A 72,089-nucleotide genomic window follows, 5' to 3' on the forward strand; every position below is an offset into this window, starting at 1 on the left:
CGCAACGTGGACACATCCAATTTTTTTAAAGAAAACAGAGGTGTTTTTTGCAAAGTGCCTACCAGCAGATTTTGGCCTCTAGCTCAGCCGGCACCTAGGGAAACCTACCAAACCTGTGCATTTCTGAAAACTAGAGACCTAGGGGAATCCAAGATGGGGTGACTTGTGTGGCTCGGACCAGGTTCTGTTACCCAGAATCCTTTGCAAACCTCAAAATTTGGCTAAAAAAACACATGTTCCTCACATTTCTGTGGCAGAAAGTTCTGGAATCTGAGAGGAGCCACAAATTTCCTTCCACCCAGCGTTCCCCCAAGCCTCCCGATAAAAATGATACCTCACTTGTGTGGGTAGGCCTAGCGCCGGCGACAGGAAATGCCCCAAAGCGCAACGTGGACACATCCAATTTTTTTAAAGAAAACAGAGGTGTTTTTTGCAAAGTGCCTACCAGCAGATTTTGGCCTCTAGCTCAGCCGGCACCTAGGGAAACCTACCAAACCTGTGCATTTCTGAAAACTAGAGACCTAGGGGAATCCAAGATGGGGTGACTTGTGTGGCTCGGACCAGGTTCTGTTACCCAGAATCCTTTGCAAACCTCAAAATTTGGCTAAAAAAACACATGTTCCTCACATTTCTGTGGCAGAAAGTTTTGGAATCTGAGAGGAGCCACAAATTTCCTTCCACCCAGCGTTCCCCCAAGTCTCCCGATAAAAATGATACCTCACTTGTGTGGGTAGGCATAGCGCCGCCGACAGGAAACGCCCCAAAGCGCAACGTGGACACATCCAATTTTTTTAAAGAAAACAGAGGTGTTTTTTGCAAAGTGCCTACCAGCAGATTTTGGCCTCTAGCTCAGCCGGCACCTAGGGAAACCTACCAAACCTGTGCATTTCTGAAAACTAGAGACCTAGGGGAATCCAAGATGGGGTGACTTGTGTGGCTCGGACCAGGTTCTGTTACCCAGAATCCTTTGCAAATCTCAAAATTTGGCTAAAAAAACACATGTTCCTCACATTTCTGTGGCAGAAAGTTCTGGAATCTGAGAGGAGCCACAAATTTCCTTCCACCCAGCGTTCCCCCAAGTCTCCCGATAAAAATGATACCTCACTTGTGTGGGTAGGCCTAGCGCCGGCGACAGGAAACGCCCCAAAGCGCAACGTGGACACATCCAATTTTTTTAAAGAAAACAGAGGTGTTTTTTGCAAAGTGCCTACCAGCAGATTTTGGCCTCTAGCTCAGCCGGCACCTAGGGAAACCTACCAAACCTGTGCATTTCTGAAAACTAGAGACCTAGGGGAGTCCAAGATGGGGTGACTTGTGTGGCTCGGACCAGGTTCTGTTACCCAGAATCCTTTGCAAACCTCAAAATGTGGCTAAAAAAACACATGTTCCTCACATTTCTGTGGCAAAAAGTTCTGGAATCTGAGAGGAGCCACAAATTTCCTTCCACCCAGCGTTCCCCCAAGTCTCCCGATAAAAATGATACCTCACTTGTGTGGGTAGGCCTAGCGCCCGTGACAGGAAACGTCGCAAAGCGCAACATGGACACATCCAATTTTTGGAAAGAAAACAGAGGTGTTTTTTTGCAAGGTGCCTACCTGTAGATTTTGGCCTCTAGCTCAGCCGGCACCTAGGGAAACCTACCAAACCTGTGCATTTCTGAAAACTAGAGACCTAGGGGAATCCAAGATGGGGTGACTTGTGTGGCTCGGACCAGGTTCTGTTACCCAGAATCCTTTGCAAACCTCAAAATTTGGCTAAAAAAACACATGTTCCTCACATTTCTGTGGCAGAAAGTTCTGGAATCTGAGAGGAGCCACAAATTTCCTTCCACCCAGCGTTCCCCCAAGTCTCCCGATAAAAATGATACCTCACTTGTGTGGGTAGGCCTAGCGCCCGCGACAGCAAACGCCCCAAGGCGCAACGTGGACACATCCAATTTTTTTAAAGAAAACAGAAGTGTTTTTTGCAAGGTGCCTACCTGCAGATTTTGGCCTCTAGCTCAGCCGGCACCTAGGGAAACCTACCAAACCTGTGCATTTCTGAAAACTAGAGACCTAGGGGAATCCAAGATGGGGTGACTTGTGTGGCTCGGACCAGGTTCTGTTACCCAGAATCCTTTGCAAACCTCAAAATTTGGCTAAAAAAACACATGTTCCTCACATTTCTGTTGAAGAAAGTTCTGGAATCTGAGAGGAGCCACAAATTTCCTACCACCCAGCGTTCCCCCAAGTCTCCCGATAAAAATGATACCTCACTTGTGTGGGTAGGCCTAGCGCCTGCGACAGCAAACGCCCCAAAGCGCAACGTGGACACATCAAATTGTTTGAAAGAAAACAGAAGTGTTTTTTGCAAGGTGCCTACTTGTAGATTTTGGCCTCTAGCTCAGCCGGCACCTAGGGAAACCTACCAAACCTGTGCATTTCTGACAACTAGAAACCTAGGGGAATCTAAGATGGGGTGACTTGTGTGGCTCGGACCAGGTTCTGTTACCCAGAATCCTTTGCAAACCTCAAAATTTGGCTAAAAAAACACATGTTCCTCACATTTCTGTGGAAGAAAGTTCTGGAATCTGAGAGGAGCCACAAATTTCCTTCCACCCAGCGTTCCCCCACGTCTCCCGATAAAAATTATACATCACTTGTGTGGGTAGGCCTAGCGCCCGCGACAGGAAACGCCCCAAAGCGCAACGTGGACACATCCAAATTTTTGAAAGAAAACAGAGGTGTTTTTTGCAAAGTGCCTACCTGTAGATTTTGGCCTGTAGTTCAGCCGGCACCTAGGGAAACCTACCAAACCTGTGCATTTCTGACAACTAGAGACCTAGAGGAATCCAAGATGGTGTGACTTGTGTGGCTCGGACCAGGTTCTGTTACCCAGAATCCTTTGCAAACCTCACAATTTGGCTAAAAAAACACATGTTCCTCACATTTCTGTGGAAGAAAGTTCTGGAATCTGAGAGGAGCCACAAATTTCCTTCCACCCAGCGTTCCCCCAAGTCTCCAGATAAAAATGATACCTCACTTGTGTGGGTAGGCTTGGCGCCCGCGACAGCAAACGCCCCAAAGCGCAACGTGGACACATCCAATTTTTTTAAAGAAAACAGAAGTGTTTTTTGCAAGGTGCCTACCTGTAGATTTTGGCCTCTAGCTCAGCCGGCACCTAGGGAAACCTACCAAACCTGTGCATTTCTGAAAACTAGAGACCTAGGGGAATCCAAGATGGGGTGACTTGTGTGGCTCGGACCAGGTTCTGTTACCCAGAATCCTTTGCAAACCTCAAAATTTGGCTAAAAAAACACATGTTCCTCACATTTCTGTGGCAGAAAGTTTTGGAATCTGAGAGGAGCCACAAATTTCCTTCCACCCAGCGTTCCCCCAAGTCTCCCGATAAAAATGATACCTCACTTGTGTGGGTAGGCCTAGCGCCGCCGACAGGAAACGCCCCAAAGCGCAACGTGGACACATCCAATTTTTTTAAAGAAAACAGAGGTGTTTTTTGCAAAGTGCCTACCAGCAGATTTTGGCCTCTAGCTCAGCCGGCACCTAAGGAAACCTACCAAACCTGTGCATTTCTGAAAACTAGAGACCTAGGGGAATCCAAGATGGGGTGACTTGTGTGGCTCGGACCAGGTTCTGTTACCCAGAATCCTTTGCAAACCTCAAAATTTGGCTAAAAAAACACATGTTCCTCACATTTCTGTGGCAGAAAGTTCTGGAATCTGAGAGGAGCCACAAATTTCCTTCCACCCAGCGTTCCCCCAAGTCTCCCGATAAAAATGATACCTCACTTGTGTGGGTAGGCCTAGCGCCGGCGACAGGAAACGCCCCAAAGCGCAACGTGGACACATCCAATTTTTTTAAAGAAAACAGAGGTGTTTTTTGCAAAGTGCCTACCAGCAGATTTTGGCCTCTAGCTCAGCCGGCACCTAGGGAAACCTACCAAACCTGTGCATTTCTGAAAACTAGAGACCTAGGGGAATCCAAGATGGGGTGACTTGTGTGGCTCGGACCAGGTTCTGTTACCCAGAATCCTTTGCAAACCTCAAAATGTGGCTAAAAAAACACATGTTCCTCACATTTCTGTGGCAAAAAGTTCTGGAATCTGAGAGGAGCCACAAATTTCCTTCCACCCAGCGTTCCCCCAAGTCTCCCGATAAAAATGATACCTCACTTGTGTGGGTAGGCCTAGCGCCCGTGACAGGAAACGCCGCAAAGCGCAACATGGACACATCCAATTTTTTGAAAGAAAACAGAGGTGTTTTTTTGCAAGGTGCCTACCTGTAGATTTTGGCCTCTAGCTCAGCCGGCACCTAGGGAAACCTACCAAACCTGTGCATTTCTGAAAACTAGAGACCTAGGGGAATCCAAGATGGGGTGACTTGTGTGGCTCGGACCAGGTTCTGTTACCCAGAATCCTTTGCAAACCTCAAAATTTGGCTAAAAAAACACATGTTCCTCACATTTCTGAAGCAGAAAGTTCTGGAATCTGAGAGGAGCCACAAATTTCCTTCCACCCAGCGTTCCCCCAAGTCTCCCGATAAAAATGATACCTCACTTGTGTGGGTAGGCCTAGCGCCCGCGACAGCAAACGCCCCAAAGCGCAACGTGGACACATCCAATTTTTTTAAAGAAAACAGAAGTGTTTTTTGCAAGGTGCCTACCTGCAGATTTTGGCCTCTAGCTCAGCCGGCACCTAGGGAAACCTACCAAACCTGTGCATTTCTGAAAACTAGAGACCTAGGGGAATCCAAGATGGGGTGACTTGTGTGGCTCGGACCAGGTTCTGTTACCCAGAATCCTTTGCAAACCTCAAAATGTGGCTAAAAAAACACATGTTCCTCACATTTCTGTGGCAAAAAGTTCTGGAATCTGAGAGGAGCCACAAATTTCCTTCCACCCAGCGTTCCCCCAAGTCTCCCGATAAAAATGATACCTCACTTGTGTGGGTAGGCCTAGCACCCGTGACAGGAAACGCCGCAAAGCGCAACATGGACACATCCAATTTTTTGAAAGAAAACAGAGGTGTTTTTTTGCAAGGTGCCTACCTGTAGATTTTGGCCTCTAGCTCAGCCGGCACCTAGGGAAACCTACCAAACCTGTGCATTTCTGAAAACTAGAGACCTAGGGGAATCCAAGATGGGGTGACTTGTGTGGCTCGGACCAGGTTCTGTTACCCAGAATCCTTTGCAAACCTCAAAATTTGGCTAAAAAAACACATGTTCCTCATATTTCTGTGGCAGAAAGTTCTGGAATCTGAGAGGAGCCACAAATTTCCTTCCACCCAGCGTTCCCCCAAGTCTCCCGATAAAAATGATACCTCACTTGTGTGGGTAGGCCTAGCGCCCGCGACAGCAAACGCCCCAAAGCGCAACGTGGACACATCCAATTTTTTTAAAGAAAACAGAAGTGTTTTTTGCAAGGTGCCTACCTGCAGATTTTGGCCTCTAGCTCAGCCGGCACCTAGGGAAACCTACCAAACCTGTGCATTTCTGAAAACTAGAGACCTAGGGGAATCCAAGATGGGGTGACTTGTGTGGCTCGGACCAGGTTCTGTTACCTAGAATCCTTTGCAAACCTCAAAATTTGGCTAAAAAAACACATGTTCCTCACATTTCTGTGGAAGAAAGTTCTGGAATCTGAGAGGAGCCACAAATTTCCTTCCACCCAGCGTTCCCCCACGTCTCCCGATAAAAATTATACATCACTTGTGTGGGTAGGCCTAGCGCCCGCGACAGGAAACGCCCCAAAGCGCAACGTGGACACATCCAAATTTTTGAAAGAAAACAGAGGTGTTTTTTGCAAAGTGCCTACCTGTAGATTTTGGCCTGTAGTTCAGCCGGCACCTAGGGAAACCTACCAAACCTGTGCATTTCTGACAACTAGAGACCTAGAGGAATCCAAGATGGGGTGACTTGTGTGGCTCGGACCAGGTTCTGTTACCCAGAATCCTTTGCAAACCTCACAATTTGGCTAAAAAAACACATGTTCCTCACATTTCTGTGGAAGAAAGTTCTGGAATCTGAGAGGAGCCACAAATTTCCTTCCACCCAGCGTTCCCCCAAGTCTCCCGATAAAAATGATACCTCACTTGTGTGGGTAGGCCTAGCGCCCGCGACAGCAAACGCCCCAAAGCGCAACGTGGACACATCCAATTTTTTTAAAGAAAACAGAAGTGTTTTTTGCAAGGTGCCTACCTGTAGATTTTGGCCTCTAGCTCAGCCGGCACCTAGGGAAACCTACCAAACCTGTGCATTTCTGAAAACTAGAGACCTAGGGGAATCCAAGATGGGGTGACTTGTGTGGCTCGGACCAGGTTCTGTTACCCAGAATCCTTTGCAAACCTCAAAATTTGGCTAAAAAAACACATGTTCCTCACATTTCTGTGGCAGAAAGTTTTGGAATCTGAGAGGAGCCACAAATTTCCTTCCACCCAGCGTTCCCCCAAGTCTCCCGATAAAAATGATACCTCACTTGTGTGGGTAGGCCTAGCGCCGCCGACAGGAAACGCCCCAAAGCGCAACGTGGACACATCCAATTTTTTTAAAGAAAACAGAGGTGTTTTTTGCAAAGTGCCTACCAGCAGATTTTGGCCTCTAGCTCAGCCGGCACCTAGGGAAACCTACCAAACCTGTGCATTTCTGAAAACTAGAGACCTAGGGGAATCCAAGATGGGGTGACTTGTGTGGCTCGGACCAGGTTCTGTTACCCAGAATCCTTTGCAAACCTCAAAATTTGGCTAAAAAAACACATGTTCCTCACATTTCTGTGGCAGAAAGTTCTGGAATCTGAGAGGAGCCACAAATTTCCTTCCACCCAGCGTTCCCCCAAGTCTCCCGATAAAAATGATACCTCACTTGTGTGGGTAGGCCTAGCGCCGGCGACAGGAAACGCCCCAAAGCGCAACGTGAACACATCCAATTTTTTTAAAGAAAACAGAGGTGTTTTTTGCAAAGTGCCTACCAGCAGATTTTGGCCTCTAGCTCAGCCGGCACCTAGGGAAACCTACCAAACCTGTGCATTTCTGAAAACTAGAGACCTAGGGGAATCCAAGATGGGGTGACTTGTGTGGCTCGGACCAGGTTCTGTTACCCAGAATCCTTTGCAAACCTCAAAATGTGGCTAAAAAAACACATGTTCCTCACATTTCTGTGGCAAAAAGTTCTGGAATCTGAGAGGAGCCACAAATTTCCTTCCACCCAGCGTTCCCCCAAGTCTCCCGATAAAAATGATACCTCACTTGTGTGGGTAGGCCTAGCGCCCGTGACAGGAAACGCCGCAAAGCGCAACATGGACACATCCAATTTTTTGAAAGAAAACAGAGGTGTTTTTTTGCAAGGTGCCTACCTGTAGATTTTGGCCTCTAGCTCAGCCGGCACCTAGGGAAACCTACCAAACCTGTGCATTTCTGAAAACTAGAGACCTAGGGGAATCCAAGATGGGGTGACTTGTGTGGCTCGGACCAGGTTCTGTTACCCAGAATCCTTTGCAAACCTCAAAATTTGGCTAAAAAAACACATGTTCCTCACATTTCTGTGGCAGAAAGTTCTGGAATCTGAGAGGAGCCACAAATTTCCTTCCACCCAGCGTTCCCCCAAGTCTCCCGATAAAAATGATACCTCACTTGTGTGGGTAGGCCTAGCGCCCGCGACAGCAAACGCCCCAAAGCGCAACGTGGACACATCCAATTTTTTTAAAGAAAACAGAAGTGTTTTTTGCAAGGTGCCTACCTGCAGATTTTGGCCTCTAGCTCAGCCGGCACCTAGGGAAACCTTCCAAACCTGTGCATTTCTGAAAACTAGAGACCTAGGGGAATCCAAGATGGGGTGACTTGTGTGGCTCGGACCAGGTTCTGTTACCCAGAATCCTTTGCAAACCTCAAAATTTGGCTAAAAAAACACATGTTCCTCACATTTCTGTGGAAGAAAGTTCTGGAATCTGAGAGGAGCCACAAATTTCCTTCCACCCAGCGTTCCCCCACGTCTCCCGATAAAAATTATACATCACTTGTGTGGGTAGGCCTAGCGCCCGCGACAGGAAACGCCCCAAAGCGCAACGTGGACACTTCCAAATTTTTGAAAGAAAACAGAGGTGTTTTTTGCAAAGTGCCTACCTGTAGATTTTGGCCTGTAGTTCAGCCGGCACCTAGGGAAACCTACCAAACCTGTGCATTTCTGACAACTAGAGACCTAGGGGAATCCAAGATGGGGTGACTTGTGTGGCTCGGACCAGGTTCTGTTACCCAGAATCCTTTGCAAACCTCACAATTTGGCTAAAAAAACACATGTTCCTCACATTTCTGTGGAAGAAAGTTCTGGAATCTGAGAGGAGCCACAAATTTCCTTCCACCTAGCGTTCCCCCAAGTCTCCCGATAAAAATGATACCTCACTTGTGTGGGTAGGCCTAGCGCCCGCGACAGCAAACGCCCCAAAGCGCAACGTGGACACATCCAATTTTTTTTAAAGAAAACAGAAGTGTTTTTTGCAAGGTGCCTACCTGTAGATTTTGGCCTCTAGCTCAGCCGGCACCTAGGGAAACCTACCAAACCTGTGCATTTCTGAAAACTAGAGACCTAGGGGAATCCAAGATGGGGTGACTTGTGTGGCTCGGACCAGGTTCTGTTACCCAGAATCCTTTGCAAACCTCAAAATTTGGCTAAAAAAACACATGTTCCTCACATTTCTGTGGCAGAAAGTTTTGGAATCTGAGAGGAGCCACAAATTTCCTTCCACCCAGCGTTCCCCCAAGTCTCCCGATAAAAATGATACCTCACTTGTGTGGGTAGGCCTAGCGCCGCCGACAGGAAACGCCCCAAAGCGCAACGTGGACACATCCAATTTTTTTAAAGAAAACAGAGGTGTTTTTTGCAAAGTGCCTACCAGCAGATTTTGGCCTGTAGCTCAGCCGGCACCTAGGGAAACCTACCAAACCTGTGCATTTCTGAAAACTAGAGACCTAGGGGAATCCAAGATGGGGTGACTTGTGTGGCTCGGACCAGGTTCTGTTACCCAGAATCCTTTGCAAACCTCAAAATTTGGCTAAAAAAACACATGTTCCTCACATTTCTGTGGCAGAAAGTTCTGGAATCTGAGAGGAGCCACAAATTTCCTTCCACCCAGCGTTCCCCCAAGTCTCCCGATAAAAATGATACCTCACTTGTGTGGGTAGGGCTAGCGCCGGCGACAGGAAACGCCCCAAAGCGCAACGTGGACACATCCAATTTTTTTAAAGAAAACAGAGGTGTTTTTTGCAAAGTGCCTACCAGCAGATTTTGGCCTCTAGCTCAGCCGGCACCTAGGGAAACCTACCAAACCTGTGCATTTCTGAAAACTAGAGACCTAGGGGAATCCAAGATGGGGTGACTTGTGTGGCTCGGACCAGGTTCTGTTACCCAGAATCCTTTGCAAACCTCAAAATGTGGCTAAAAAAACACATGTTCCTCACATTTCTGTGGCAAAAAGTTCTGGAATCTGAGAGGAGCCACAAATTTCCTTCCACCCAGCGTTCCCCCAAGTCTCCCGATAAAAATGATACCTCACTTGTGTGGGTAGGCCTAGCGCCCGTGACAGGAAACGCCGCAAAGCGCAACATGGACACATCCAATTTTTTGAAAGAAAACAGAGGTGTTTTTTTGCAAGGTGCCTACCTGTAGATTTTGGCCTCTAGCTCAGCCGGCACCTAGGGAAACCTAACAAACCTGTGCATTTCTGAAAACTAGAGACCTAGGGGAATCCAAGATGGGGTGACTTGTGTGGCTCGGACCAGGTTCTGTTACCCAGAATCCTTTGCAAACCTCAAAATTTGGCTAAAAAAACACATCTTCCTCACATTTCTGAAGCAGAAAGTTCTGGAATCTGAGAGGAGCCACAAATTTCCTTCCACCCAGCGTTCCCCCAAGTCTCCCGATAAAAATGATACCTCACTTGTGTGGGTAGGCCTAGCGCCCGCGACAGCAAACGCCCCAAAGCGCAACGTGGACACATCCAATTTTTTTAAAGAAAACAGAAGTGTTTTTTGCAAGGTGCCTACCTGCAGATTTTGGCCTCTAGCTCAGCCGGCACCTAGGGAAACCTACCAAACCTGTGCATTTCTGAAAACTAGAGACCTAGGGGAATCCAAGATGGGGTGACTTGTGTGGCTCGGACCAGGTTCTGTTACCCAGAATCCTTTGCAAACCTCAAAATGTGGCTAAAAAAACACATGTTCCTCACATTTCTGTGGCAAACAGTTCTGGAATCTGAGAGGAGCCACAAATTTCCTTCCACCCAGCGTTCCCCCAAGTCTCCCGATAAAAATGATACCTCACTTGTGTGGGTAGGCCTAGCGCCCGTGACAGGAAACGCCGCAAAGCGCAACATGGACACATCCAATTTTTTGAAAGAAAACAGAGGTGTTTTTTTGCAAGGTGCCTACCTGTAGATTTTGGCCTCTAGCTCAGCCGGCACCTAGGGAAACCTACCAAACCTGTGCATTTCTGAAAACTAGAGACCTAGGGGAATCCAAGATGGGGTGACTTGTGTGGCTCGGACCAGGTTCTGTTACCCAGAATCCTTTGCAAACCTCAAAATTTGGCTAAAAAAACACATGTTCCTCACATTTCTGTGGCAGAAAGTTCTGGAATCTGAGAGGAGCCACAAATTTCCTTCCACCCAGCGTTCCCCCAAGTCTCCCGATAAAAATGATACCTCACTTGTGTGGGTAGGCCTAGCGCCCGCGACAGCAAACGCCCCAAAGCGCAACGTGGACACATCCAATTTTTTTAAAGAAAACAGAAGTGTTTTTTGCAAGGTGCCTACCTGCAGATTTCGGCCTCTAGCTCAGCCGGCACCTAGGGAAACCTACCAAACCTGTGCATTTCTGAAAACTAGAGACCTAGGGGAATCCAAGATGGGGTGACTTGTGTGGCTCGGACCAGGTTCTGTTACCTAGAATCCTTTGCAAACCTCAAAATTTGGCTAAAAAAACACATGTTCCTCACATTTCTGTGGAAGAAAGTTCTGGAATCTGAGAGGAGCCACAAATTTCCTTCCACCCAGCGTTCCCCCACGTCTCCCGATAAAAATTATACATCACTTGTGTGGGTAGGCCTAGCGCCCGCGACAGGAAACGCCCCAAAGCGCAACGTGGACACATCCAAATTTTTGAAAGAAAACAGAGGTGTTTTTTGCAAAGTGCCTACCTGTAGATTTTGGCCTGTAGTTCAGCCGGCACCTAGGGAAACCTACCAAACCTGTGCATTTCTGACAACTAGAGACCTAGAGGAATCCAAGATGGGGTGACTTGTGTGGCTCGGACCAGGTTCTGTTACCCAGAATCCTTTGCAAACCTCACAATTTGGCTAAAAAAACACATGTTCCTCACATTTCTGTGGAAGAAAGTTCTGGAATCTGAGAGGAGCCACAAATTTCCTTCCACCCAGCGTTCCCCCAAGTCTCCCGATAAAAATGATACCTCACTTGTGTGGGTAGGCCTAGCGCCCGCGACAGCAAACGCCCCAAAGCGCAACGTGGACACATCCAATTTTTTTAAAGAAAACAGAAGTGTTTTTTGCAAGGTGCCTACCTGTAGATTTTGGCCTCTAGCTCAGCCGGCACCTAGGGAAACCTACCAAACCTGTGCATTTCTGAAAACTAGAGACCTAGGGGAATCCAAGATGGGGTGACTTGTGTGGCTCGGACCAGGTTCTGTTACCCAGAATCCTTTGCAAACCTCAAAATTTGGCTAAAAAAACACATGTTCCTCACATTTCTGTGGCAGAAAGTTTTGGAATCTGAGAGGAGCCACAAATTTCCTTCCACCCAGCGTTCCCCCAAGTCTCCCGATAAAAATGATACCTCACTTGTGTGGGTAGGCCTAGCGCCGCCGACAGGAAACGCCCCAAAGCGCAACGTGGACACATCCAATTTTTTTAAAGAAAACAGAGGTGTTTTTTGCAAAGTGCCTACCAGCAGATTTTGGCCTCTAGCTCAGCCGGCACCTAGGGAAACCTACCAAACCTGTGCATTTCTGAAAACTAGAAACCTAGGGGAATCCAAGATGGGGTGACTTGTGTGGCTCGGACCAGGTTCTGTTACCCAGAATCCTTTGCAAACCTCAAAATTTGGCTAAAAAAACACATGTTCCTCACATTTCTGTGGCAGAAAGTTCTGGAATCTGAGAGGAGCCACAAATTTCCTTCCACCCAGCGTTCCCCCAAGTCTCCCGATAAAAATGATACCTCACTTGTGTGGGTAGGCCTAGCGCCGGCGACAGGAAACGCCCCAAAGCGCAACGTGAACACATCCAATTTTTTTAAAGAAAACAGAGGTGTTTTTTGCAAAGTGCCTACCAGCAGATTTTGGCCTCTAGCTCAGCCGGCACCTAGGGAAACCTACCAAACCTGTGCATTTCTGAAAACTAGAGACCTAGGGGAATCCAAGATGGGGTGACTTGTGTGGCTCGGACCAGGTTCTGTTACCCAGAATCCTTTGCAAACCTCAAAATGTGGCTAAAAAAACACATGTTCCTCACATTTCTGTGGCAAAAAGTTCTGGAATCTGAGAGGAGCCACAAATTTCCTTCCACCCAGCGTTCCCCCAAGTCTCCCGATAAAAATGATACCTCACTTGTGTGGGTAGGCCTAGCGCCCGTGACAGGAAACGCCGCAAAGCGCAACATGGACACATCCAATTTTTTGAAAGAAAACAGAGGTGTTTTTTTGCAAGGTGCCTACCTGTAGATTTTGGCCTCTAGCTCAGCCGGCACCTAGGGAAACCTACCAAACCTGTGCATTTCTGAAAACTAGAGACCTAGGGGAATCCAAGATGGGGTGACTTGTGTGGCTCGGACCAGGTTCTGTTACCCAGAATCCTTTGCAAACCTCAAAATTTGGCTAAAAAAACACATGTTCCTCACATTTCTGTGGCAGAAAGTTCTGGAATCTGAGAGGAGCCACAAATTTCCTTCCACCCAGCGTTCCCCCAAGTCTCCCGATAAAAATGATACCTCACTTGTGTGGGTAGGCCTAGCGCCCGCGACAGCAAACGCCCCAAAGCGCAACGTGGACACATCCAATTTTTTTAAAGAAAACAGAAGTGTTTTTTGCAAGGTGCCTACCTGCAGATTTTGGCCTCTAGCTCAGCCGGCACCTAGGGAAACCTACCAAACCTGTGCATTTCTGAAAACTAGAGACCTAGGGGAATCCAAGATGGGGTGACTTGTGTGGCTCGGACCAGGTTCTGTTACCCAGAATCCTTTGCAAACCTCAAAATTTGGCTAAAAAAACACATGTTCCTCACATTTCTGTGGAAGAAAGTTCTGGAATCTGAGAGGAGCCACAAATTTCCTTCCACCCAGCGTTCCCCCACGTCTCCCGATAAAAATTATACATCACTTGTGTGGGTAGGCCTAGCGCCCGCGACAGGAAATGCCCCAAAGCGCAACGTGGACACTTCCAAATTTTTGAAAGAAAACAGAGGTGTTTTTTGCAAAGTGCCTACCTGTAGATTTTGGCCTGTAGTTCAGCCGGCACCTAGGGAAACCTACCAAACCTGTGCATTTCTGACAACTAGAGACCTAGGGGAATCCAAGATGGGGTGACTTGTGTGGCTCGGACCAGGTTCTGTTACCCAGAATCCTTTGCAAACCTCACAATTTGGCTAAAAAAACACATGTTCCTCACATTTCTGTGGAAGAAAGTTCTGGAATCTGAGAGGAGCCACAAATTTCCTTCCACCCAGCGTTCCCCCAAGTCTCCCGATAAAAATGATACCTCACTTGTGTGGGTAGGCCTAGCGCCCGCGACAGCAAACGCCCCAAAGCGCAACGTGGACACATCCAATTTTTTAAAAGAAAACAGAAGTGTTTTTTGCAAGGTGCCTACCTGTAGATTTTGGCCTCTAGCTCAGCCGGCACCTAGGGAAACCTACCAAACCTGTGCATTTCTGAAAACTAGAGACCTAGGGGAATCCAAGATGGGGTGACTTGTGTGGCTCGGACCAGGTTCTGTTACCCAGAATCCTTTGCAAACCTCAAAATTTGGCTAAAAAAACACATGTTCCTCACATTTCTGTGGCAGAAAGTTTTGGAATCTGAGAGGAGCCACAAATTTCCTTCCACCCAGCGTTCCCCCAAGTCTCCCGATAAAAATGATACCTCACTTGTGTGGGTAGGCCTAGCGCCGCCGACAGGAAACGCCCCAAAGCGCAACGTGGACACATCCAATTTTTTTAAAGAAAACAGACGTGTTTTTTGCAAAGTGCCTACCAGCAGATTTTGGCCTGTAGCTCAGCCGGCACCTAGGGAAACCTACCAAACCTGTGCATTTCTGAAAACTAGAGACCTAGGGGAATCCAAGATGGGGTGACTTGTGTGGCTCGGACCAGGTTCTGTTACCCAGAATCCTTTGCAAACCTCAAAATTTGGCTAAAAAAACACATGTTCCTCACATTTCTGTGGCAGAAAGTTCTGGAATCTGAGAGGAGCCACAAATTTCCTTCCACCCAGCGTTCCCCCAAGTCTCCCGATAAAAATGATACCTCACTTGTGTGGGTAGGGCTAGCGCCGGCGACAGGAAACGCCCCAAAGCGCAACGTGGACACATCCAATTTTTTTAAAGAAAACAGAGGTGTTTTTTGCAAAGTGCCTACCAGCAGATTTTGGCCTCTAGCTCAGCCGGCACCTAGGGAAACCTACCAAACCTGTGCATTTCTGAAAACTAGAGACCTAGGGGAATCCAAGATGGGGTGACTTGTGTGGCTCGGACCAGGTTCTGTTACCCAGAATCCTTTGCAAACCTCAAAATGTGGCTAAAAAAACACATGTTCCTCACATTTCTGTGGCAAAAAGTTCTGGAATCTGAGAGGAGCCACAAATTTCCTTCCACCCAGCGTTCCCCCAAGTCTCCCGATAAAAATGATACCTCACTTGTGTGGGTAGGCCTAGCGCCCGTGACAGGAAACGCCGCAAAGCGCAACATGGACACATCCAATTTTTTGAAAGAAAACAGAGGTGTTTTTTTGCAAGGTGCCTACCTGTAGATTTTGGCCTCTAGCTCAGCCGGCACCTAGGGAAACCTAACAAACCTGTGCATTTCTGAAAACTAGAGACCTAGGGGAATCCAAGATGGGGTGACTTGTGTGGCTCGGACCAGGTTCTGTTACCCAGAATCCTTTGCAAACCTCAAAATTTGGCTAAAAAAACACATCTTCCTCACATTTCTGTGGCAGAAAGTTCTGGAATCTGAGAGGAGCCACAAATTTCCTTCCACCCAGCGTTCCCCCAAGTCTCCCGATAAAAATGATACCTCACTTGTGTGGGTAGGCCTAGCGCCGGCGACAGGAAACGCCCCAAAGCGCAACGTGGACACATCCAATTTTTTTAAAGAAAACAGAGGTGTTTTTTGCAAAGTGCCTACCAGCAGATTTTGGCCACTAGCTCAGCCGGCACCTAGGGAAACCTACCAAACCTGTGCATTTCTGAAAACTAGAGACCTAGGGGAATCCAAGATGGGGTGACTTGTGTGGCTCGGACCAGGTTCTGTTACCCAGAATCCTTTGCAAACCTCAAAATTTGGCTAAAAAAACACATGTTCCTCACATTTCTGTGGCAGAAAGTTCTGGAATCTGAGAGGAGCCACAAATTTCCTTCCACCCAGCGTTCCCCCAAGTCTCCCGATAAAAATGATACCTCACTTGTGTGGGTAGGCCTAGCGCCGCCGACAGGAAACGCCCCAAAGCGCAACGTGGACACATCCAATTTTTTTAAAGAAAAAAGAGGTGTTTTTTGCAAAGTGCCTACCAGCAGATTTTGGCCTCTAGCTCAGCCGGCACCTAGGGAAACCTACCAAACCTGTGCATTTCTGAAAACTAGAGACCTAGGGGAATCCAAGATGGGGTGACTTGTGTGGCTCGGACCTGGTTCTGTTACCCAGAATCCTTTGCAAACCTCAAAATTTGGCTAAAAAAACACATGTTCCTCACATTTCTGTGGCAGAAAGTTCTGGAATCAGAGAGGAGCCACAAATGTCCTTCCACCCAGCGTTCCCCCAAGTCTCCCGATAAAAATGATACCTCACTTGTGTGGGTAGGCCTAGTGCCCGCGACAGCAAACGCCCCAAAGCGCAACGTGGACACATCCAATTTTTTTAAAGAAAACAGAAGTGTTTTTTGCAAGGTGCCTACCTGCAGATTTTGGCCTCTAGCTCAGCCGGCACCTAGGGAAACCTACCAAACCTGTGCATTTCTGAAAACTAGAGACCTAGGGGAATCCAAGATGGGGTGACTTGTGTGGCTCGGACCAGGTTCTGTTACCCAGAATCCTTTGGAAACCTCAAAATTTGGCTAAAAAAACACATGTTCCTCACATTTCTGTGGAAGAAAGTTCTGGAATCTGAGAGGAGCCCCAAATTTCCTACCACCCAGCGTTCCCCCAAGTCTCCCGATAAAAATGATACCTCACTTGTGTGGGTAGGCCTAGCGCCTGCGACAGCAAACGCCCCAAAGCGCAACGTGGACACATCAAATTGTTTGAAAGAAAACAGAAGTGTTTTTTGCAAGGTGCCTACTTGTAGATTTTGGCCTCTAGCTCAGCCGGCACCTAGGGAAACCTACCAAACCTGTGCATTTCTGACAACTAGAGACCTAGGGGAATCTAAGTTGGGGTGACTTGTGTGGCTCGGACCAGGTTCTGTTACCCAGAATCCTTTGCAAACCTCAAAATTTGGCTAAAAAAACACATGTTCCTCACATTTCTGTGGAAGAAAGTTCTGGAATCTGAGAGGAGCCACAAATTTCCTTCCACCCAGCGTCCCCCCACGTCTCCCGATAAAAATTATACATCACTTGTGTGGGTAGGCCTAGCGCCCGCGACAGGAAACGCCCCAAAGCGCAACGTTGGCACATCCAAATTTTTGAAAGAAAACAGAGGTGTTTTTTGCAAAGTGCCTACCTGTAGATTTTGGCCTGTAGTTCAGCCGGCACCTAGGGAAAGCTTCCAAACCTGTGCATTTCTGACAACTAGAGACCTAGGGGAATCCAAGATGGGGTGACTTGTGTGGCTCGGACCAGGTTCTGTTACCCAGAATCCTTTGCAAACCTCACAATTTGGCTAAAAAAACACATGTTCCTCACATTTCTGTGGAAGAAAGTTCTGGAATCTGAGAGGAGCCACAAATTTCCTTCCACCCAGCGTTCCAACAAGTCTCCCGATAAAAATGATACCTCACTTGTGTGGGTAGGCCTAGTGCCCGCGACAGCAAACGCCCCATAGCGCAACGTGGACACATCCAATTTTTTTAAAGAAAACAGAAGTGTTTTTTGCAAGGTGCCTACCTGTAGATTTTGGCCTCTAGCTCAGCCGGCACCTAGGGAAACCTACCAAACCTGTGCATTTCTGAAAACTAGAGACCTAGGGGAATCCAAGATGGGGTGACTTGTGTGGCTCGGACCAGGTTCTGTTACCCAGAATCCTTTGCAAACCTCAAAATTTGGCTAAAAAAACACATCTTCCTCACATTTCTGTGGCAGAAAGTTCTGGAATCTGAGAGGAGCCACAAATTTCCTTCCACCCAGCGTTCCCCCAAGTCTCCCGATAAAAATGATACCTCACTTGTGTGGGTAGGCCTAGCGCCGGCGACAGGAATTGCCCCAAAGCGCAACGTGGACACATCCAATTTTTTTAAAGAAAACAGAGGTGTTTTTTGCAAAGTGCCTACCAGCAGATTTTGGCCTCTAGCTCAGCCGGCACCTAGGGAAACCTACCAAACCTGTGCATTTCTGAAAACTAGAGACCTAGGGGAATCCAAGATGGGGTGACTTGTGTGGCTCAGACCAGGTTCTGTTAGCCAGAATTCTTTGCAAACCTCAAAATTTGGCTAAAAAAACACATGTTCCTCATATTTCTGTCGCAGAAAGTTCTGGAATCTGAGAGGAGCCACAAATTTCCTTCCACCCAGCGTTCCCCCAAGTCTCCCGATAAAAATGATACCTCACTTGTGTGGGTAGTCCTAGCGCCCGCGACAGGAAACGCCCCAAAGCGCAACGTGGACACATCAAATTGTTTGAAAGAAAACAGAAGTGTTTTTTGCAAGGTGCCTACCTGTAGATTTTGGCCTCTAGCTCAGCCGGCACCTAGGGAAACCTACCAAACCTGTGCATTTCTGAAAACTAGAGACCTAGGGGAATCCAAGATGGGGTGACGTGTGTGGCTCGGACCAGGTTCTGTTACCCAGAATCCTTTGCAAACCTCAAAATTTGGCTAAAAAAACACATGTTCCTCACATTTCTGTGGAAGAAAGTTCTGGAATCTGAGAGGAGCCACCAATTTCCTTCCACCCAGCGTTCCCCCATTTTTTCCGATAAAAATTATACCTCACTTGTGTGGGTAGGCCTAGCGCCCGCGACAGGAAACGCCCCAAAGCGCAACGTGGACACATCCAAATTTTTGAAAGAAAACAGAGGTGTTTTTTGCAAAGTGCCTACCTGTAGATTTTGGCCTGTAGCTCAGCCGGCACCTAGGGAAACCTACCAAACCTGTGCATTTCTGAAAACTAGAGACCTAGGGGAATCCAAGATGGGGTGACTTGTGTGGCTCGGACCAGGTTCTGTTACCCAGAATCCTTTGCAAACCTCAAAATTTGGCTAAAAAAACACATGTTCCTCACATTTCTGTGGAAGAAAGTTCTGGAATCTGAGAGGAGCCACAAATTTCCTTCCACCCAGCGTTCCAACAAGTCTCCCGATAAAAATTATACCTCACTTGTGTGGGTAGGCCTAGTGCCCGCGACAGCAAACGCCCCATAGCGCAACGTGGACACATCCAATTTTTTTAAAGAAAACAGAAGTGTTTTTTGCAAGGTGCCTACCTGTAGATTTTGGCCTCTAGCTCAGCCGGCACCTAGGGAAACCTACCAAACCTGTGCATTTCTGAAAACTAGAGACCTAGGGGAATCCAAGATGGGGTGACTTGTGTGGCTCGGACCAGGTTCTGTTACCCAGAATCCTTTGCAAACCTCAAAATTTGGCTAAAAAAACACATGTTCCTCACATTTCTGTGGAAGAAAGTTCTGGAATCTGAGAGGAGCCACAACTTTCCTTCCACCCAGCGTTCCCCCAAGTCTCCCGATAAAAATGATACCTCACTTGTGTGGGTAGGCCTAGCGCCGGCGACAGGAAACGCCCCAAAGCGCAACGTGGACACATCCAATTTTTTTAAAGAAAACAGAGGTGTTTTTTGCAAAGTGCCTACCAGCAGATTTTGGCCTCTAGCTCAGCCGGCACCTAGGGAAACCTCCCAAACCTGTGCATTTCTGAAAACTAGAGACCTAGGGGAATCCAAGATGGGGTGACTTGTGTGGCTCAGACCAGGTTCTGTTAGCCAGAATCCTTTGCAAACCTCAAAATTTGGTTAAAAAAACACATGTTCCTCATATTTCTGTGGCAGAAAGTTCTGGAATCTGAGAGGAGCCACAAATTTCCTTCCACCCAGCGTTCCCCCAAGTCTCCCGATAAAAATGATACCTCACTTGTGTGGGTAGTCCTAGCGCCCGCGACAGGAAACGCCCCAAAGCGCAACGTGGACACATCAAATTGTTTGAAAGAAAACAGAAGTGTTTTTTGCAAGGTGCCTACCTGTAGATTTTGGCCTCTAGCTCAGCCGGCACCTAGGGAAACCTACCAAACCTGTGCATTTCTGAAAACTAGAGACCTAGGGGAATCCAAGATGGGGTGACGTGTGTGGCTCGGACCAGGTTCTGTTACCCAGAATCCTTTGCAAACCTCAAAATTTGGCTAAAAAAACACATGTTCCTCACATTTCTGTGGAAGAAAGTTCTGGAATCTGAGAGGAGCCACCAATTTCCTTCCACCCAGCGTTCCCCCATTTTTTCCGATAAAAATTATACCTCACTTGTGTGGGTAGGCCTAGCGCCCGCGACAGGAAACGCCCCAAAGCGCAACGTGGACACATCCAAATTTTTGAAAGAAAACAGAGGTGTTTTTTGCAAAGTGCCTACCTGTAGATTTTGGCCTGTAGCTCAGCCGGCACCTAGGGAAACCTACCAAACCTGTGCATTTCTGAAAACTACAGACCTACGGGAATCCAAGATGGGGTGACTTGTGTGGCTCGGACCAGGTTCTGTTACCTAGAATCCTTTGCAAACCTCAAAATTTGGCTAAAAAACACATGTTCCTCACATTTCTGTGGCAGAAAGTTCTGGAATCTGAGAGGAGCCACAAATTTCCTTCCACCCAGCGTTCCCCCAAGTGTCCCGATAAAAATGATACTTCACTTGTGTGGGTAGGCCTAGCGCCGGCGACAGGAAACGCCCCAAAGCGCAACGTGGACACATCCAATTTTTTTAAAGAAAACAGATGTTTTTTTTGCAAAGTGCCTACCAGCAGATTTTGGCCTCTAGCTCAGCCGGCACCTAGGGAAACCTACCAAACCTGTGCATTTCTGAAAACTAGAGACCTAGGGGAATCCAAGATGGGGTGACTTGTGTGGCTCGGACCGGGTTCTGTTACCCAGAATCCTTTGCAAACCTCAAAATGTGGCTAAAAAAACACATGTTCCTCACATTTCTGTGGCAAAAAGTTCTGGAATCTGAGAGGAGCCACAAATTTCCTTCCACCCAGCGTTCCCCCAAGTCTCCCGATAAAAATGATACCTCACTTGTGTGGGTAGGCCTAGCGCCCGTGACAGGAAACGCCCCAAAGCGCAACATGGACACATCCAATTTTTTGAAAGAAAACAGAGGTGTTTTTTTGCAAGGTGCCTACCTGTAGATTTTGGCCTCTAGCTCAGCCGGCACCTAGGGAAACCTACCAAACCTGTGCATTTCTGAAAACTAGAGACCTAGGGGAATCCAAGATGGGGTGACTTGTGTGGCTCGGACCAGGTTCTGTTACCCAGAATCCTTTGCAAACCTCAAAATGTGGCTAAAAAAAAACATCTTCCTCACATTTCTGTGGCAGAAAGTTCTGGAATCTGAGAGGAGCCACAAATTTCCTTCCACCCAGCGTTCCCCCAAGTCTCCCGATAAAAATGATACCTCACTTGTGTGGGTAGGCCTAGCGCCGGCGACAGGAAACGCCCCAAAGCGCAACGTGGACACATCCAATTTTTTTAAAGAAAACAGAGGTGTTTTTTGCAAAGTGCCTACCATCAGATTTTGGCCTCTAGCTCAGCCGGCACCTAGGGAAACCTACCAAATCTGTGCATTTCTGAAAACTAGAGACCTAGGGGAATCCAAGATGGGGTGACTTGTGTGGCTCGGACCAGGTTCTGTTACCCAGAATCCTTTGCAAACCTCAAAATTTGGCTAAAAAAACACATGTTCCTCACATTTCTGTGGCAGAAAGTTCTGGAATCTGAGAGGAGCCACAAATTTCCTTCCACCCAGCGTTCCCCCAAGTCTCCCGATAAAAATGATACCTCACTTGTGTGGGTAGGCCTAGCGCCGCCGACAGGAAACGCCCCAAAGCGCAACGTGGACACATCCAATTTTTTTAAAGAAAAAAGAGGTGTTTTTTGCAAAGTGCCTACCAGCAGATTTTGGCCTCTAGCTCAGCCGGCACCTAGGGAAACCTACCAAACCTGTGCATTTCTGAAAACTAGAGACCTAGGGGAATCCAAGATGGGGTGACTTGTGTGGCTCGGACCAGGTTCTGTTACCCAGAATCCTTTGCAAACCTCAAAATTTGGCTAAAAAAACACATGTTCCTCACATTTCTGTGGCAGAAAGTTCTGGAATCTGAGCGGAGCCACAAATTTCCTTCCACCCAGCGTTCCCCCAAGTCTCCCGATAAAAATGATACCTCACTTGTGTGGGTAGGCCTAGCGCCCGCGACAGCAAACGCCCCAAAGCGCAACGTGGACACATCCCATTTTTTTAAAGAAAACAGAAGTGTTTTTTGCAAGGTGCCTACCTGCAGATTTTGGCCTCTAGCTCAGCCGGCACCTAGGGAAACCTACCAAACCTGTGCATTTCTGAAAACTAGAGACCTAGGGGAATCCAAGATGGGGTGACTTGTGTGGCTCGGACCAGGTTCGGTTACCCAGAATCCTTTGCAAACCTCAAAATTTGGCTAAAAAAACACATGTTCCTCACATTTCTGTGGAAGAAAGTTCTGGAATCTGAGAGGAGCCACCAATTTCCTTCCACCCAGCGTTCCCCCATTTTTTCCGATAAAAATTATACCTCACTTGTGTGGGTAGGCCTAGCGCCCGCGACAGGAAACGCCCCAAAGCGCAACGTGGACACATCCAAATTTTTGAAAGAAAACAGAGGTGTTTTTTGCAAAGTGCCTACCTGTAGATTTTGGCCTGTAGCTCAGCCGGCACCTAGGGAAACCTACCAAACCTGAGCATTTCTGAAAACTAGAGACCTACGGGAATCCAAGATGGGGTGACTTGTGTGGCTCGGACCAGGTTCTGTTACCCAGAATCCTTTGCAAACCTCAAAATTTGGCTAAAAAACACATGTTCCTCACATTTCTGTTACAGAAAGTTCTGGAATCTGAGAGGAGCCACAAATTTCCTTCCAGCCAGCGTTCCCCCAAGTCTCCCGATAAAAATGATACCTCACTTGTGTGGGTAGGCCTAGCGCTCGCGACAGGAAACGCCCCAAAGCGCAACGTGGACACATCCAATTTTTTGAAAGAAAACAGAAGTGTTTTTTGCAAGGTGCCTACCTGTAGATTTTGGCCTCTAGCTCAGCCGGCACCTAGGGAAACCTACCAAACCTGTGCATTTCTGACAACTAGAGACCTAGGGGAATCCAAAATGGGGTGACTTGTGTGGCTCGGACCAGGTTCTGTTACCCAGAATCCTTTGCAAACCTCAAAATTTGGCTAAAAAAACACATGTTCCTCACATTTCTGTGGAAGAAAGTTCTGGAATCTGAGAGGAGCCACAAATTTCCTTCCACCCAGCGTTCCCCCAAGTCTCCCGATAAAAATGATACCTCACTTGTGTGGGTAGGCCTAGCGCCCGCGACAGCAAACGCCCCAAAGCGCAACGTGGACACATCCCATTTTTTTAAAGAAAACAGAAGTGTTTTTTGCAAGGTGCCTACCTGCAGATTTTGGCCTCTAGCTCAGCCGGCACCTAGGGAAACCTACCAAACCTGTGCATTTCTGAAAACTAGAGACCTAGGGGAATCCAAGATGGGGTGACTTGTGTGGCTCGGACCAGGTTCGGTTACCCAGAATCCTTTGCAAACCTCAAAATTTGGCTAAAAAAACACATGTTCCTCACATTTCTGTGGAAGAAAGTTCTGGAATCTGAGAGGAGCCACCAATTTCCTTCCACCCAGCGTTCCCCCATTTTTTCCGATAAAAATTATACCTCACTTGTGTGGGTAGGCCTAGCGCCCGCGACAGGAAACGCCCCAAAGCGCAACGTGGACACATCCAAATTTTTGAAAGAAAACAGAGGTGTTTTTTGCAAAGTGCCTACCTGTAGATTTTGGCCTGTAGCTCAGCCGGCACCTAGGGAAACCTACCAAACCTGAGCATTTCTGAAAACTAGAGACCTACGGGAATCCAAGATGGGGTGACTTGTGTGGCTCGGACCAGGTTCTGTTACCCAGAATCCTTTGCAAACCTCAAAATTTGGCTAAAAAACACATGTTCCTCACATTTCTGTTACAGAAAGTTCTGGAATCTGAGAGGAGCCACAAATTTCCTTCCAGCCAGCGTTCCCCCAAGTCTCCCGATAAAAATGATACCTCACTTGTGTGGGTAGGCCTAGCGCTCGCGACAGGAAACGCCCCAAAGCGCAACGTGGACACATCCAATTTTTTGAAAGAAAACAGAAGTGTTTTTTGCAAGGTGCCTACCTGTAGATTTTGGCCTCTAGCTCAGCCGGCACCTAGGGAAACCTACCAAACCTGTGCATTTCTGACAACTAGAGACCTAGGGGAATCCAAAATGGGGTGACTTGTGTGGCTCGGACCAGGTTCTGTTACCCAGAATCCTTTGCAAACCTCAAAATTTGGCTAAAAAAACACATGTTCCTCACATTTCTGTGGAAGAAAGTTCTGGAATCTGAGAGGAGCCACAAATTTCCTTCCACCCAGCGTTCCCCCAAGTCTCCCGATAAAAATGATACCTCACTTGTGTGGGTAGGCCTAGCTCCCGCAACAGCAAACGCCCCAAAGCGCAACGTGGACACATCCAATTTTTTGAAAGAAAACAGAAGTGTTTTTTGCAAGGTGCCTACCTGTTGATTTTGGCCTCTAGCTCAGCCGCCACCTAGGGAAACCTACCAAACCTGTGCATTTCTGAAACTAAAGACCTAGGGGAATCCAAGATGGGGTGACTTGTGTGGCTCGGACCAGGTTCTGTTACCCAGAATCCTTTGCAAACCTCAAAATGTGGCTAAAAAAACACATGTTCCTCACATTTCTGTGACAAAAAGTTCTGGAATCTGAGAGGAGCCACAAATTTCCTTCCACCCAGCGTTCCCCCAAGTCTCCTGATAAAAATGATACCTCACTTGTGTGGGTAGGCCTAGCGCCCGCGACAGCAAACGCCCCAAAGCGCAACGTGGACACATCCAATTTTTTTAAAGAAAACAGAAGTGTTTTTTGCAAGGTGCCTACCTGTTGATTTTGGCCTCTAGCTCAGCCGCCACGTAGGGAAACTTACCAAACCTGTGCATTTCTGAAACTAGAGACCTAGGGGAATCCAAGATGGGGTGACTTGTGTGGCTCGGACCAGGCACTGTTACCCAGAACCCTTTACAAACCTCAAAATGTGGCTAAAAAAACACATGTTCCTCACATTTCTGTGGCAAAAAGTTCTGGAATCTGAGAGGAGCCACAAATTTCCTTCCACCCAGCGTTCCCTCACGTCTCCCGATAAAAATGATACCTCACTTGTGTGGGTAGGCCTAGCGCCCGCGACAGGAAACGCCCCAAAGCGCAACGTGGACACATCCAAATTTTTGAAAGAAAACAGAGGTGTTTTTTGCAAAGTGCCTACCTGTAGATTTTGGCCTGTAGCTCAGCCGGCACCTAGGGAAACCTACCAAACCTGTGCATTTCTGAAAACTAGAGACCTAGGGGAATCCAAGATGGGGTGACTTGTGTGGCTCGGACCAGGTTCTGTTACCCAGAATCCTTTGCAAACCTCAAAATTTGGCTAAAAAAACACATGTTCCTCACATTTCTGTGGCAGAAAGTTCTGGAATCTGAGAGGAGCCACAAATTTCCTTCCACCCAGCGTTCCCCCACGTCTCCCGATAACAATTATACATCACTTGTGTTCGTAGGCCTAGCGCCCGCGACAGGAAACGCCCCAAAGAGCAACGTGAACACATCCAAATTTTTGAAAGAAAACAGAGGTGTTTTTTGCAAAGTGCCTACCTGTAGATTGTGGCCTGTAGCTCATCCGGCACCTAGGGAAACCTACCAAACCTGTGCATTTCTGAAAAAAGAGACCTAGGGGAATCCAAGATGGGGTGACTTGTGTGGCTCGGACCAGGTTCTGTTACCCAGAATCCTTTGCAAACCTCAAAATTTGGCTAAAAAAAACACGTTCCTCAAATTTCTGTGGCAAAAAGTTCTGGAATCTGAGAGGAGCCACAAATTTCCTTCCACCCAGCGTTCCCCCAAGTCTCCCGATAACAATGATACCTCACTTGTGTGGGTAGGCCTAGCGCCCGTGACAGGAAACGCCCCAAAGCGCAACATAGACACATCCAATTTTTTGAAAGAAAACAGAGGTGTTTTTTTGCAAGGTGCCTACCTGTAGATTTTGGCCTCTAGCTCAGCCGGCACCTAGGGAAACCTACCAAACCTGTGCATTTCTGAAAACTAGAGACCTAGGGGAATCCAAGATGGGGTGACTTGTGTGGCTCGGACCAGGTTCTGTTACCCAGAATCCTTTGCAAACCTCAAAATTTGGCTAAAAAAACACATCTTCCTCACATTTCTGTGGCAGAAAGTTCTGGAATCTGAGAAGAGCCACAAATTTCCTTCCACCCAGCGTTCCCCCAAGTCTCCCGATAAAAATGATACCTCACTTGTGTGGGTAGGCCTAGCGCCGGCGACAGGAAACGCCCCAAAGCGCAACGTGGACACATCCAATTTTTTTAAAGAAAACAGAGGTGTTTTTTGCAAAGTGCCTACCAGCAGATTTTGGCCTCTAGCTCAGCCGGCACCTAGGGAAACCTACCAAACCTGTGCATTTCTGAAAACTAGAGACCTAGGGGAATCCAAAATGGGGTGACTTGTGTGGCTCGGACCAGGTTCTGTTACCCAGAATCCTTTGCAAACCTCAAAATTTGGCTAAAAAAACACATGTTCCTCACATTTCTGTGGCAGAAAGTTCTGGAATCTGAGAGGAGCCACAAATTTCCTTCCACCCAGCGTTCCCCCAAGTCTCCCGATAAAAATGATACCTCACTTGTGTGGGTAGGCCTAGCGCCGCCGACAGGAAACGCCCCAAAGCGCAACGTGGACACATCCAATTTTTTTAAAGAAAAAAGAGGTGTTTTTTGCAAAGTGCCTACCAGCAGATTTTGGCCTCTAGCTCAGCCGGCACCTAGGGAAACCTACCAAACCTGTGCATTTCTGAAAACTAGAGACCCAGGGGAATCCAAGATGGGGTGACTTGTGTGGCTCGGACCAGGTTCTGTTACCCAGAATCCTTTGCAAACCTCAAAATTTGGCTAAAAAAACACATGTTCCTCACATTTATGTGGCAGAAAGTTCTGGAATCTGAGAGGAGCCACAAATTTCCTTCCACCCAGCGTTCCCCCAAGTCTCCCGATAAAAATGATACCTCACTTGTGTGGGTAGGCCTAGCGCCCGCGACAGCAAACGCCCCAAAGCGCAACGTGGACACATCCAATTTTTTTAAAGAAAACAGAAGTGTTTTTTGCAAGGTGCCTACCTGCAGATTTTGGCCTCTAGCTCAGCCGGCACCTAGGGAAACCTACCAAACCTGTGCATTTCTGAAAACTAGAGACCTAGGGGAATCCAAGATGGGGTGACTTGTGTGGCTCGGACCAGGTTCTGTTACCCAGAATCCTTTGCAAACCTCAAAATTTGGCTAAAAAAACACATGTTCCTCACATTTCTGTGGAAGAAAGTTCTGGAATCTGAGAGGAGCCCCAAATTTCCTACCACCCAGCGTTTCCCCAAGTCTCCCGATAAAAATGATACCTCACTTGTGTGGGTAGGCCTAGCGCCTGCGACAGCAAACGCCCCAAAGCGCAACGTGGACACATCAAATTGTTTGAAAGAAAACAGAAGTGTTTTTTGCAAGGTGCCTACTTGTAGATTTTGGCCTCTAGCTCAGCCGGCACCTAGGGAAACCTACCAAACCTGTGCATTTCTGACAACTAGAGACCTAGGGGAATCTAAGATGGGGTGACTTGTGTGGCTCGGACCAGGTTCTGTTACCCAGAATCCTTTGCAAACCTCAAAATTTGGCTAAAAAAACACATGTTCCTCACATTTCTGTGGAAGAAAGTTCTGGAATCTGAGAGGAGCCACAAATTTCCTTCCACCCAGCGTTCCCCCACGTCTCCCGATAAAAATTATACATCACTTGTGTGGGTAGGCCTAGCGCCCGCGACAGGAAACGCCCCAAAGCGCAACGTGGACACATCCAAATTTTTGAAAGAAAACAGAGGTGTTTTTTGCAAAGTGCCTACCTGTAGATTTTGGCCTGTAGTTCAGCCGGCACCTAGGGAAACCTACCAAACCTGTGCATTTCTGACAACTAGAGACCTAGGGGAATCCAAGATGGGGTGACTTGTGTGGCTCGGACCAGGTTCTGTTACCCAGAATCCTTTGCAAACCTCAGAATTTGGCTAAAAAAACACATGTTCCTCATATTTCTGTGGAAGAAAGTTCTGGAATCTGAGAGGAGCCACAAATTTCCTTCCACCCAGCGTTCCCCCAAGTCTCCCGATAAAAATGATACCTCACTTGTGTGGGTAGGCCTAGTGCCCGCGACAGCAAACGCCCCAAAGCGCAACGTGGACACATCCAATTTTTTTAAAGAAAACAGAAGTGTTTTTTGCAAGGTGCCTACCTGTAGATTTTGGCCTCTAGCTCAGCCGGCACCTAGGGAAACCTACCAAACCTGTGCATTTCTGAAAACTAGAGACCTAGGGGAATCCAAGATGGGGTGACTTGTGTGGCTCGGACCAGGTTCTGTTACCCAGAATCCTTTGCAAACCTCAAAATTTGGCTAAAAAAACACATGTTCCTCACATTTCTGTGGCAGAAAGTTCTGGAATCTGAGAGGAGCCACAAATTTCCTTCCACCCAGCGTTCCCCCAAGTCTCCCGATAAAAATGATACCTCACTTGTGTGGGTAGGCCTAGCGCCGGCGACAGGAAACGCCCCAAAGCGCAACGTGGACACATCCAATTTTTTTAAAGAAAACAGAGGTGTTTTTTGCAAAGTGCCTACCAGCAGATTTTGGCCTCTAGCTCAACCGGCACCTAGGGAAACCTACCAAACCTGTGCATTTCTGAAAACTAGAGACCTAGGGGAATCCAAGATGGGGTGACTTGTGTGGCTCGGACCAGGTTCTGTTAGCCAGAATCCTTTGCAAACCTCAAAATTTGGCTAAAAAAACACATGTTCCTCATATTTCTGTGGCAGAAAGTTCTGGAATCTGAGGGGAGCCACAAATTTCCTTCCACCCAGCGTTCCCCCAAGTCTCCCGATAAAAATGATACCTCACTTGTGTGGGTAGTCCTAGCGCCCGCGACAGGAAACGCCCCAAAGCGCAACGTGGACACATCAAATTGTTTGAAAGAAAACAAAAGTGTTTTTTGCAAGGTGCCTACCTGTAGATTTTGGCCTCTAGCTCAGCCGGCACCTAGGGAAACCTACCAAACCTGTGCATTTCTGAAAACTAGAGACCTAGGGGAATCCAAGATGGGGTGACTTGTGTGGCTCGGACCAGGTTCTGTTACCCAGAATCCTTTGCAAACCTCAAAATTTGGCTAAAAAAACACATGTTCCTCACATTTCTGTGGAAGAAAGTTCTGGAATCTGAGAGGAGCCACCAATTTCCTTCCACCCAGAGTTCCCCCATTTTTTCCGATAAAAATTATACCTCACTTGTGTGGGTAGGCCTAGCGCCCGCGACAGGAAACGCCCCAAAGCGCAACGTGGACACATCCAAATTTTTGAAAGAAAACAGAGGTGTTTTTTGCAAAGTGCCTACCTGTAGATTTTGGCCTGTAGCTCAGCCGGCACCTAGGGAAACCTACCAAACCTGTGCATTTCTGAAAACTAGAGACCTACGGGAATCCAAGATGGGGTGACTTGTGTGGCTCGGACCAGGTTCTGTTACCCAGAATCCTTTGCAAACCTCAAAATTTGGCTAAAAAACACATGTTCCTCACATTTCTGTGGCAGAAAGTTCTGGAATCTGAGAGGAGCCACAAATTTCCTTCCAGCCAGCGTTCCCCCAAGTCTCCCGATAAAAATGATACCTCACTTGTGTGGGTAGGCCTAGCGCCGCCGACAGGAAACGCCCCAAAGCGCAACGTGGACACATCCAATTTTTTTAAAGAAAACAGAGGTGTTTTTTGCAAAGTGCCTACCAGCAGATTTTGGCCTCTAGCTCAGCCGGCACCTAGGGAAACCTACCAAACCTGTGCATTTCTGAAAACTAGAGACCTAGGGGAATCCAAGATGGGGTGACTTGTGTGGCTCGGACCAGGTTCTGTTACCCAGAATCCTTTGCAAACCTCAAAATTTGGCTAAAAAAACACATGTTCCTCACATTTCTGTGGCAGAAAGTTCTGGAATCTGAGAGGAGCCACAAATTTCCTTCCACCCAGCGTTCCCCCAAGCCTCCCGATAAAAATGATACCTCACTTGTGTGGGTAGGCCTAGCGCCGGCGACAGGAAACGCCCCAAAGCGCAACGTGGACACATCCAATTTTTTTAAAGAAAACAGAGGTGTTTTTTGCAAAGTGCCTACCAGCAGATTTTGGCCTCTAGCTCAGCCGGCACCTAGGGAAACCTACCAAACCTGTGCATTTCTGAAAACTAGAGACCTAGGGGAATCCAAGATGGGGTGACTTGTGTGGCTCGGACCAGGTTCTGTTACCCAGAATCCTTTGCAAACCTCAAAATGTGGCTAAAAAAACACATGTTCCTCACATTTCTGTGGCAAAAAGTTCTGGAATCTGAGAGGAGCCACAAATTTCCTTCCACCCAGCGTTCCCCCAAGTCTCCCGATAAAAATGATACCTCACTTGTGTGGGTAGGCCTAGCGCCCGTGACAGGAAACGCCCCAAAGCGCAACATGGACACATCCAATTTTTTGAAAGAAAACAGAGGTGTTTTTTTGCAAGGTGCCTACCTGTAGATTTTGGCCTCTAGCTCAGCCGGCACCTAGGGAAACCTACCAAACCTGTGCATTTCTGAAAACTAGAGACCTAGGGGAATCCAAGATGGGGTGACTTGTGTGGCTCGGACCAGGTTCTGTTACCCAGAATCCTTTGCAAACCTCAAAATTTGGCTAAAAAAACACATCTTCCTCACATTTCTGTGGCAGAAAGTTCTGGAATCTGAGAGGAGCCACAAATTTCCTTCCACCCAGCGTTCACCCAAGTCTCCCGATAAAAATGATACCTCACTTGTGTGGGTAGGCCTAGCACCGGCGACAGGAAACGCCCCAAAGCGCAACGTGGACACATCCAATTTTTTTAAAGAAAACAGAGGTGTTTTTTGCAAAGTGCCTACCAGCAGATTTTGTCCTCTAGCTCAGCCGGCACCTAGGGAAACCTACCAAACCTGTGCATTTCTGAAAACTAGAGACCTAGGGGAATCCAAGATGGGGTGACTTGTGTGGCTCGGACCAGGTTCTGTTACCCAGAATCCTTTGCAAACCTCAAAATTTGGCTAAAAAAACACATGTTCCTCACATTTCTGTGGCAGAAAGATCTGGAATCTGAGAGGAGCCACAAATTTCCTTCCACCCAGCGTTCCCCCAAGTCTCCCGATAAAAATGATACCTCACTTGTGTGGGTAGGCCTAGCGCCGCCGACAGGAAACGCCCCAAAGCGCAACGTGGACACATCCAATTTTTTTAAAGAAAAAAGAGGTGTTTTTTGCAAAGTGCCTACCAGCAGATTTTGGCCTCTAGCTCAGCCGGCACCTAGGGAAACCTACCAAACCTGTGCATTTCTGAAAACTAGAGACCTAGGGGAATCCAAGATGGGGTGACTTGTGTGGCTCGGACCAGGTTCTGTTACCCAGAATCCTTTGCAAACCTCAAAATTTGGCTAAAAAAACACATGTTCCTCACATATCTGTGGCAGAAAGTTCTGGAATCTGAGAGGAGCCACAAATTTCCTTCCACCTAGCGTTCCCCCAAGTCTCCCGATAAAAATGATACCTCACTTGTGTGGGTAGGCCTAGCGCCCGCGACAGCAAACGCCCCAAAGCGCAACGTGGACACATCCAATTTTTTTAAAGAAAACAGAAGTGTTTTTTGCAAGGTGCTTACCTGCAGATTTTGGCCTCTAGCTCAGCCGGCACCTAGGGAAACCTACCAAACCTGTGCATTTCTGAAAACTAGAGACCTAGGGGAATCCAAGATGGGGTGACTTGTGTGGCTCGGACCAGGTTCTGTTACCCAGAATCCTTTGCAAACCTCAAAATTTGGCTAAAAAAACACATGTTCCTCACATTTCTGTGGAAGAAAGTTCTGGAATCTGAGAGGAGCCCCAAATTTCCTACCACCCAGCGTTCCCCCAAGTCTCCCGATAAAAATGATACCTCACTTGTGTGGGTAGGCCTAGCGCCTGCGACAGCAAACGCCCCAAAGCGCAACGTGGACACATCAAATTGTTTGAAAGAAAACAGAAGTGTTTTTTGCAAGGTGCCTACTTGTAGATTTTGGCCTCTAGCTCAGCCGGCACCTAGGGAAACCTACCAAACCTGTGCATTTCTGACAACTAGAGACCTAGGGGAATCTAAGATGGGGTGACTTGTGTGGCTCGGACCAGGTTCTGTTACCCAGAATCCTTTGCAAACCTCAAAATTTGGCTAAAAAAACACATGTTCCTCACATTTCTGTGGAAGAAAGTTCTGGAATCTGAGAGGAGCCACAAATTTCCTTCCACCCAGCGTTCCCCCACGTCTCCCGATAAAAATTATACATCACTTGTGTGGGTAGGCCTAGCGCCCGCGACAGGAAACGCCCCAAAGCGCAACGTGGACACATCCAAATTTTTGAAAGAAAACAGAGGTGTTTTTTGCAAAGTGCCTACCTGTAGATTTTGGCCTGTAGTTCAGCCGGCACCTAGGGAAACCTACCAAACCTGTGCATTTCTGACAACTAGAGACCTAGGGGAATCCAAGATGGGGTGACTTGTGTGGCTCGGACCAGGTTCTGTTACCCAGAATCCTTTGCAAACCTCACAATTTGGCTAAAAAAACACATGTTCCTCACATTTCTGTGGAAGAAAGTTCTGGAATCTGAGAGGAGCCACAAATTTCCTTCCACCCAGCGTTCCCCCAAGTCTCCCGATAAAAATGATACCTCACTTGTGTGGGTAGGCCTAGTGCCCGCGACAGCAAACGCCCCAAAGCGCAACGTGGACACATCCAATTTTTTTAAAGAAAACAGAAGTGTTTTTTGCAAGGTGCCTACCTGTAGATTTTGGCCTCTAGCTCAGCCGGCACCTAGGGAAACCTACCAAACCTGTGCATTTCTGAAAACTAGAGACCTAGGGGAATCCAAGATGGGGTGACTTGTGTGGCTCGGACCAGGTTCTGTTACCCAGAATCCTTTGCAAACCTCAAAATTTGGCTAAAAAAACACATGTTTCTCACATTTCTGTGGCAGAAAGTTCTGGAATCTGAGAGGAGCCACAAATTTCCTTCCACCCAGCGTTCCCCCAAGTCTCCCGATAAAAATGATACCTCACTTGTGTGGGTAGGCCTAGCGCCGGCGACAGGAAACGCCCCAAAGCGCAACGTGGACACATCCAATTTTTTTAAAGAAAACAGAGGTGTTTTTTGCAAAGTGCCTACCAGCAGATTTTGGCCTCTAGCTCAGCCGGCACCTAGGGAAACCTACCAAACCTGTGCATTTCTGAAAACTAGAGACGTAGGGGAATCCAAGATGGGGTGACTTGTGTGGCTCGGACCAGGTTCTGTTAGCCAGAATCCTTTGCAAACCTCAAAATTTGGCTAAAAAAACACATGTTCCTCATATTTCTGTGGCAGAAAGTTCTGGAATCTGAGAGGAGCCACAAATTTCCTTCCACCCAGCGTTCCCCCAAGTCTCCCGATAAAAATGATACCTCACCTGTGTGGGTAGTCCTAGCGCCCGCGACAGGAAACGCCCCAAAGCGCAACGTGGACACATCAAATTGTTTGAAAGAAAACAGAAGTGTTTTTTACAAGGTGCCTACCTGTAGATTTTGGCCTCTAGCTCAGCCGGCACCTAGGGAAACCTACCAAACCTGTGCATTTCTGACAACTAGAGACCTAGGGGAATCTAAGATGGGGTGACTTGTGTGGCTCGGACCAGGTTCTGTTACCCAGAATCCTTTGCAAACCTCAAAATTTGGCTAAAAAAACACATGTTCCTCACATTTCTGTGGAAGAAAGTTCTGGAATCTGAGAGGAGCCACAAATTTCCTTCCACCCAGCGTTCCCCCACGTCTCCCGATAAAAATTATACATCACTTGTGTGGGTAGGCCTAGCGCCCGCGACAGGAAACGCCCCAAAGCGCAACGTGGACACATCCAAATTTTTGAAAGAAAACAGAGGTGTTTTTTGCAAAGTGCCTACCTGCAGATTTTGGCCTGTAGTTCAGCCGGCACCTAGGGAAACCTACCAAACCTGTGCATTTCTGACAACTAGAGACCTAGGGGAATCCAAGATGGGGTGACTTGTGTGGCTCGGACCAGGTTCTGTTACCCAGAATCCTTTGCAAACCTCACAATTTGGCTAAAAAAACACATGTTCCTCACATTTCTGTGGAAGAAAGTTCTGGAATCTGAGAGGAGCCACAAATTTCCTTCCACACAGCGTCCCCCAAGACTCCCGATAAAAATGATACCTCACTTGTGTGGGTAGGCCTAGTGCCCGCGACAGCAAACGCCCCAAAGCGCAACGTGGACACATCCAATTTTTTTAAAGAAAACAGAAGTGTTTTTTGCAAGGTGCCTACCTGTAGATTTTGGCCTCTAGCTCAGCCGGCACCTAGGGAAACCTACCAAACCTGTGCATTTCTGAAAACTAGAGACCTAGGGGAATCCAAGATGGGGTGACTTGTGTGGCTCGGACCAGGTTCTGTTACCCAGAATCCTTTGCAAACCTCAAAATTTGGCTAAAAAAACACATGTTCCTCACATTTCTGTGGCAGAAAGTTCTGGAATCTGAGAGGAGCCACAAATTTCCTTCCACCCAGCGTTCCCCCAAGTCTCCCGATAAAAATGATACCTCACTTGTGTGGGTAGGCCTAGCGCCGGCGACAGGAAACGCCCCAAAGCGCAACGTGGACACATCCAATTTTTTTAAAGAAAACAGAGGTGTTTTTTGCAAAGTGCCTACCAGCAGATTTTGGCCTCTAGCTCAGCCGGCACCTAGGGAAACCTACCAAACCTGTGCATTTCTGAAAACTAGAGACGTAGGGGAATCCAAGATGGGGTGACTTGTGTGGCTCGGACCAGGTTCTGTTAGCCAGAATCCTTTGCAAACCTCAAAATTTGGCTAAAAAAACACATGTTCCTCATATTTCTGTGGCAGAAAGTTCTGGAATCTGAGAGGAGCCACAAATTTCCTTCCACCCAGCATTCCCCCAAGTCTCCCGATAAAAATGATACCTCACTTGTGTGGGTAGTCCTAGCGCCCGCGACAGGAAACGCCCCAAAGCGCAACGTGGACACATCAAATTGTTTGAAAGAAAACAGAAGTGTTTTTTGCAAGGTGCCTACCTGTAGATTTTGGCCTCTAGCTCAGCCGGCACCTAGGGAAACCTACCAAACCTGTGCATTTCTGAAAACTAGAGACCTAGGGGAATCCAAGATGGGGTGACTTGTGTGGCTCGGACCAGGTTCTGTTACCCAGAATCCTTTGCAAACCTCAAAATTTGGCTAAAAAAACACATGTTCCTCACATTTCTGTGGAAGAAAGTTCTGGAATCTGAGAGGAGCCCCAAATTTCCTACCACCCAGCGTTCCCCCAAGTCTCCCGATAAAAATGATACCTCACTTGTGTGGGTAGGCCTAGCGCCTGCGACAGCAAACGCCCCAAAGCGCAACGTGGACACATCAAATTGTTTGAAAGAAAACAGAAGTGTTTTTTGCAAGGTGCCTACTTGTAGATTTTGGCCTCTAGCTCAGCCGGCACCTAGGGAAACCTACCAAACCTGTGCATTTCTGACAACTAGAGACCTAGGGGAATCTAAGATGGGGTGACTTGTGTGGCTCGGACCAGGTTCTGTTACCCAGAATCCTTTGCAAACCTCAAAATTTGGCTAAAAAAACACATGTTCCTCACATTTCTGTGGAAGAAAGTTCTGGAATCTGAGAGGAGCCACAAATTTCCTTCCACCCAGCGTTCCCCCACGTCTCCCGATAAAAATTATACATCACTTGTGTGGGTAGGCCTAGCGCCCGCGACAGGAAACGCCCCAAAGCGCAACGTGGACACATCCAAATTTTTGAAAGAAAACAGAGGTGTTTTTTGCAAAGTGCCTACCTGCAGATTTTGGCCTGTAGTTCAGCCGGCACCTAGGGAAACCTACCAAACCTGTGCATTTCTGACAACTAGAGACCTAGGGGAATCCAAGATGGGGTGACTTGTGTGGCTCGGACCAGGTTCTGTTACCCAGAATCCTTTGCAAACCTCACAATTTGGCTAAAAAAACACATGTTCCTCACATTTCTGTGGAAGAAAGTTCTGGAATCTGAGAGGAGCCACAAATTTCCTTCCACACAGCGTCCCCCAAGACTCCCGATAAAAATGATACCTCACTTGTGTGGGTAGGCCTAGTGCCCGCGACAGCAAACGCCCCAAAGCGCAACGTGGACACATCCAATTTTTTTAAAGAAAACAGAAGTGTTTTTTGCAAGGTGCCTACCTGTAGATTTTGGCCTCTAGCTCAGCCGGCACCTAGGGAAACCTACCAAACCTGTGCATTTCTGAAAACTAGAGACCTAGGGGAATCCAAGATGGGGTGACTTGTGTGGCTCGGACCAGGTTCTGTTACCCAGAATCCTTTGCAAACCTCAAAATTTGGCTAAAAAAACACATGTTCCTCACATTTCTGTGGCAGAAAGTTCTGGAATCTGAGAGGAGCCACAAATTTCCTTCCACCCAGCGTTCCCCCAAGTCTCCCGATAAAAATGATACCTCACTTGTGTGGGTAGGCCTAGCGCCGGCGACAGGAAACGCCCCAAAGCGCAACGTGGACACATCCAATTTTTTTAAAGAAAACAGAGGTGTTTTTTGCAAAGTGCCTACCAGCAGATTTTGGCCTCTAGCTCAGCCGGCACCTAGGGAAACCTACCAAACCTGTGCATTTCTGAAAACTAGAGACGTAGGGGAATCCAAGATGGGGTGACTTGTGTGGCTCGGACCAGGTTCTGTTAGCCAGAATCCTTTGCAAACCTCAAAATTTGGCTAAAAAAACACATGTTCCTCATATTTCTGTGGCAGAAAGTTCTGGAATCTGAGAGGAGCCACAAATTTCCTTCCACCCAGCATTCCCCCAAGTCTCCCGATAAAAATGATACCTCACTTGTGTGGGTAGTCCTAGCGCCCGCGACAGGAAACGCCCCAAAGCGCAACGTGGACACATCAAATTGTTTGAAAGAAAACAGAAGTGTTTTTTGCAAGGTGCCTACCTGTAGATTTTGGCCTCTAGCTCAGCCGGCACCTAGGGAAACCTACCAAACCTGTGCATTTCTGAAAACTAGAGACCTAGGGGAATCCAAGATGGGGTGACTTGTGTGGCTCGGACCAGGTTCTGTTACCCAGAATCCTTTGCAAACCTCAAAATTTGGCTAAAAAAACACATGTTCCTCACATTTCTGTGGAAGAAAGTTCTGGAATCTGAGAGGAGCCCCAAATTTCCTACCACCCAGCGTTCCCCCAAGTCTCCCGATAAAAATGATACCTCACTTGTGTGGGTAGGCCTAGCGCCTGCGACAGCAAACGCCCCAAAGCGCAACGTGGACACATCAAATTGTTTGAAAGAAAACAGAAGTGTTTTTTGCAAGGTGCCTACTTGTAGATTTTGGCCTCTAGCTCAGCCGGCACCTAGGGAAACCTACCAAACCTGTGCATTTCTGACAACTAGAGACCTAGGGGAATCTAAGATGGGGTGACTTGTGTGGCTCGGACCAGGTTCTGTTACCCAGAATCCTTTGCAAACCTCAAAATTTGGCTAAAAAAACACATGTTCCTCACATTTCTGTGGAAGAAAGTTCTGGAATCTGAGAGGAGCCACAAATTTCCTTCCACCCAGCGTTCCCCCACGTCTCCCGATAAAAATTATACATCACTTGTGTGGGTAGGCCTAGCGCCCGCGACAGGAAACGCCCCAAAGCGCAACGTGGACACATCCAAATTTTTGAAAGAAAACAGAGGTGTTTTTTGCAAAGTGCCTACCTGTAGATTTTGGCCTGTAGTTCAGCCGGCACCTAGGGAAACCTACCAAACCTGTGCATTTCTGACAACTAGAGACCTAGGGGAATCCAAGATGGGGTGACTTGTGTGGCTCGGACCAGGTTCTGTTACCCAGAATCCTTTGCAAACCTCACAATTTGGCTAAAAAAACACATGTTCCTCACATTTCTGTGGAAGAAAGTTCTGGAATCTGAGAGGAGCCACAAATTTCCTTCCACCCAGCGTTCCCCCAAGTCTCCCGATAAAAATGATACCTCACTTGTGTGGGTAGGCCTAGTGCCCGCGACAGCAAACGCCCCAAAGCGCAACGTGGACACATCCAATTTTTTTAAAGAAAACAGAAGTGTTTTTTGCAAGGTGCCTACCTGTAGATTTTGGCCTCTAGCTCAGCCGGCACCTAGGGAAACCTACCAAACCTGTGCATTTCTGAAAACTAGAGACCTAGGGGAATCCAAGATGGGGTGACTTGTGTGGCTCGGACCAGGTTCTGTTACCCAGAATCCTTTGCAAACCTCAAAATTTGGCTAAAAAAACACATGTTCCTCACATTTCTGTGGCAGAAAGTTCTGGAATCTGAGAGGAGCCACAAATTTCCTTCCACCCAGCGTTCCCCCAAGTCTCCCGATAAAAATGATACCTCACTTGTGTGGGTAGGCCTAGCGCCGGCGACAGGAAACGCCCCAAAGCGCAACGTGGACACATCCAATTTTTTTAAAGAAAACAGAGGTGTTTTTTGCAAAGTGCCTACCAGCAGATTTTGGCCTCTAGCTCAGCCGGCACCTAGGGAAACCTACCAAACCTGTGCATTTCTGAAAACTAGAGACGTAGGGGAATCCAAGATGGGGTGACTTGTGTGGCTCGGACCAGGTTCTGTTAGCCAGAATCCTTTGCAAACCTCAAAATTTGGCTAAAAAAACACATGTTCCTCATATTTCTGTGGCAGAAAGTTCTGGAATCTGAGAGGAGCCACAAATTTCCTTCCACCCAGCGTTCCCCCAAGTCTCCCGATAAAAATGATACCTCACTTGTGTGGGTAGTCCTAGCGCCCGCGACAGGAAACGCCCCAAAGCGCAACGTGGACACATCAAATTGTTTGAAAGAAAACAGAAGTGTTTTTTGCAAGGTGCCTACCTGTAGATTTTGGCCTCTAGCTCAGCCGGCACCTAGGGAAACCTACCAAACCTGTGCATTTCTGACAACTAGAGACCTAGGGGAATCTAAGATGGGGTGACTTGTGTGGCTCGGACCAGGTTCTGTTACCCAGAATCCTTTGCAAACCTCAAAATTTGGCTAAAAAAACACATGTTCCTCACATTTCTGTGGAAGAAAGTTCTGGAATCTGAGAGGAGCCACAAATTTCCTTCCACCCAGCGTTCCCCCACGTCTCCCGATAAAAATTATACATCACTTGTGTGGGTAGGCCTAGCGCCCGCGACAGGAAACGCCCCAAAGCGCAACGTGGACACATCCAAATTTTTGAAAGAAAACAGAGGTGTTTTTTGCAAAGTGCCTACCTGCAGATTTTGGCCTGTAGTTCAGCCGGCACCTAGGGAAACCTACCAAACCTGTGCATTTCTGACAACTAGAGACCTAGGGGAATCCAAGATGGGGTGACTTGTGTGGCTCGGACCAGGTTCTGTTACCCAGAATCCTTTGCAAACCTCACAATTTGGCTAAAAAAACACATGTTCCTCACATTTCTGTGGAAGAAAGTTCTGGAATCTGAGAGGAGCCACAAATTTCCTTCCACACAGCGTCCCCCAAGACTCCCGATAAAAATGATACCTCACTTGTGTGGGTAGGCCTAGTGCCCGCGACAGCAAACGCCCCAAAGCGCAACGTGGACACATCCAATTTTTTTAAAGAAAACAGAAGTGTTTTTTGCAAGGTGCCTACCTGTAGATTTTGGCCTCTAGCTCAGCCGGCACCTAGGGAAACCTACCAAACCTGTGCATTTCTGAAAACTAGAGACCTAGGGGAATCCAAGATGGGGTGACTTATGTGGCTCGGACCAGGTTCTGTTACCCAGAATCCTTTGCAAACCTCAAAATTTGGCTAAAAAAACACATGTTCCTCACATTTCTGTGGCAGAAAGTTCTGGAATCTGAGAGGAGCCACAAATTTCCTTCCACCCAGCGTTCCCCCAAGTCTCCCGATAAAAATGATACCTCACTTGTGTGGGTAGGCCTAGCGCCGGCGACAGGAAACGCCCCAAAGCGCAACGTGGACACATCCAATTTTTTTAAAGAAAACAGAGGTGTTTTTTGCAAAGTGCCTACCAGCAGATTTTGGCCTCTAGCTCAGCCGGCACCTAGGGAAACCTACCAAACCTGTGCATTTCTGAAAACTAGAGAGCTAGGGGAATCCAAGATGGGGTGACTTGTGTGGCTCGGACCAGGTTCTGTTACCCAGAATCCTTTGCAAACCTCAAAATTTGGCTAAAAAAACACATGTTTCTCACATTTCTGTGGCAGAAAGTTCTGGAATCTGAGAGGAGCCACAAATTTCCTTCCACCCAGCGTTCCCCCAAGTCTCCCGATAAAAATGATACCTCACTTGTGTGGGTAGGCCTAGCGCCGGCGACAGGAAACGCCCCAAAGCGCAACGTGGACACATCCAATTTTTTTAAAGAAAACAGAGGTGTTTTTTGCAAAGTGCCTACCAGCAGATTTTGGCCTCTAGCTCAGCCGGCACCTAGGGAAACCTACCAAACCTGTGCATTTCTGAAAACTAGAGACGTAGGGGAATCCAAGATGGGGTGACTTGTGTGGCTCGGACCAGGTTCTGTTAGCCAGAATCCTTTGCAAACCTCAAAATTTGGCTAAAAAAACACATGTTCCTCATATTTCTGTGGCAGAAAGTTCTGGAATCTGAGAGGAGCCACAAATTTCCTTCCACCCAGCATTCCCCCAAGTCTCCCGATAAAAATGATACCTCACTTGTGTGGGTAGTCCTAGCGCCCGCGACAGGAAACGCCCCAAAGCGCAACGTGGACACATCAAATTGTTTGAAAGAAAACAGAAGTGTTTTTTGCAAGGTGTCTACCTGTAGATTTTGGCCTCTAGCTCAGCCGGCACCTAGGGAAACCTACCAAACCTGTGCATTTCTGAAAACTAGAGACCTAGGGGAATCCAAGATGGGGTGACTTGTGTGGCTCGGACCAGGTTCTGTTACCCAGAATCCTTTGCAAACCTCAAAATTTGGCTAAAAAAACACATGTTCCTCACATTTCTGTGGAAGAAAGTTCTGGAATCTGAGAGGAGCCCCAAATTTCCTACCACCCAGCGTTCCCCCAAGTCTCCCGATAAAAATGATACCTCACTTGTGTGGGTAGGCCTAGCGCCTGCGACAGCAAACGCCCCAAAGCGCAACGTGGACACATCAAATTGTTTGAAAGAAAACAGAAGTGTTTTTTGCAAGGTGCCTACTTGTAGATTTTGGCCTCTAGCTCAGCCGGCACCTAGGGAAACCTACCAAACCTGTGCATTTCTGACAACTAGAGACCTAGGGGAATCTAAGATGGGGTGACTTGTGTGGCTCGGACCAGGTTCTGTTACCCAGAATCCTTTGCAAACCTCAAAATTTGGCTAAAAAAACACATGTTCCTCACATTTCTGTGGAAGAAAGTTCTGGAATCTGAGAGGAGCCACAAATTTCCTTCCACCCAGCGTTCCCCCACGTCTCCCGATAAAAATTATACATCACTTGTGTGGGTAGGCCTAGCGCCCGCGACAGGAAACGCCCCAAAGCGCAACGTGGACACATCCAAATTTTTGAAAGAAAACAGAGGTGTTTTTTGCAAAGTGCCTACCTGTAGATTTTGGCCTGTAGTTCAGCCGGCACCTAGGGAAACCTACCAAACCTGTGCATTTCTGACAACTAGAGACCTAGGGGAATCCAAGATGGGGTGACTTGTGTGGCTCGGACCAGGTTCTGTTACCCAGAATCCTTTGCAAACCTCACAATTTGGCTAAAAAAACACATGTTCCTCACATTTCTGTGGAAGAAAGTTCTGGAATCTGAGAGGAGCCACAAATTTCCTTCCACCCAGCGTTCCCCCAAGTCTCCCGATAAAAATGATACCTCACTTGTGTGGGTAGGCCTAGTGCCCGCGACAGCAAACGCCCCAAAGCGCAACGTGGACACATCCAATTTTTTTAAAGAAAACAGAAGTGTTTTTTGCAAGGTGCCTACCTGTAGATTTTGGCCTCTAGCTCAGCCGGCACCTAGGGAAACCTACCAAACCTGTGCATTTCTGAAAACTAGAGACCTAGGGGAATCCAAGATGGGGTGACTTGTGTGGCTCGGACCAGGTTCTGTTACCCAGAATCCTTTGCAAACCTCACAATTTGGCTAAAAAAACACATGTTCCTCACATTTCTGTGGAAGAAAGTTCTGGAATCTGAGAGGAGCCACAAATTTCCTTCCACCCAGCGTTCCCCCAAGTCTCCCGATAAAAATGATACCTCACTTGTGTGGGTAGGCCTAGCGCCGGCGACAGGAAACGCCCCAAAGCGCAACGTGGACACATCCAATTTTTTTAAAGAAAACAGAGGTGTTTTTTGCAAAGTGCCTACCAGCAGATTTTGGCCTCTAGCTCAGCCGGCACCTAGGGAAACCTACCAAACCTGTGCATTTCTGAAAACTAGAGACGTAGGGGAATCCAAGATGGGGTGACTTGTGTGGCTCGGACCAGGTTCTGTTAGCCAGAATCCTTTGCAAACCTCAAAATTTGGCTAAAAAAACACATGTTCCTCATATTTCTGTGGCAGAAAGTTCTGGAATCTGAGAGGAGCCACAAATTTCCTTCCACCCAGCGTTCCCCCAAGTCTCCCGATAAAAATGATACCTCACTTGTGTGGGTAGTCCTAGCGCCCGCGACAAGAAACGCCCCAAAGCGCAACGTGGACACATCAAATTGTTTGAAAGAAAACAGAAGTGTTTTTTGCAAGGTGCCTACCTGTAGATTTTGGCCTCTAGCTCAGCCGGCACCTAGGGAAACCTACCAAACCTGTGCATTTCTGACAACTAGAGACCTAGGGGAATCTAAGATGGGGTGACTTGTGTGGCTCGGACCAGGTTCTGTTACCCAGAATCCTTTGCAAACCTCAAAATTTGGCTAAAAAAACACATGTTCCTCACATTTCTGTGGAAGAAAGTTCTGGAATCTGAGAGGAGCCACAAATTTCCTTCCACCCAGCGTTCCCCCACGTCTCCCGATAAAAATTATACATCACTTGTGTGGGTAGGCCTAGCGCCCGCGACAGGAAACGCCCCAAAGCGCAACGTGGACACATCCAAATTTTTGAAAGAAAACAGAGGTGTTTTTTGCAAAGTGCCTACCTGCAGATTTTGGCCTGTAGTTCAGCCGGCACCTAGGGAAACCTACCAAACCTGTGCATTTCTGACAACTAGAGACCTAGGGGAATCCAAGATGGGGTGACTTGTGTGGCTCGGACCAGGTTCTGTTACCCAGAATCCTTTGCAAACCTCAAAATTTGGCTAAAAAAACACATGTTCCTCACATTTCTGTGGCAGAAAGTTCTGGAATCTGAGAGGAGCCACAAATTTCCTTCCACCCAGCGTTCCCCCAAGTCTCCCGATAAAAATGATACCTCACTTGTGTGGGTAGGCCTAGCGCCGGCGACAGGAAACGCCCCAAAGCGCAACGTGGACACATCCAATTTTTTTAAAGAAAACAGAGGTGTTTTTTGCAAAGTGCCTACCAGCAGATTTTGGCCTCTAGCTCAGCCGGCACCTAGGGAAACCTACCAAACCTGTGCATTTCTGAAAACTAGAGACGTAGGGGAATCCAAGATGGGGTGACTTGTGTGGCTCGGACCAGGTTCTGTTAGCCAGAATCCTTTGCAAACCTCAAAATTTGGCTAAAAAAACACATGTTCCTCATATTTCTGTGGCAGAAAGTTCTGGAATCTGAGAGGAGCCACAAATTTCCTTCCACCCAGCATTCCCCCAAGTCTCCCGATAAAAATGATACCTCACTTGTGTGGGTAGTCCTAGCGCCCGCGACAGGAAACGCCCCAAAGCGCAACGTGGACACATCAAATTGTTTGAAAGAAAACAGAAGTGTTTTTTGCAAGGTGCCTACCTGTAGATTTTGGCCTCTAGCTCAGCCGGCACCTAGGGAAACCTACCAAACCTGTGCATTTCTGAAAACTAGAGACCTAGGGGAATCCAAGATGGGGTGACTTGTGTGGCTCGGACCAGGTTCTGTTACCCAGAATCCTTTGCAAACCTCAAAATTTGGCTAAAAAAACACATGTTCCTCACATTTCTGTGGAAGAAAGTTCTGGAATCTGAGAGGAGCCACCAATTTCCTTCCACCCAGCGTTCCCCCATTTTTTCCGATAAAAATTATACCTCACTTGTGTGGGTAGGCCTAGCGCCCGCGACAGGAAACGCCCCAAAGCGCAACGTGGACACATCCAAATTTTTTAAAGAAAACAGAGGTGTTTTTTGCAAAGTGCCTACCTGTAGATTTTGGCCTGTAGCTCAGCCGGCACCTAGGGAAACCAACCAAACCTGTGCATTTCTGAAAACTAGAGACCTACGGGAATCCAAGATGGGGTGACTTGTGTGGCTCGGACCAGGTTCTGTTACCCAGAATCCTTTGCAAACCTCAAAATTTGGCTAAAAAACACATGTTCCTCACATTTCTGTGGCAGAAAGTTCTGGAATCTGAGAGGAGCCACAAATTTCCTTCCAGCCAGCGTTCCCCCAAGTCTCCCGATAAAAATGATACCTCACTTGTGTGGGTAGGCCTAGCGCTCGCGACAGGAAACGCCCCAAAGCGCGACGTGGACACATCCAATTTTTTGAAAGAAAACAGAAGTGTTTTTTGCAAGGTGCCTACCTGTAGATTTTGGCCTCTAGCTCAGCCGGCACCTAGGGAAACCTACCAAACCTGTGCATTTCTGACAGCTAGAGACCTAGGGGAATCCAAAATGGGGTGACTTGTGTGGCTCGGACCAGGTTCTGTTACCCAGAATCCTTTGCAAACCTCAAAATTTGGCTAAAAAAGCACATGTTCCTCACATTTCTGTGGAAGAAAGTTCTGGAATCTGAGAGGAGCCACAAATTTCCTTCCACCCAGCGTTCCCCCACGTCTCCCGATAAAAATTATACATCACTTGTGTGGGTAGGCCTAGCGCCCGCGACAGGAAACGCCCCAAAGCGCAACGTGGACACATCCAAATTTTTGAAAGAAAACAGAGGTGTTTTTTGCAAAGTGCCTACCTGTAGATTTTGTCCTGTAGCTCAGCCGGCACCTAGGGAAACCTACCAAACCTGTGCATTTCTGACAACTAGAGACCTAGGGGAATCCAAGATGGGGTGACTTGTGTGGCTCGGACCAGGTTCTGTTACCCAGAATCCTTTGCAAACCTCACAATTGGGCTAAAAAAACACATGTTCCTCACATTTCTGTGGAAGAAAGTTCTGGACTCTGAGAGGAGCCACAAATTTCCTTCCACCCAGCGTTCCCCCACGTCTCCCGATAACAATTATACATCACTTGTGTGGGTAGGCCTAGCGCCCGCGACAGGAAACGCCCCAAAGAGCAACGTGGACACATCCAAATTTTTGAAAGAAAACAGAGGTGTTTTTTGCAAAGTGCCTACCTGTAGATTTTGGCCTGTAGCTCATCCGGCACCTAGGGAAACCTACCAAACCTGTGCATTTCGGAAAACTAGAGACCTAGGGGAATCCAAGATGGGGTGACTTGTGTGGCTCGGACCAGGTTCTGTTACCCAGAATCCTTTGCAAACCTCAAAATTTGGCTAAAAAAACACATGTTCCTCACATTTCTGTGGCAGAAGGTTCTGGAATCTGAGAGGAGCCACAAATTTCCTTCCACCCAGCGTTCCCGCAAGTCTCCCGATAAAAATGATACCTCACTTGTGTGGGTAGGCCTAGCGCCGGCGACAGGAAACGCCCCAAAGCGCAACGTGGACACATCCAATTTTTTTAAAGAAAACAGAGGTGTTTTTTGCAAAGTGCCTACCTGCAGATTTTGGCCTCTAGCTCAGCCGGCACCTAGGGAAACCTACCAAACCTGTGCATTTCTGAAAACTAGAGACCTAGGGGAATCCAAGATGGGGTGACTTGTGTGGCTCGGACCAGGTTCTGTTACCCAGAATCCTTTGCAAACCTCAAAATTTGGCTAAAAAAACACATGTTCCTCACATTTCTGTGGAAGAAAGTTCTGGAATCTGAGAGGAGCCACAAATTTCCTTCCACCCAGCGTTCCCCCAAGTCTCCCGATAAAAATGATACCTCACTTGTGTGGGTAGGCCTAGCTCCCGCAACAGCAAACGCCCCAAAGCGCAACGTGGACACATCCAATTTTTTGAAAGAAAACAGAAGTGTTTTTTGCAAGGTGCCTACCTGTTGATTTTGGCCTCTAGCTCAGCCGCCACCTAGGGAAACCTACCAAACCTGTGCATTTCTGAAACTAAAGACCTAGGGGAATCCAAGATGGGGTGACTTGTGTGGCTCGGACCAGGTTCTGTTACCCAGAATCCTTTGCAAACCTCAAAATGTGGCTAAAAAAACACATGTTCCTCACATTTCTGTGGCAAAAAGTTCTGGAATCTGAGAGGAGCCACAAATTTCCTTCCACCCAGCGTTCCCTCACGTCTCCCGATAAAAATGATACCTCACTTGTGTGGGTAGGCCTAGCGCCCGCGACAGGAAACGCCCCAAAGCGCAACGTGGACACATCCAAATTTTTGAAAGAAAACAGAGATGTTTTTTGAAAAGTGCCTACCTGTAGATTTTGGCCTGTAGCTCAGCCGGCACCTAGGGAAACCAACCAAACCTGTGCATTTCTGAAAACTAGAGACCTACGGGAATCCAAGATGGGGTGACTTGTGTGGCTCGGACCAGGTTCTGTTACCCAGAATCCTTTGCAAACCTCAAAATTTGGCTAAAAAACACATGTTCCTCACATTTCTGTGGCAGAAAGTTCTGGAATCTGAGAGGAGCCACAAATTTCCTTCCAGCCAGCGTTCCCCCAAGTCTCCCGATAAAAATGATACCTCACTTGTGTGGGTAGGCCTAGCGCTCGCGACAGGAAACGCCCCAAAGCGCGACGTGGACACATCCAATTTTTTGAAAGAAAACAGAAGTGTTTTTTGCAAGGTGCCTACCTGTAGATTTTGGCCTCTAGCTCAGCCGGCACCTAGGGAAACCTACCAAACCTGTGCATTTCTGACAGCTAGAGACCTAGGGGAATCCAAAATGGGGTGACTTGTGTGGCTCGGACCAGGTTCTGTTACCCAGAATCCTTTGCAAACCTCAAAATTTGGCTAAAAAAGCACATGTTCCTCACATTTCTGTGGAAGAAAGTTCTGGAATCTGAGAGGAGCCACAAATTTCCTTCCACCCAGCGTTCCCCCACGTCTCCCGATAAAAATTATACATCACTTGTGTGGGTAGGCCTAGCGCCCGCGACAGGAAACGCCCCAAAGCGCAACGTGGACACATCCAAATTTTTGAAAGAAAACAGAGGTGTTTTTTGCAAAGTGCCTACCTGTAGATTTTGTCCTGTAGCTCAGCCGGCACCTAGGGAAACCTACCAAACCTGTGCATTTCTGACAACTAGAGACCTAGGGGAATCCAAGATGGGGTGACTTGTGTGGCTCGGACCAGGTTCTGTTACCCAGAATCCTTTGCAAACCTCACAATTGGGCTAAAAAAACACATGTTCCTCACATTTCTGTGGAAGAAAGTTCTGGACTCTGAGAGGAGCCACAAATTTCCTTCCACCCAGCGTTCCCCCACGTCTCCCGATAACAATTATACATCACTTGTGTGGGTAGGCCTAGCGCCCGCGACAGGAAACGCCCCAAAGAGCAACGTGGACACATCCAAATTTTTGAAAGAAAACAGAGGTGTTTTTTGCAAAGTGCCTACCTGTAGATTTTGGCCTGTAGCTCATCCGGCACCTAGGGAAACCTACCAAACCTGTGCATTTCGGAAAACTAGAGACCTAGGGGAATCCAAGATGGGGTGACTTGTGTGGCTCGGACCAGGTTCTGTTACCCAGAATCCTTTGCAAACCTCAAAATTTGGCTAAAAAAACACATGTTCCTCACATTTCTGTGGCAGAAGGTTCTGGAATCTGAGAGGAGCCACAAATTTCCTTCCACCCAGCGTTCCCGCAAGTCTCCCGATAAAAATGATACCTCACTTGTGTGGGTAGGCCTAGCGCCGGCGACAGGAAACGCCCCAAAGCGCAACGTGGACACATCCAATTTTTTTAAAGAAAACAGAGGTGTTTTTTGCAAAGTGCCTACCTGCAGATTTTGGCCTCTAGCTCAGCCGGCACCTAGGGAAACCTACCAAACCTGTGCATTTCTGAAAACTAGAGACCTAGGGGAATCCAAGATGGGGTGACTTGTGTGGCTCGGACCAGGTTCTGTTACCCAGAATCCTTTGCAAACCTCAAAATTTGGCTAAAAAAACACATGTTCCTCACATTTCTGTGGAAGAAAGTTCTGGAATCTGAGAGGAGCCACAAATTTCCTTCCACCCAGCGTTCCCCCAAGTCTCCCGATAAAAATGATACCTCACTTGTGTGGGTAGGCCTAGCTCCCGCAACAGCAAACGCCCCAAAGCGCAACGTGGACACATCCAATTTTTTGAAAGAAAACAGAAGTGTTTTTTGCAAGGTGCCTACCTGTTGATTTTGGCCTCTAGCTCAGCCGCCACCTAGGGAAACCTACCAAACCTGTGCATTTCTGAAACTAAAGACCTAGGGGAATCCAAGATGGGGTGACTTGTGTGGCTCGGACCAGGTTCTGTTACCCAGAATCCTTTGCAAACCTCAAAATGTGGCTAAAAAAACACATGTTCCTCACATTTCTGTGGCAAAAAGTTCTGGAATCTGAGAGGAGCCACAAATTTCCTTCCACCCAGCGTTCCCTCACGTCTCCCGATAAAAATGATACCTCACTTGTGTGGGTAGGCCTAGCGCCCGCGACAGGAAACGCCCCAAAGCGCAACGTGGACACATCCAAATTTTTGAAAGAAAACAGAGATGTTTTTTGAAAAGTGCCTACCTGTAGATTTTGGCCTGTAGCTCAGCCGGCACCTAGGGAAACCTACCAAACCTGTGCATTTCTGAAAACTAGAGACCTAGGGGAATCCAAGATGGGGTGACTTGTGTGGCTCGGACCAGGTTCTGTTACCCAGAATCCTTTGCAAACTTCAAAATTTGGCTAAAAAAACACATGTTCCTCACATTTCTGTGGAAGAAAGTTCTGGAATCTGAGAGGAGCCACAAATTTCCTTCCACCCAGCGTTCCCCCAAGTCTCCTGATAAAAATGATACCTCACTTGTGTGGGTAGGCCTAGCGCCCGCGACAGCAAACGCCACAAAGCGCAACGTGGACACATCCAATTTTTTTAAAGAAAACAGAAGTGTTTTTTGCAAGGTGCCTACCTGTTGATTTTGGCCTCTAGCTCAGCCGCCACCTAGGGAAACTTACCAAACCTGTGCATTTCTGAAACTAGAGACCTAGGGGAATCCAAGATGGGGTGACTTGTGTGGCTCGGACCAGGCACTGTTACCCAGAACCCTTTACAAACCTCAAAATGTGGCTAAAAAAACACATGTTACTCACATTTCTGTGGCAAAAAGTTCTGGAATCTGAGAGGAGCCACAAATTTCCTTCCACCCAGCGTTCCCTCACGTCTCCCGATAAAAATGATACCTCACTTGTGTGGTTAGGCCTAGCGCCCGCGACAGGAAACGCCCCAAAGCGCAACGTGGACACATCCAAATTTTTGAAAGAAAACAGAGGTGTTTTTTGCAAAGTGCCTACCTGTAGATTTTGGCCTGTAGCTCAGCCGGCACCTAGGGAAACCTACCAAACCTGTGCATTTCTGAAAACTAGAGACCTAGGGGAATCCAAGATGGGGTGACTTGTGTGGCTCGGACCAGGTTCTGTTACCCAGAATCCTTTGCAAACCTCAAAATTTGGCTAAAAAAACACATGTTCCTCACATTTCTGTGGAAGAAAGTTCTGGAATCTGAGAGGAGCCACAAATTTCCTTCCACCCAGCGTTCCCCCAAGTCTCCCGATAAAAATGATACCTCACTTGTGTGGGTAGGCCTAGTGCCCGCGACAGCAAACGCCCCAAAGCGCAACGTGGACACATCCAATTTTTTTAAAGAAAACAGAAGTGTTTTTTGCAAGGTGCCTACCTGTAGATTTTGGCCTCTAGCTCAGCCGGCACCTAGGGAAACCTACCAAACCTGTGCATTTCTGAAAACTAGAGACCTAGGGGAATCCAAGATGGGGTGACTTGTGTGGCTCGGACCAGGTTCTGTTACCCAGAATCCTTTGCAAACCTCACAATTTGGCTAAAAAAACACATGTTCCTCACATTTCTGTGGAAGAAAGTTCTGGAATCTGAGAGGAGCCACAAATTTCCTTCCACCCAGCGTTCCCCCAAGTCTCCCGATAAAAATGATACCTCACTTGTGTGGGTAGGCCTAGCGCCGGCGACAGGAAACGCCCCAAAGCGCAACGTGGACACATCCAATTTTTTTAAAGAAAACAGAGGTGTTTTTTGCAAAGTGCCTACCAGCAGATTTTGGCCTCTAGCTCAGCCGGCACCTAGGGAAACCTACCAAACCTGTGCATTTCTGAAAACTAGAGACGTAGGGGAATCCAAGATGGGGTGACTTGTGTGGCTCGGACCAGGTTCTGTTAGCCAGAATCCTTTGCAAACCTCAAAATTTGGCTAAAAAAACACATGTTCCTCATATTTCTGTGGCAGAAAGTTCTGGAATCTGAGAGGAGCCACAAATTTCCTTCCACCCAGCGTTCCCCCAAGTCTCCCGATAAAAATGATACCTCACTTGTGTGGGTAGTCCTAGCGCCCGCGACAGGAAACGCCCCAAAGCGCAACGTGGACACATCAAATTGTTTGAAAGAAAACAGAAGTGTTTTTTGCAAGGTGCCTACCTGTAGATTTTGGCCTCTAGCTCAGCCGGCACCTAGGGAAACCTACCAAACCTGTGCATTTCTGACAACTAGAGACCTAGGGGAATCTAAGATGGGGTGACTTGTGTGGCTCGGACCAGGTTCTGTTACCCAGAATCCTTTGCAAACCTCAAAATTTGGCTAAAAAAACACATGTTCCTCACATTTCTGTGGAAGAAAGTTCTGGAATCTGAGAGGAGCCACAAATTTCCTTCCACCCAGCGTTCCCCCACGTCTCCCGATAAAAATTATACATCACTTGTGTGGGTAGGCCTAGCGCCCGCGACAGGAAACGCCCCAAAGCGCAACGTGGACACATCCAAATTTTTGAAAGAAAACAGAGGTGTTTTTTGCAAAGTGCCTACCTGCAGATTTTGGCCTGTAGTTCAGCCGGCACCTAGGGAAACCTACCAAACCTGTGCATTTCTGACAACTAGAGACCTAGGGGAATCCAAGATGGGGTGACTTGTGTGGCTCGGACCAGGTTCTGTTACCCAGAATCCTTTGCAAACCTCAAAATTTGGCTAAAAAAACACATGTTCCTCACATTTCTGTGGCAGAAAGTTCTGGAATCTGAGAGGAGCCACAAATTTCCTTCCACCCAGCGTTCCCCCAAGTCTCCCGATAAAAATGATACCTCACTTGTGTGGGTAGGCCTAGCGCCGGCGACAGGAAACGCCCCAAAGCGCAACGTGGACACATCCAATTTTTTTAAAGAAAACAGAGGTGTTTTTTGCAAAGTGCCTACCAGCAGATTTTGGCCTCTAGCTCAGCCGGCACCTAGGGAAACCTACCAAACCTGTGCATTTCTGAAAACTAGAGACGTAGGAGAATCCAAGATGGGGTGACTTGTGTGGCTCGGACCAGGTTCTGTTAGCCAGAATCCTTTGCAAACCTCAAAATTTGGCTAAAAAAATACATGTTCCTCATATTTCTGTGGCAGAAAGTTCTGGAATCTGAGAGGAGCCACAAATTTCCTTCCACCCAGCATTCCCCCAAGTCTCCCGATAAAAATGATACCTCACTTGTGTGGGAAGTCCTAGCGCCCGCGACAGGAAACGCCCCAAAGCGCAACGTGGACACATCAAATTGTTTGAAAGAAAACAGAAGTGTTTTTTGCAAGGTGCCTACCTGTAGATTTTGGCCTCTAGCTCAGCCGGCACCTAGGGAAACCTACCAAACCTGTGCATTTCTGAAAACTAGAGACCTAGGGGAATCCAAGATGGGGTGACTTGTGTGGCTCGGACCAGGTTCTGTTACCCAGAATCCTTTGCAAACCTCAAAATTTGGCTAAAAAAACACATGTTCCTCACATTTCTGTGGAAGAAAGTTCTGGAATCTGAGAGGAGCCACCAATTTCCTTCCACCCAGCGTTCCCCCATTTTTTCCGATAAAAATTATACCTCACTTGTGTGGGTAGGCCTAGCGCCCGCGACAGGAAACGCCCCAAAGCGCAACGTGGACACATCCAAATTTTTTAAAGAAAACAGAGGTGTTTTTTGCAAAGTGCCTACCTGTAGATTTTGGCCTGTAGCTCAGCCGGCACCTAGGGAAACCAACCAAACCTGTGCATTTCTGAAAACTAGAGACCTACGGGAATCCAAGATGGGGTGACTTGTGTGGCTCGGACCAGGTTCTGTTACCCAGAATCCTTTGCAAACCTCAAAATTTGGCTAAAAAACACATGTTCCTCACATTTCTGTGGCAGAAAGTTCTGGAATCTGAGAGGAGCCACAAATTTCCTTCCAGCCAGCGTTCCCCCAAGTCTCCCGATAAAAATGATACCTCACTTGTGTGGGTAGGCCTAGCGCTCGCGACAGGAAACGCCCCAAAGCGCGACGTGGACACATCCAATTTTTTGAAAGAAAACAGAAGTGTTTTTTGCAAGGTGCCTACCTGTAGATTTTGGCCTCTAGCTCAGCCGGCACCTAGGGAAACCTACCAAACCTGTGCATTTCTGACAGCTAGAGACCTAGGGGAATCCAAAATGGGGTGACTTGTGTGGCTCGGACCAGGTTCTGTTACCCAGAATCCTTTGCAAACCTCAAAATTTGGCTAAAAAAGCACATGTTCCTCACATTTCTGTGGAAGAAAGTTCTGGAATCTGAGAGGAGCCACAAATTTCCTTCCACCCAGCGTTCCCCCACGTCTCCCGATAAAAATTATACATCACTTGTGTGGGTAGGCCTAGCGCCCGCGACAGGAAACGCCCCAAAGCGCAACGTGGACACATCCAAATTTTTGAAAGAAAACAGAGGTGTTTTTTGCAAAGTGCCTACCTGTAGATTTTGTCCTGTAGCTCAGCCGGCACCTAGGGAAACCTACCAAACCTGTGCATTTCTGACAACTAGAGACCTAGGGGAATCCAAGATGGGGTGACTTGTGTGGCTCGGACCAGGTTCTGTTACCCAGAATCCTTTGCAAACCTCACAATTGGGCTAAAAAAACACATGTTCCTCACATTTCTGTGGAAGAAAGTTCTGGACTCTGAGAGGAGCCACAAATTTCCTTCCACCCAGCGTTCCCCCACGTCTCCCGATAACAATTATACATCACTTGTGTGGGTAGGCCTAGCGCCCGCGACAGGAAACGCCCCAAAGAGCAACGTGGACACATACAAATTTTTGAAAGAAAACAGAGGTGTTTTTTGCAAAGTGCCTACCTGTAGATTTTGGCCTGTAGCTCATCCGGCACCTAGGGAAACCTACCAAACCTGTGCATTTCGGAAAACTAGAGACCTAGGGGAATCCAAGATGGGGTGACTTGTGTGGCTCGGACCAGGTTCTGTTACCCAGAATCCTTTGCAAACCTCAAAATTTGGCTAAAAAAACACATGTTCCTCACATTTCTGTGGCAGAAGGTTCTGGAATCTGAGAGGAGCCACAAATTTCTTTCCACCCAGCGTTCCCGCAAGTCTCCCGATAAAAATGATACCTCACTTGTGTGGGTAGGCCTAGCGCCGGCGACAGGAAACGCCCCAAAGCGCAACGTGGACACATCCAATTTTTTTAAAGAAAACAGAGGTGTTTTTTGCAAAGTGCCTACCTGCAGATTTTGGCCTCTAGCTCAGCCGGCACCTAGGGAAACCTACCAAACCTGTGCATTTCTGAAAACTAGAGACCTAGGGGAATCCAAGATGGGGTGACTTGTGTGGCTCGGACCAGGTTCTGTTACCCAGAATCCTTTGCAAACCTCAAAATTTGGCTAAAAAAACACATGTTCCTCACATTTCTGTGGAAGAAAGTTCTGGAATCTGAGAGGAGCCACAAATTTCCTTCCACCCAGCGTTCCCCCAAGTCTCCCGATAAAAATGATACCTCACTTGTGTGGGTAGGCCTAGCTCCCGCAACAGCAAACGCCCCAAAGCGCAACGTGGACACATCCAATTTTTTGAAAGAAAACAGAAGTGTTTTTTGCAAGGTGCCTACCTGTTGATTTTGGCCTCTAGCTCAGCCGCCACCTAGGGAAACCTACCAAACCTGTGCATTTCTGAAACTAAAGACCTAGGGGAATCCAAGATGGGGTGACTTGTGTGGCTCGGACCAGGTTCTGTTACCCAGAATCCTTTGCAAACCTCAAAATGTGGCTAAAAAAACACATGTTCCTCACATTTCTGTGGCAAAAAGTTCTGGAATCTGAGAGGAGCCACAAATTTCCTTCCACCCAGCGTTCCCTCACGTCTCCCGATAAAAATGATACCTCACTTGTGTGGGTAGGCCTAGCGCCCGCGACAGGAAACGCCCCAAAGCGCAACGTGGACACATCCAAATTTTTGAAAGAAAACAGAGATGTTTTTTGAAAAGTGCCTACCTGTAGATTTTGGCCTGTAGCTCAGCCGGCACCTAGGGAAACCTACCAAACCTGTGCATTTCTGAAAACTAGAGACCTAGGGGAATCCAAGATGGGGTGACTTGTGTGGCTCGGACCAGGTTCTGTTACCCAGAATCCTTTGCAAACCTCAAAATTTGGCTAAAAAAACACATGTTCCTCACATTTCTGTGGAAGAAAGTTCTGGAATCTGAGAGGAGCCACAAATTTCCTTCCACCCAGCGTTCCCCCAAGTCTCCTGATAAAAATGATACCTCACTTGTGTGGGTAGGCCTAGCGCCCGCGACAGCAAACGCCACAAAGCGCAACGTGGACACATCCAATTTTTTTAAAGAAAACAGAAGTGTTTTTTGCAAGGTGCCTACCTGTTGATTTTGGCCTCTAGCTCAGCCGCCACCTAGGGAAACTTACCAAACCTGTGCATTTCTGAAACTAGAGACCTAGGGGAATCCAAGATGGGGTGACTTGTGTGGCTCGGACCAGGCACTGTTACCCAGAACCCTTTACAAACCTCAAAATGTGGCTAAAAAAACACATGTTACTCACATTTCTGTGGCAAAAAGTTCTGGAATCTGAGAGGAGCCACAAATTTCCTTCCACCCAGCGTTCCCTCACGTCTCCCGATAAAAATGATACCTCACTTGTGTGGTTAGGCCTAGCGCCCGCGACAGGAAACGCCCCAAAGCGCAACGTGGACACATCCAAATTTTTGAAAGAAAACAGAGGTGTTTTTTGCAAAGTGCCTACCTGTAGATTTTGGCCTGTAGCTCAGCCGGCACCTAGGGAAACCTACCAAACCTGTGCATTTCTGAAAACTAGAGACCTAGGGGAATCCAAGATGGGGTGACTTGTGTGGCTCGGACCAGGTTCTGTTACCCAGAATCCTTTGCAAACCTCACAATTTGGCTAAAAAAACACATGTTCCTCACATTTCTGTGGCAGAAAGTTCTGGAATCTGAGAGGAGCCACAAATTTCCTTCCACCCAGCGTTCCCCCACGTCTCCCGATAACAATTGTACATCACTTGTGTTCGTAGGCCTAGCGCCCGCGACAGGAAACGCCCCAAAGAGCAACGTGGACACAGCCAAATTTTTGAAAGAAAACAGAGGTGTTTTTTGCAAAGTGCCTACCTGTAGATTTTGGCCTGTAGCTCATCCGGAACCTAGGGAAACCTACCAAACCTGTGCATTTCTGAAAAAAGAGACATAGGGGAATCCAAGATGGGGTGACTTGTGTGGCTCGGACCAGGTTCTGTTACCCAGAATCCTTTGCAAACCTCAAAATTTGGCTAAAAAAACACATGTTCCTCACATTTCTGTGGCAGAAGGTTCTGGAATCTGAGAGGAGCCACAAATTTCCTTCCACCCAGCATTCCCCCAAGTCTCCCGATAAAAATGATACCTCACTTGTGTGGGTAGGCCTAGCGCCGGCGACAGGAAACGCCCCAAAGCGCAACGTGGATACATCCAATTTTTTTAAAGAAAACAGAGGTGTTTTTTGCAAAGTGCCTACCTGCAGATTTTGGCCTCTAGCTCAGCCGGCACCTAGGGAAACCTACCAAACCTGTGCATTTCTGAAAACTAGAGACCTAGGGGAATCCAAGACGGGGTGACTTGTGTGGCTCGGACCAGGTTCTGTTACCCAGAATCCTTTGCAAACCTCAAAATTTGGCTAAAAAAACACATGTTCCTCACATTTCTGTGGAAGAAAGTTCTGGAATCTGAGAGGAGCCACAAATTTCCTTCCACCCAGCGTTCCCCCAAGTCTCCCGATAAAAATGATACCTCACTTGTGTGGGTAGGCCTAGCGCCCGCGACAGCAAACGCCCCAAAGCGCAACGTGGACACATCCAATTTTTTTAAAGAAAACAGAGGTGTTTTTTGCAAAGTGCCTACCAGCAGATTTTGGCCTCTAGCTCAGCCGCCACCTAGGGAAACCTACCAAACCTGTGCATTTCTGAAACTAAAGACCTAGGGGAATCCAAGATGGGGTGACTTGTGTGGCTCGGACCAGGTTCTGTTACCCAGAATCCTTTGCAAACCTCAAAATGTGGCTAAAAAAACACATGTTCCTCACATTTCTGTGGCAAAAAGTTCTGGAATCTGAGAGGAGCCACAAATTTCCTTCCACCCAGCGTTCCCTCACGTCTCCCGATAAAAATGATACCTCACTTGTGTGGGTAGGCCTAGCGCCCGCGACAGGAAACGCCCCAAAGCGCAACGTGGACACATCCAAATTTTTGAAAGAAAACAGAGATGTTTTTTGCAAAGTGCCTACCTGTAGATTTTGGCCTGTAGCTCAGCCGGCACCTAGGGAAACCTACCAAACCTGTGCATTTCTGAAAACTAGAGACCTAGGGGAATCCAAGATGGGGTGACTTGTGTGGTTCGGACCAGGTTCTGTTACCCAGAATCCTTTGCAAACCTCAAAATTTGGCTAAAAAAACACATGTTCCTCACATTTCTGTGGAAGAAAGTTCTGGAATCTGAGAGGAGCCACAAATTTCCTTCCACCCAGCGTTCCCCCAAGTCTCCTGATAAAAATGATACCTCACTTGTGTGGGTAGGCCTAGCGCCCGCGACAGCAAACGCCCCAAAGCGCAACGTGGACACATCCAATTTTTTTAAAGAAAACAGAAGTGTTTTTTGCAAGGTGCCTACCTGTTGATTTTGGCCTCTAGCTCAGCCGCCACATAGGGAAACTTACCAAACCTGTGCATTTCTGAAACTAGAGACCTAGGGGAATCCAAGATGGGGTGACTTGTGTGGCTCGGACCAGGCACTGTTACCCAGAACCCTTTACAAACCTCAAAATGTGGCTAAAAAAACACATGTTCCTCACATTTCTGTGGCAAAAAGTTCTGGAATCTGAGAGGAGCCACAAATTTCCTCCCACCCAGCGTTCCCTCACGTCTCCCGATAAAAATGATACCTCACTTGTGTGGGTAGGCCTAGCGCCCGCGACAGGAAACGCCCCAAAGCGCAACGTGGACACATCCAAATTTTTGAAAGAAAACAGAGGTGTTTTTTGCAAAGTGCCTACCTGTAGATTTTGGCCTGTAGCTCAGCCGGCACCTAGGGAAACCTACCAAACCTGTGCATTTCTGAAAACTAGAGACCTAGGGGAATCCAAGATGGGGTGACTTGTGTGGCTCGGACCAGGTTCTGTTACCCAGAATCCTTTGCAAACCTCACAATTTGGCTAAAAAAACACATGTTCCTCACATTTCTGTGGCAGAAAGTTCTGGAATCTGAGAGGAGCCACAAATTTCCTTCCACCCAGCGTTCCCCCACGTCTCCCGATAACAATTGTACATCACTTGTGTTCGTAGGCCTAGCGCCCGCGACAGGAAACGCCCCAAAGAGCAACGTGGACACAGCCAAATTTTTGAAAGAAAACAGAGGTGTTTTTTGCAAAGTGCCTACCTGTAGATTTTGGCCTGTAGCTCATCCGGAACCTAGGGAAACCTACCAAACCTGTGCATTTCTGAAAAAAGAGACCTAGGGGAATCCAAGATGGGGTGACTTGTGTGGCTCGGACCAGGTTCTGTTACCCAGAATCCTTTGCAAACCTCAAAATTTGGCTAAAAAAACACATGTTCCTCACATTTCTGTGGCAGAAGGTTCTGGAATCTGAGAGGAGACACAAATTTCCTTCCACCCAGCGTTCCCCCAAGTCTCCCGATAAAAATGATACCTCACTTGTGTGGGTAGGCCTAGCGCCGGCGACAGGAAACGCCCCAAAGCGCAACGTGGACACATCCAATTTTTTTAAAGAAAACAGAGGTGTTTCTTGCAAAGTGCCTACCTGCAGATTTTGGCCTCTAGCTCAGCCGGCACCTAGGGAAACCTACCAAACCTGTGCATTTCTGAAAACTAGAGACCTAGGGGAATCCAAGACGGGGTGACTTGTGTGGCTCGGACCAGGTTCTGTTACCCAGAATCCTTTGCAAACCTCAAAATTTGGCTAAAAAAACACATGTTCCTCACATTTCTGTGGAAGAAAGTTCTGGAATCTGAGAGGAGCCACAAATTTCCTTCCACCCAGCGTTCCCCCAAGTCTCCCGATAAAAATGATACCTCACTTGTGTGGGTAGGCCTAGCGCCGGCGACAGGAAACGCCCCAAAGCGCAACGTGGACACATCCAATTTTTTTAAAGAAAACAGAGGTGTTTTTTGCAAAGTGCCTACCTGCAGATTTTGGCCTCTAGCTCAGCCGGCACCTAGGGAAACCTACCAAACCTGTGCATTTCTGAAAACTAGAGACCTAGGGGAATCCAAGATGGGGTGACTTGTGTGGCTCGGACCAGGTTCTGTTACCCAGAATCCTTTGCAAACCTCAAAATTTGGCTAAAAAAACACATGTTCCTCACATTTCTGTGGAAGAAAGTTCTGGAATCTGAGAGGAGCCACAAATTTCCTTCCACCCAGCGTTCCCCCAAGTCTCCCGATAAAAATGATACCTCACTTGTGTGGGTAGGCCTAGCTCCCGCAACAGCAAACGCCCCAAAGCGCAACGTGGACACATCCAATTTTTTGAAAGAAAACAGAAGTGTTTTTTGCAAGGTGCCTACCTGTTGATTTTGGCCTCTAGCTCAGCCGCCACCTAGGGAAACCTACCAAACCTGTGCATTTCTGAAACTAAAGACCTAGGGGAATCCAAGATGGGGTGACTTGTGTGGCTCGGACCAGGTTCTGTTACCCAGAATCCTTTGCAAACCTCAAAATGTGGCTAAAAAAACACATGTTCCTCACATTTCTGTGGCAAAAAGTTCTGGAATCTGAGAGGAGCCACAAATTTCCTTCCACCCAGCGTTCCCTCACGTCTCCCGATAAAAATGATACCTCACTTGTGTGGGTAGGCCTAGCGCCCGCGACAGGAAACGCCCCAAAGCACAACGTGGACACATCCAAATTTTTGAAAGAAAACAGAGATGTTTTTTGAAAAGTGCCTACCTGTAGATTTTGGCCTGTAGCTCAGCCGGCACCTAGGGAAACCTACCAAACCTGTGCATTTCTGAAAACTAGAGACCTAGGGGAATCCAAGATGGGGTGACTTGTGTGGCTCGGACCAGGTTCTGTTACCCAGAATCCTTTGCAAACCTCAAAATTTGGCTAAAAAAACACATGTTCCTCACATTTCTGTGGAAGAAAGTTCTGGAATCTGAGAGGAGCCACAAATTTCCTTCCACCCAGCGTTCCCCCAAGTCTCCTGATAAAAATGATACCTCACTTGTGTGGGTAGGCCTAGCGCCCGCGACAGCAAACGCCACAAAGCGCAACGTGGACACATCCAATTTTTTTAAAGAAAACAGAAGTGTTTTTTGCAAGGTGCCTACCTGTTGATTTTGGCCTCTAGCTCAGCCGCCACCTAGGGAAACTTACCAAACCTGTGCATTTCTGAAACTAGAGACCTAGGGGAATCCAAGATGGGGTGACTTGTGTGGCTCCGACCAGGCACTGTTACCCAGAACCCTTTACAAACCTCAAAATGTGGCTAAAAAAACACATGTTCCTCACATTTCTGTGGCAAAAAGTTCTGGAATCTGAGAGGAGCCACAAATTTCCTTCCACCCAGCGTTCCCTCACGTCTCCCGATAAAAATTATACCTCACTTGTGTGGTTAGGCCTAGCGCCCGCGACAGGAAACGCCCCAAAGCGCAACGTGGACACATCCAAATTTTTGAAAGAAAACAGAGGTGTTTTTTGCAAAGTGCCTACCTGTAGATTTTGGCCTGTAGCTCAGCCGGCACCTAGGGAAACCTACCAAACCTGTGCATTTCTGAAAACTAGAGACCTAGGGGAATCCAAGATGGGGTGACTTGTGTGGCTCGGACCAGGTTCTGTTACCCAGAATCCTTTGCAAACCTCACAATTTGGCTAAAAAAACACATGTTCCTCACATTTCTGTGGCAGAAAGTTCTGGAATCTGAGAGGAGCCACAAATTTCCTTCCACCCAGCGTTCCCCCACGTCTCCCGATAACAATTGTACATCACTTGTGTTCGTAGGCCTAGCGCCCGCGACAGGAAACGCCCCAAAGAGCAACGTGGACACAGCCAAATTTTTGAAAGAAAACAGAGGTGTTTTTTGCAAAGTGCCTACCTGTAGATTTTGGCCTGTAGCTCATCCGGAACCTAGGGAAACCTACCAAACCTGTGCATTTCTGAAAAAAGAGACCTAGGGGAATCCAAGATGGGGTGACTTGTGTGGCTCGGACCAGGTTCTGTTACCCAGAATCCTTTGCAAACCTCAAAATTTGGCTAAAAAAACACATGTTCCTCACATTTCTGTGGCAGAAGGTTCTGGAATCTGAGAGGAGCCACAAATTTCCTTAAACCCAGCGTTCCCCCAAGTCTCCCGATAAAAATGATACCTCACTTGTGTGGGTAGGCCTAGCGCCGGCGACAGGAAACGCCCCAAAGCGCAACGTGGACACATCCAATTTTTTTAAAGAAAACAGAGGTGTTTTTTGCAAAGTGCCTACCTGCAGATTTTGGCCTCTAGCTCAGCCGGCACCTAGGGAAACCTACCAAACCTGTGCATTTCTGAAAACTAGAGACCTAGGGGAATCCAAGACGGGGTGACTTGTGTGGCTCGGACCAGGTTCTGTTACCCAGAATCCTTTGCAAACCTCAAAATTTGGCTAAAAAAACACATGTTCCTCACATTTCTGTGGAAGAAAGTTCTGGAATCTGAGAGGAGCCACAAATTTCCTTCCACCCAGCGTTCCCCCAAGTCTCCCGATAAAAATGATACCTCACTTGTGTGGGTAGGCCTAGCGCCCGCGACAGCAAACGCCCCAAAGCGCAACGTGGACACATCCAATTTTTTTAAAGAAAACAGAGGTGTTTTTTGCAAAGTGCCTACCAGCAGATTTTGGCCTCTAGCTCAGCCGCCACCTAGGGAAACCTACCAAACCTGTGCATTTCTGAAACTAAAGACCTAGGGGAATCCAAGATGGGGTGACTTGTGTGGCTCGGACCAGGTTCTGTTACCCAGAATCCTTTGCAAACCTCAAAATGTGGCTAAAAAAACACATGTTCCTCACATTTCTGTGGCAAAAAGTTCTGGAATCTGAGAGGAGCCACAAATTTCCTTCCACCCAGCGTTCCCTCACGTCTCCCGATAAAAATGATACCTCACTTGTGTGGGTAGGCCTAGCGCCCGCGACAGGAAACGCCCCAAAGCGCAACGTGGACACATCCAAATTTTTGAAAGAAAACAGAGATGTTTTTTGCAAAGTGCCTACCTGTAGATTTTGGCCTGTAGCTCAGCCGGCACCTAGGGAAACCTACCAAACCTGTGCATTTCTGAAAACTAGAGACCTAGGGGAATCCAAGATGGGGTGACTTGTGTGGCTCGGACCAGGTTCTGTTACCCAGAATCCTTTGCAAACCTCAAAATTTGGCTAAAAAAACACATGTTCCTCACATTTCTGTGGAAGAAAGTTCTGGAATCTGAGAGGAGCCACAAATTTCCTTCCACCCAGCGTTCCCCCAAGTCTCCTGATAAAAATGATACCTCACTTGTGTGGGTAGGCCTAGCGCCCGCGACAGCAAACGCCCCAAAGCGCAACGTGGACACATCCAATTTTTTTAAAGAAAACAGAAGTGTTTTTTGCAAGGTGCCTACCTGTTGATTTTGGCCTCTAGCTCAGCCGCCACATAGGGAAACTTACCAAACCTGTGCATTTCTGAAACTAGAGACCTAGGGGAATCCAAGATGGGGTGACTTGTGTGGCTCGGACCAGGCACTGTTACCCAGAACCCTTTACAAACCTCAAAATGTGGCTAAAAAAACACATGTTCCTCACATTTCTGTGGCAAAAAGTTCTGGAATCTGAGAGGAGCCACAAATTTCCTTCCACCCAGCGTTCCCTCACGTCTCCCGATAAAAATGATACCTCACTTGTGTGGGTAGGCCTAGCGCCCGCGACAGGAAACGCCCCAAAGCGCATCGTGGACACATCCAAATTTTTGAAAGAAAACAGAGGTGTTTTTTGCAAAGTGCCTACCTGTAGATTTTGGCCTGTAGCTCAGCCGGCACCTAGGGAAACCTACCAAACCTGTGCATTTCTGAAAACTAGAGACCTAGGGGAATCCAAGATGGGGTGACTTGTGTGGCTCGGACCAGGTTCTGTTACCCAGAATCCTTTGCAAACCTCACAATTTGGCTAAAAAAACTCATGTTCCTCACATTTCTGTGGCAGAAAGTTCTGGAATCTGAGAGGAGCCACAAATTTCCTTCCACCCAGCGTTCCCCCACGTCTCCCGATAACAATTGTACATCACTTGTGTTCGTAGGCCTAGCGCCCGCGACAGGAAACGCCCCAAAGAGCAACGTGGACACAGCCAAATTTTTGAAAGAAAACAGAGGTGTTTTTTGCAAAGTGCCTACCTGTAGATTTTGGCCTGTAGCTCATCCGGAACCTAGGGAAACCTACCAAACCTGTGCATTTCTGAAAAAAGAGACCTAGGGGAATCCAAGATGGGGTGACTTGTGTGGCTCGGACCAGGTTCTGTTACCCAGAATCCTTTGCAAACCTCAAAATTTGGCTAAAAAAACACATGTTCCTCACATTTCTGTGGCAGAAGGTTCTGGAATCTGAGAGGAGACACAAATTTCCTTCCACCCAGCGTTCCCCCAAGTCTCCCGATAAAAATGATACCTCACTTGTGTGGGTAGGCCTAGCGCCGGCGACAGGAAACGCCCCAAAGCGCAACGTGGACACATCCAATTTTTTTAAAGAAAACAGAGGTGTTTTTTGCAAAGTGCCTACCTGCAGATTTTGGCCTCTAGCTCAGCCGGCACCTAGGGAAACCTACCAAACCTGTGCATTTCTGAAAACTAGAGACCTAGGGGAATCCAAGACGGGGTGACTTGTGTGGCTCGGACCAGGTTCTGTTACCCAGAATCCTTTGCAAACCTCAAAATTTGGCTAAAAAAACACATGTTCCTCACATTTCTGTGGAAGAAAGTTCTGGAATCTGAGAGGAGCCACAAATTTCCTTCCACCCAGCGTTCCCCCAAGTCTCCTGATAAAAATGATACCTCACTTGTGTGGGTAGGCCTAGCGCCCGCGACAGCAAACGCCCCAAAGCGCAACGTGGACACATCCAATTTTTTGAAAGAAAACAGAAGTGTTTTTTGCAAGGTGCCTACCTGTTGATTTTGGCCTGTAGCTCAGCCGGCACCTAGGGAAACCTACCAAGCCTGTGCATTTCTGAAAACTAGAGACCTAGGGGAATCCAAGATGGGGTGACTTGTGTGGCTCGGACCAGGTTCTGTTACCCAGAATCCTTTGCAAACCTCCCAATTTGGCTAAAAAAACACATGTTCCTCACATTTCTGTGGAAGAAAGTTCTGGAATCTGAGAGGAGCCACAAATTTCCTTCCACCCAGCGTTCCCCCAAGTCTCCCGATAAAAATGATACCTCACTTGTGTGGGTAGGCCTAGCGCCCGCAACAGCAAACGCCCCAAAGCGCAACGTGGACACATCCAATTTTTTTAAAGAAAACAGAGGTGTTTTTTGCAAAGTGCCTACCAGCAGATTTTGGCCTCTAGCTCAGCCGGCACCTAGGGAAACCTACCAAACCTGTGCATTTCTGAAAACTAGAGACCTAGGGGAATCCAAGATGGGGTGACTTGTGTGGCTCGGACCAGGTTCTGTTAGCCAGAATCCTTTGCAAACCTCAAAATGTGGCTAAAAAAACACATGTTCCTCACATTTCTGTGGCAAAAAGTTCTGGAATCTGAGAGGAGCCACAAATTTCCTTCCACCCAGCGTTCCCTCACGTCTCCCGATAAAAATGATACCTCACTTGTGTGGGTAGGCTTAGCGCCCGCGACAGGAAACGCCCCAAAGCGCAACGTGGACAGATCCAAATTTTTGAAAGAAAACAGAGATGTTTTTTGCAAAGAGCCTACCTGTAGATTTTGGCCTGTAGCTCAGCCGGCACCTAGGGAAACCTACCAAACCTGTGCATTTCTGAAAACTAGAGACCTAGGGGAATCCAAGATGGGGTGACTTGTGTGGCTCGGACCAGGTTCTGTTACCCAGAATCCTTTGCAAACCTCAAAATTTGGCTAAAAAAACACATGTTCCTCACATTTCGGTGGAAGAAAGTTCTGGAATCTGAGAGGACCCACAAATTTCCTTCCACCCAGCGTTCCCCCAAGTCTCCTGATAAAAATGATACCTCACTTGTGTGGGTAGGCCTAGCGCCCGCGACAGCAAACGCCCCAAAGCGCAACGTGGACACATCCAATTTTTTGAAAGAAAACAGAAGTGTTTTTTGCAAGGTGCCTACCTGTTGATTTTGGCCTCTAGCTCAGCCGCCACCTAGGGTAACTTACCAAACCTGTGCATTTCTGAAACTAGAGACCTAGGGGAATCCAAGATGGGGTGACTTGTGTGGCTCGGACCAGGTTCTGTTACCCAGAATCCTTTGCAAACCTCAAAATTTGGCTAAAAAAACACATGTTCCTCACATTTCTGTGGCAGAAAGTTCTGGAATCTGAGAGGAGCCACAAATTTCCTTCCACCCAGCGTTCCCCCAAGTCTCCCGATAAAAATGATACCTCACTTGTGTGGGTAGGCCTAGCGCCCGCGACAGCAAACGCCCCAAAGCGCAACGTGGACACATCCAATTTTTTTAAAGAAAACAGAAGTGTTTTTTGCAAGGTGCCTACCTGCAGATTTTGGCCTCTAGCTCAGCCGGCACCTAGGGAAACCTACCAAACCTGTGCATTTCTGAAAACTAGAGACCTAGGGGAATCCAAGATGGGGTGACTTGTGTGGCTCGGACCAGGTTCTGTTACCCAGAATCCTTTGCAAACCTCAAAATTTGGCTAAAAAAACACATGTTCCTCACATTTCTGTGGAAGAAAGTTCTGGAATCTGAGAGGAGCCCCAAATTTCCTACCACCCAGCGTTCCCCCAAGTCTCCCGATAAAAATGATACCTCACTTGTGTGGGTAGGCCTAGCGCCTGCAACAGCAAACGCCCCAAAGCGCAACGTGGACACATCAAATTGTTTGAAAGAAAACAGAAGTGTTTTTTGCAAGGTGCCTACTTGTAGATTTTGGCCTCTAGCTCAGCCGGCACCTAGGGAAACCTACCAAACCTGTGCATTTCTGACAACTAGAGACCTAGGGGAATCTAAGATGGGGTGACTTGTGTGGCTCGGACCAGGTTCTGTTACCCAGAATCCTTTGCAAACCTCAAAATTTGGCTAAAAAAACACATGTTCCTCACATTTCTGTGGAAGAAAGTTCTGGAATCTGAGAGGAGCCACAAATTTCCTTCCACCCAGCGTTCCCCCACGTCTCCCGATAAAAATTATACATCACTTGTGTGGGTAGGCCTAGCGCCCGCGACAGGAAACGCCCCAAAGCGCAACGTGGACACATCCAAATTTTTGAAAGAAAACAGAGGTGTTTTTTGCAAAGTGCCTACCTGTAGATTTTGGCCTGTAGTTCAGCCGGCACCTAGGGAAACCTACCAAACCTGTGCATTTCTGACAACTAGAGACCTAGGGGAATCCAAGATGGGGTGACTTGTGTGGCTCGGACCAGGTTCTGTTACCCAGAATCCTTTGCAAACCTCACAATTTGGCTAAAAAAACACATGTTCCTCACATTTCTGTGGAAGAAAGTTCTGGAATCTGAGAGGAGCCACAAATTTCCTTCCACCCAGCGTTCCCCCAAGTCTCCCGATAAAAATGATACCTCACTTGTGTGGGTAGGCCTAGTGCCCGCGACAGCAAACGCCCCAAAGCGCAACGTGGACACATCCAATTTTTTTAAAGAAAACAGAAGTGTTTTTTGCAAGGTGCCTACCTGTAGATTTTGGCCTCTAGCTCAGCCGGCACCTAGGGAAACCTACCAAACCTGTGCATTTCTGAAAACTAGAGACCTAGGGGAATCCAAGATGGGGTGACTTGTGTGGCTCGGACCAGGTTCTGTTACCCAGAATCCTTTGCAAACCTCAAAATTTGGCTAAAAAAACACATGTTCCTCACATTTCTGTGGCAGAAAGTTCTGGAATCTGAGAGGAGCCACAAATTTCCTTCCACCCAGCGTTCCCCCAAGTCTCCCGATAAAAATGATACCTCACTTGTGTGGGTAGGCCTAGCGCCGGCGACAGGAAACGCCCCAAAGCGCAACGTGGACACATCCAATTTTTTTAAAGAAAACAGAGGTGTTTTTTGCAAAGTGCCTACCAGCAGATTTTGGCCTCTAGCTCAGCCGGCACCTAGGGAAACCTACCAAACCTGTGCATTTCTGAAAACTAGAGACGTAGGGGAATCCAAGATGGGGTGACTTGTGTGGCTCGGACCAGGTTCTGTTAGCCAGAATCCTTTGCAAACCTCAAAATTTGGCTAAAAAAACACATGTTCCTCATATTTCTGTGGCAGAAAGTTCTGGAATCTGAGAGGAGCCACAAATTTCCTTCCACCCAGCGTTCCCCCAAGTCTCCCGATAAAAATGATACCTCACTTGTGTGGGTAGTCCTAGCGCCCGCGACAGGAAACGCCCCAAAGCGCAACGTGGACACATCAAATTGTTTGAAAGAAAACAGAAGTGTTTTTTGCAAGGTGCCTACCTGTAGATTTTGGCCTCTAGCTCAGCCGGCACCTAGGGAAACCTACCAAACCTGTGCATTTCTGAAAACTAGAGACCTAGGGGAATCCAAGATGGGGTGACTTGTGTGGCTCGGACCAGGTTCTGTTACCCAGAATCCTTTGCAAACCTCAAAATTTGGCTAAAAAAACACATGTTCCTCACATTTCTGTGGAAGAAAGTTCTGGAATCTGAGAGGAGCCACCAATTTCCTTCCACCCAGCGTTCCCCCATTTTTTCCGATAAAAATTATACCTCACTTGTGTGGGTAGGCCTAGCGCCCGCGACAGGAAACGCCCCAAAGCGCAACGTGGACACATCCAAATTTTTGAAAGAAAACAGAGGTGTTTTTTGCAAAGTGCCTACCTGTAGATTTTGGCCTGTAGCTCATCCGGCACCTAGGGAAACCTACCAAACCTGTGCATTTCTGAAAACTAGAGACCTACGGGAATCCAAGATGGGGTGACTTGTGTGGCTCGGACCAGGTTCTGTTACCCAGAATCCTTTGCAAACCTCAAAATTTGGCTAAAAAATACATATTCCTCACATTTCTGTGGCAGAAAGTTCTGGAATCTGAGAGGAGCCACCAATTTCCTTCCACCCAGCGTTCCCCCATTTTTTCCGATAAAAATGATACCTCACTTGTGTGGGTAGGCCTAGCGCCCGCGACAGGAAACGCCCCAAAGCGCAACGTGGACACATCCACATTTTTGAAAGAAAACAGAGGTGTTTTTTGCAAAGTGCCTACCTGTAGATTTTGGCCTGTAGCTCAGCCGGCACCTAGGGAAACCTACCAAACCTGTGCATTTCTGAAAACTAGAGACCTACGGGAATCCAAGATGGGGTGACTTGTGTGGCTCGGACCAGGTTCTGTTACCCAGAATCCTTTGCAAACCTCAAAATTTGGCTAAAAAACACATGTTCCTCACATTTCTGTGGCAGAAAGTTCTGGAATCTGAGAGGAGCCACAAATTTCCTTCCAGCCAGCGTTCCCCCAAGTCTCCCGATAAAAATGATACCTCACTTGTGTGGGTAGGCCTAGCGCTCGCAACAGGAAACGCCCCAAAGCGCAACGTGGACACATCCAATTTTTTGAAAGAAAACAGAAGTGTTTTTTGCAAGGTGTCTACCTGTTGATTTTGGCCTCTAGCTCAGCCGCCACCTAGGGAAACCTACCAAACCTGTGCATTTCTGAAACTAGAGACGTAGGGGAATCCAAGATGGGGTGACTTGTGTGGCTCGGACCAGGTTCTGTTACCCAGAATCCTTTGCAAACCTCAAAATGTGGCTAAAAAAACACATGTTCCTCACATTTCTGTGGCAAAAAGTTCTGGAATCTGAGAGGAGCCACAAATTTCCTTCCACCCAGCGTTCCCTCACGTCTCCCGATAAAAATGATACCTCACTTGTGTGGGTAGGCCTAGCGCCCGCGACAGGAAACGCCCCAAAGCGCAACGTGGACACATCCAAATTTTTGAAAGAAAACAGAGATGTTTTTTGCAAAGTGCCTACCTGTAGATTTTGGCCTGTAGCTCAGCCGGCACCTAGGGAAACCTACCAAACCTGTGCATTTCTGAAAACTAGAGACCTAGGGGAATCCAAGATGGGGTGACTTGTGTGGCTCGGACCAGGTTCTGTTACCCAGAATCCTTTGCAAACCTCAAAATTTGGCTAAAAAAACACATGTTCCTCACATTTCTGTGGAAGAAAGTTCTGGAATCTGAGAGGAGCCACAAATTTCCTTCCACCCAGCGTTCCCCCAAGTCTCCTGATAAAAATGATACCTCACTTGTGTGGGTAGGCCTAGCGCCCGCGACAGCAAACGCCCCAAAGCGCAACGTGGACACATCCAATTTTTTGAAAGAAAACAGAAGTGTTTTTTGCAAGGTGCCTACCTGTTGATTTTGGCCTCTAGCTCAGCCGCCACCTAGGGAAACTTACCAAACCTGTGCATTTCTGAAACTAGAGACCTAGGGGAATCCAAGATGGGGTGACTTGTGTGGCTCGGACCAGGTTCTGTTACCCAGAATCCTTTACAAACCTCAAAATGTGGCTAAAAAAACACATGTTCCTCACATTTCTGTGGCAAAAAGTTCTGGAATCTGAGAGGAGCCACAAATTTCCTTCCACCCAGCGTTCCCTCACGTCTCCCGATAAAAATGATACCTCACTTGTGTGGGTAGGCCTAGCGCCCGCGACAGGAAACGCCCCAAAGCGCAACGTGGACACATCCAAATTTTTGAAAGAAAACAGAGGTGTTTTTTGCAAAGTGCCTACCTGCAGATTTTGGCCTGTAGCTCAGCCGGCACCTAGGGAAACCTACCAAACCTGTGCATTTCTGAAAACTAGAGACCTAGGGGAATCCAAGATGGGGTGACTTGTGTGGCTCGGACCAGGTTCTGTTACCCAGAATCCTTTGCAAACCTCAAAATGTGGCTAAAAAAACACATGTTCCTCACATTTCTGTGGCAAAAAGTTCTGGAATCTGAGAGGAGCCACAAATTTCCTTCCACCCAGCGTTCCCTCACGTCTCCCGATAAAAATGATACCTCACTTGTGTGGGTAGGCCTAGCGCCCGCGACAGGAAACGCCCCAAAGCGCAACGTGGACAGATCCAAATTTTTGAAAGAAAACAGAGATGTTTTTTGCAAAGTGCCTACCTGTAGATTTTGGCCTGTAGCTCAGCCGGCACCTAGGGAAACCTACCAAACCTGTGCATTTCTGAAAACTAGAGACCTAGGGGAATCCAAGATGGGGTGACTTGTGTGGCTCGGACCAGGTTCTGTTACCCAGAATCCTTTGCAAACCTCAAAATTTGGCTAAAAAAACACATGTTCCTCACATTTCTGTGGAAGAAAGTTCTGGAATCTGAGAGGAGCCACAAATTTCCTTCCACCCAGCGTTCCCCCAAGTCTCCTGATAAAAATGATATCTCACTTCTGTGGGTAGGCCTAGCGCCCGCGACAGCAAACGCCCCAAAGCGCAACGTGGACACATCCAATTTTTTGAAAGAAAACAGAAGTGTTTTTTGCAAGGTGCCTACCTGTTGATTTTGGCCTCTAGCTCAGCCGCCACCTAGGGAAACTTACCAAACCTGTGCATTTCTGAAACTAGAGACCTAGGGGAATCCAAGATGGGGTGACTTGTGTGGCTCGGACCAGGTTCTGTTACCCAGAATCCTTTGCAAACCTCAAAATTTGGCTAAAAAAACACATGTTCCTCACATTTCTGTGGCAGAAAGTTCTGGAATCTGAGAGGAGCCACAAATTTCCTTCCACCCAGCGTTCCCCCAAGTCTCCCGATAAAAATGATACCTCACTTGTGTGGGTAGGCCTAGCGCCGCCGACAGGAAACGCCCCAAAGCGCAACGTGGACACATCCAATTTTTTTAAAGAAAAAAGAGGTGTTTTTTGCAAAGTGCCTACCAGCAGATTTTGGCCTCTAGCTCAGCCGGCACCTAGGGAAACCTACCAAACCTGTGCATTTCTGAAAACTAGAGACCTAGGGGAATCCAAGATGGGGTGACTTGTGTGGCTCGGACCAGGTTCTGTTACCCAGAATCCTTTGCAAACCTCAAAATTTGGCTAAAAAAACACATGTTCCTCACATTTCTGTGGCAGAAAGTTCTGGAATCTGAGAGGAGCCACAAATTTCCTTCCACCCAGCGTTCCCCCAAGTCTCCCGATAAAAATGATACCTCACTTGTGTGGGTAGGCCTAGCGCCCGCGACAACAAACGCCCCAAAGCGCAACGTGGACACATCCAATTTTTTTAAAGAAAACAGAAGTGTTTTTTGCAAGGTGCCTACCTGCAGATTTTGGCCTCTAGCTCAGCCGGCACCTAGGGAAACCTACCAAACCTGTGCATTTCTGAAAACTAGAGACCTAGGGGAATCCAAGATGGGGTGACTTGTGTGGCTCGGACCAGGTTCTGTTACCAAGAATCCTTTGCAAACCTCAAAATTTGGCTAAAAAAACACATGTTCCTCACATTTCTGTGGAAGAAAGTTCTGGAATCTGAGAGGAGCCACAAATTTCCTTCCACCCAGCGTTCCCCCACGTCTCCCGATAAAAATTATACATCACTTGTGTGGGTAGGCCTAGCGCCCGCGACAGGAAACGCCCCAAAGCGCAACGTGGACACATCCAAATTTTTGAAAGAAAACAGAGGTGTTTTTTGCAAAGTGCCTACCTGTAGATTTTGGCCTGTAGTTCAGCCGGCACCTAGGGAAACCTACCAAACCTGTGCATTTCTGACAACTAGAGACCTAGGGGAATCCAAGATGGGGTGACTTGTGTGGCTCGGACCAGGTTCTGTTACCCAGAATCCTTTGCAAACCTCACAATTTGGCTAAAAAAACACATGTTCCTCACATTTCTGTGGAAGAAAGTTCTGGAATCTGAGAGGAGCCACAAATTTCCTTCCACCCAGCGTTCCCCCAAGTCTCCCGATAAAAATGATACCTCACTTGTGTGGGTAGGCCTAGTGCCCGCGACAGCAAACGCCCCAAAGCGCAACGTGGACACATCCAATTTTTTTTAAGAAAATAGAAGTGTTTTTTGCAAGGTGCCTACCTGTAGATTTTGGCCTCTAGCTCAGCCGGCACCTAGGGAAACCTACCAAACCTGTGCATTTCTGAAAACTAGAGACCTAGGGGAATCCAAGATGGGGTGACTTGTGTGGCTCGGACCAGGTTCTGTTACCCAGAATCCTTTGCAAACCTCAAAATTTGGCTAAAAAAACACATGTTCCTCACATTTCTGTGGCAGAAAGTTCTGGAATCTGAGAGGAGCCACAAATTTCCTTCCACCCAGCATTCCCCCAAGTCTCCCGATAAAAATGATACCTCACTTGTGTGGGTAGGCCTAGCGCCGGCGACAGGAAACGCCCCAAAGCGCAACGTGGACACATCCAATTTTTTTAAAGAAAACAGAGGTGTTTTTTGCAAAGTGCCTACCAGCAGATTTTGGCCTCTAGCTCAGCCGGCACCTAGGGAAACCTAC

This window comes from Pleurodeles waltl, chromosome 2_2, assembly GCF_031143425.1.
Source record: "Pleurodeles waltl isolate 20211129_DDA chromosome 2_2, aPleWal1.hap1.20221129, whole genome shotgun sequence".
In the NCBI taxonomy this organism is placed as follows: Eukaryota; Metazoa; Chordata; class Amphibia; order Caudata; family Salamandridae; genus Pleurodeles; species Pleurodeles waltl.